Below are 69,917 nucleotides of genomic sequence, written 5' to 3'. Positions count from 1 at the left end.
GGAAAGCAAGAAGAAGGGAGTAGAGAAGGAAGGATGGAGGGAAGAGAAAGAATGACAGAAGGGAGAAAAGGAGGAAGAAAGGAAAGGAAGGAGGAATAGACGGAGGGAGAAGGGAAGGGAAGGGAAGGGAAAGGAAAGGAAGGGAAGGAGCAGCACGAGATAGGAATCTACCAGATCAGTGAAGATTCCTCCTCTCTCTACATTAGAATACAGTTTCCCATTCCAAACCTGCTGATTAGTCACCGCGTGGTGTCCCTGGCAGCCACCCAGGTCAGCTCCGCTGCTGGGGAAACTGGAGCCAGAGCCGCGGGGTCAGCGCAGTCAGCACCACGGACAGCAGCTGCAGCTGTGCAGGGCCGGCGGGGTCCTTCAGGGGCGCCCACAGGACGGAGAAGGTTGCTCAGGGGCACAGTCTTGGAGCGAGGTGGCCTGAGCCCTGTTTCCCCTCCCTATGCTCCATCCAGTTCTAAGTCCCTTGCTCTCTTGTTTGTATCAAGGCATTGGCCCTTGCAGGAAGCCGGGAGGTCCTGGGGCTGTTTGCTGCCCTGGAAAAATCTGGTGGACAGGGCAGGGGCCACTGGTAGATCAACTCTGCCATTCCAACGGAGTGCTCAGTGAACCCAAATACAGCACTTCTCCCAAATGCAGCATTAATCATAGCAACTTGGGGTGCGTGTGTGGGTCCTTGAGGTGAGGCAGGTTTCACACACAGCCCAGCACTCTGTTAAAAATAGAACTTAGGGGCCGGAGAGATAGCATGGAGGTAAGGCGTTTGCCTTTCATACAGAAGGTCATCGGTTCAAATCCCGGCATCCCATATGGTCCACTGTGCCTGCCAGGGGCGATTTCTGAGCATAGAGCCAGGAGTCACCCCTGAGCGCTGCCGGGTGTGACCCAAAAACCCAAAAAAAAAAAAAAAAAAAAAAAAAAAAAAAAAAAAAAAAGAAAAATAGAACTTAGGGGGCCGGAGCAGTGGCACAAGCGGTAGGGCACCTGCCTTGCATGTGCTAACCTAGGACAGACTGGGGTTCGACCCCCCGGCCTCCCATATGGTCCCCCAAGCCAGGTGCGATTTCTGAGTGCAGAGCCAGGAGTAACCCCTGAGCATCACCAGGTGTGGCCCAAAAACAAACAACAAAAAAATAGAACTGAGGGCCAGAGCCATAGCATGGTGGGAATGGTATTTGCCTTATTCACAGACAACTCAGGTTTGATCCCTAGCATCCCACGTTGTCCCCCAAGCCTGCCAGGGGTGCTTCCTGAGCCAGGAGTAACCCCTGAGCACTGCTGGCTGTGGTTCTAAATCCAAAATCCAACACACAAACCAATACTAGGACTTCCAGATTCCACGAAGACAGTTTCCTTTTGATGTGGAAGCAACAGGAAGTGAATAATACACACAGACCCTATAGTGTCTTAGCAGGCTCGTGTAGGAAACACACATGAACACGTTTTCCATGGAAAATCCCTGTTTCCTGACAGGAAGGCTCCCTCATGTTGCAGTTATGTTCAGCCCTGCTTATTAAAGCATCTCCCATTTTCTAGCATCTAACTTTTATTATACCAAGAATTGCATGGAGAAAAGAAGTAGTGATATGCTTAGGGAGAGACCCCAGAGCCCAAAACGCCAGCCACACAGTGTCTCCACTCTGGAAGGACCCGCTAATTAGTTCCTGGGTTTGATTCTGTTAAGCAATTCTTACCTGTATGCATAACTACTATGATCTATGGTGTTGCTTATATTAAAGCTATGCACAAGATAAAAAGGGAATTTCTTGGTCTTTGGCCATGGTTGAAAATAGTTTCGAACCCAGCATTCATGTGCTCCAGACTTTCAATGAGGCAGAGCTCAGCCGTGAGCCTGTCTGGGGAGATCTCCAATCACCTCCTAATCTCTTTGAGGGTAATTGGTCTATGAAAATTTCCATTTTTTTTCTTGGCCTGATTTTGATCATTTACTCTTCCTAGGAAATCATCTATTTCCCTCAAGGTTTTCCACTTGTTATCACAGGATGATATTCTCTCATAATCATTTTTATCTCCCCTGAATCTGTAGTTAGATGAGTATGTCTGCCTTCTCATTCCTAATCTTGTTTAATGTTCTCTCTCTTCTCCGTAATTGGACTCATGAGTGGTTTTTCTCCTATTTTCTTAGCTGTTTCAAAGAACAAGTTTTTGCATGTACTTATTATCTTCCACTCTTTTAGAGAGTTTTCTCTTGCACATTTTGGTTCTTACATTCGCATGAACTCTGAGCCTCTCCTCCCTTTGGGCAGTGGTCTGCATTCTCAAGGTATTCTCACAGCCCACGGCCTCTCCCCCTTCAAACAATGGATTTTGAGATGATGTGCATGTCCAGTCCTGGATTCCTTGGCTGAACCAGAAGCATTTTCTTGCACATTTCCCTGGAGTATATATTTTTCCTTTGGATTTCTTCTTTCTTTCTTTTCTTTTTCTTTGTTTTCTGTTTATTTGTTTTTTGTTTTGGGCCACACCCGGCATTGCTCAGGGGTTACTCCTGGCTGTCTGCTCAGAAATAGCTTCTGGCAGGCACGGGGGACCATATGGGACACCGGGATTCGAACAAACCACCTTTGGTCCTGGATCGGCTGCTTGCAAGGCAAACGCCGCTGTGCTATCTCTCTGGGCCCTCTCTTTCTTTCTTTCTTTCTTTCTTTCTTTCTTTCTTTCTTTCTTTCTTTCTTTCTTTCTTTCTTTCTTTCTTTCTTTCTTTCTTTCTTTCTTTCTTTCTTTCTTTCTTTCTTTCTTTCTTTCTTTCTTTCTTTCTTTCTTCCTTCCTTCCTTCCTTCCTTCCTTCCTTCCTTCCTTCCTTCCTTCCTTCCTTCCTTCCTTCCTTCCTCCCTCCCTCCCTCCCTCCCTCCCTCCCTCCCTCCCTCCCCCCCTCCCTCCCTCCCTCCCTCCCTCCCTCCCTTCCTCCCCCCCTCCCTCCCTCCCTCCCTCCCTCCCTTCCTTCCTTCCTTCCTTCCTTCCTTCCTTCCTTCCTTCCTTCCTTCCTTCCTTCCTTCCTTCCTTCCTACTTTCCTTCCTTCCCACACCCACTGGTGCTCAGGGCTTACTCCTGGCTTTGTACTCAGAAATTACTCCTGGCAGGCTCTGGGGACCATATGGGATACCGGGGTCAGTCACCTGCAAGGCAAATGACCTACACACTCCAGCCCCTCTTTATATTTCTCTTGGATCAAAGACCTATTTCACGATGATTTAAATGTGCAATAGAAATAGTAGTTTGGATTCCCCATCTGGACCTCACTCCAGGGAAGGTGCGCGGAGACTCCAGTCAGCCCAGCCCCCATTATGAGTCCAGTCAGCATGTGGGTCTTTCCTGGAGAAGGGCTTTGGAGAGGTGGGAAGGCCTCTTTGGGATGGCCAAGGAGCTGAACCTCTGGCATCTGCCTATGCCTGAACTTCAGCCTACAGCCCTATCTTCTCGGCATCTACTTGGCAAGTTTGTTTCTAGGCTCAGAACCTTTGCTCTACCTACTACCACAGTCCAAACACCCTCCCCTGACCTAGCATGGCTCCTTTCTGCCCCATTCATGGAGTGGCCTCTGACCATTGCTTCCCAAAGTCTCCCCCTCTCAGGCAATGGACTCCCTCCTTTTCTAGTTCCCACTTCTCTATCTGCCCCCAGCTCCACACATTCTGGGGAGCTTGTGGCTGGTCACTAAGACAGGATTTCTGGCCCCTCTTCTGAGTCTCCTCTGAAAGTGAGGGGGGTGACTGTCTCAATCATACTCCCATCCTAGGGCACAGTCCTGCCTGGGGCTTCCTAGCTCAGATGGGCTTTCCAGGTCCTTCTTTTTGCAGGACAGTGCTCTGAGATATCTGGGGTTCCCAGCCCCATTGTGATCCTGGTATCACTGTTCCCAATTCTGTAGTCATCTGCTTCATTCACTCCAGCACCCACCCACATGTGGATCAAAGACTCTCCCCAACCCCAGTCTGACATGGTCAAGAAAGATCCCCGAAGTTTCCTGGGGCATGTATTCAGTCCGTCCTGCCCTGTAATGTGGACAAAGGTAAGCTTACCTTAGGCAGTGGGGTGAAGTGACAGTGCCGAGCATGGGACAGTTCTGTGGGGACAATCAGGGTACATGTTCAGATGCAACATAGTTCTTGGAGACTTCCTAGGTGAGTTGTCTGCAGAATGGGGAAGCCATGGAAGCACCTGTTCTCTCTTTTCCCCCTCCCCAGAGTTGATAGGTCCCAGATGATACAAAGGATCCACCTAGGAGCACCCCAAAATAGCGGCATTTACAGGGACGCCACCTCGATGGCACCTGCAGAGACACCTTCTACCACACAAAGGTGAAAATGGCAGAGGCGTGAACTCGGCTTCCAAAAAAGAAAAATATTTAAACACCTTCCGCCAAGATCCGCAAAGCTCGGCGTGGCCTGCCACAGTGCCACGTGATGGGCTAAAGTTAGCTGCAGCCGGAGGAGCTGGTCCGGTAGTAGAGTTTTCTCCGCCAGCGAGCATGAGCATGCGGTGGTTGGCAGGGCGCCCCTGCAGGCAGCAGGCAGTGAGGGGGAGTGAGGAGGGCAGAGTGCCCTTGCATTCGGGAGAGAATCGGGGAGAGTGAGAGCCCAGGTGGCACCAGGTGCAGGAAAGAGAAGCCCCAAAGGGGACACTGCTTCCCTCCGCTGAGTGAAGCAGGAGGCAGGTGTCTGTAGATGCACAATCTGTACCAGCAACCTCTCTTCCCTGTGCCCAAAGCGTCTCCTATGGTTTCAAGTGACCTTGATGACAGGAACTAAACTCAAAGTGCCCGGACCATCCCTGACATCATTCATCCACATCTCTTTTCCTTCCTTCCTTCCTTCCTTCCTTCCTTCCTTCCTTCCTTCCTTCCTTCCTTCCTTCCTTCCTTCCTTCCTTCCTTCCTTCCTTCCTTCCTTCCTTCCTTCCTTCCTTCCTTCCTTCCTTCCTTCCTTTCTTCGCCTCACACAGTGGTGCTCAGGGTTTACTCCTGGCTCTGTGCTCAGAAATTATTCCTGTTAAGCTCGGGGGACCCTACAGGATGCTGGGGATCAAACCTGGGTTGGCTGCATGCAAGGCAAATGACCTCTCTGCGGAGCTATTGCTCCAGCCCCCACACATCCATTTCTAAGATAATCTGCAGACATCTCTTTCCTGGCAAGAGGGCAGAAACGAGGGTACATATCCTGAAAATGTTCCTTTTCTCGAGTAGCCACTTAGAGGGGGTCCTGGGTGGTTGGAGGGTCACAGGTGCCTATATTTGTGTCACCATCTCACTGAGCCCGCACAGGGGCCAGAGTGGAAGCTGGTTGAAAGACCATTCCTCTGCCTGCTGCCTGATGTGTCCCCTTCTGGTCTCATTCTTGAGATCCAGGAAGCAGGGTGCTGCACCTTCCCCCCTTTATCTTCTGGATCCTGGCAGCACCCAATAGGGAAGGCCCTGGGGCTGACTATTTAGGGCTCAGGACAGGCAGAGGTTGGCCCTGTGGGGAAACCTGAGAGTCGCGTTCGCCATGAAGAGGGTGAGAGCAGGGAGCTGAGGTGCCCAGAGCCGGGAGTGGGTCCCTGTGTCTGGCTGCCTCCAGCCCCATAGGATTGAGCCTCTGAGTTCCATCAGCTATCAGCTGAGCCTGACCCCAAAACCCATTTGGACCACCGGGGGGCGCAGGCACACGCTGAGCATGGAGCCCACTCTGCCTGACCACAGTGGCATCCTGGGTTCCCCACTCCCCCCCATACTCAAGGAAGTTGTGGGCCCAACAAGCCTAAAGTCCAGTCCCACGGGCCACTCTTAAGGACCCCTTTCCCTAAGTGAAGTCATGTTGCAGGGGTCTCAAACTCGCGGCCCTCCGTACAACATGTTGTGGCCCGTGGCCGGCCTTCAAATATCGCAGTATTCACTTACCGAATAATCGCAATAAAAATCACATTAGTAAGGAAAAAATCGCATTAAACATTCGCATACCCTGAGCAGTCCGTTTGGGGTATGCAAATGTTTAATGCGATTTTTTATTGCGACTATTCGGTAAGCGAAATCCCTTATGCGGCCCTGCCTCACCCCGACTTTGCCTCCTGCGGCCCCCAGGTAAATTGAGTTTGAGACCCCTGTTCTAGAGTGTTCAGAGTAGATGGGGCCAAGCCCAGCCTCAGTTTCTCTCTTTCTTGCTATTGTTGTTTCGAAAGTCCTGGCTATTTCCATCTCCCCCTGCCTTCCCATTTCTGTGCTATGTTTCTCTGCACCCCAGCTTCCTTCATGCTGTGATATTGATACCTGCAGTGAGCAGGGCTATGCCAACTCAAACGCCATCCCCGACAACTACGCACCGACAACACGGCGTGCACCATACAGGCAGGCTCCATACCACCATTCTGTTGTCCTGCTCTAGACCTACGGTCCTCATGATGGGTATGATCTTATCTTGCTGTCTAAGGTGTGTATGTGTGTGTGTGAGAAAGAGAGAGAGAGAGAAAAACAGAGACAGAGACACACAGGAGAAAAAGCGAGAGAGAGACTTGCAAAGAGGCCATGGGTGCTAGACCCTGGGGTCCAGCCTCAGATGGGGACATCCAAGGGCCAGGCAGGACTGGGATCAATGATCAGGGCCTCCGAGGGCTAGTTGGTTAACAATATATGGCCAGGTACAGGTGGAGATGGGGGGCCAGGCCATCCCTGGTGCTCTCGCAGGGCCCCTCCTTGCCTCACCCCTCCACTGTCTGACTTCAGTACTTTCACCTCTTGCCACTCTGTCGGTTTGTTTTGGGGTATACCCAGTAGTATTCTAGGGTTACTCCTGGCTTTACACTCAGGAATTTCTCCTGGAGATGCTTGGAAGGCCCAATGGGATGTTGGGGATTGAACTTGGGACACTTGTGTGCAAGGCAAGTGCCCAACCTGCTGTACTGTGGCTCTGATCCCTCATCTCTTTCCACTCGTATCTTTCTCGTCTTTCCCTGTCCTCTTCCTCTGGCCCTGAGGCATTAGCCTGGCCCTCAGCAGCCCCAGGGATCAGGTCCCGACATGATACAGAGCTTTTTCTCCTTCAAGGCTTCTGCATAGGTTCCTTCCCGCCTTCCTATAAGAGGGAGTCCGCTCATGAGGCCCTGATGGAGGGCACTCCTCCTCAGTGAACCCAAAATTGCTTCCTGGTTGTCATCCACTTGGATGTCCCTGGACACAGAGGCCCACAGTGACTGTTGGGGGGGATGGAGAGGGGTGTGAGTGGGAGCAAGAAATGAATTTGATGAAGGAACAGGGTCAAGGCTGGGAGGTGGAATAGTGGGAGATAGGGACACTGTGCTTGTATGTGGTTGCATGCTTGTGTGGCTGCATGCATATATGTGTGTGTGTTTGCATGTATTTGTGGCTGCATGTGTGTGTGGCTGGAAGGGGAGGTGACCAAGATAGCAAGGTGGCAAGAGGACGCCCCATGGGTGGGAATGCCTGGGATGGGCCATGTTCTCTATCCAGCATTTGGAGGGCTGGCGTTCTTGCCCAAAGCAGAGGGTCTACAGGCTGTGAAGCTTTTGGCAGTTAGAAGAGAAGAAGAGTCTAGGGAAGGTGGGACCAAGGAGGGAACTGAGGAAACAGATGGATACCCAAGTGTGTCTGTCTGTCTGTCTATCTGTCAGTGTTGGGGGCAGCCTCCAGCCTACTGTCTTGGGCCCTTTGCACTGGTCTGGCCCCAGGATCCAGGACTGAGCTGGCTCTAGGTCTACAGGAGGTTCTGAGGCCCCCTGAGTCTAGGGAGAATCACTGTCAGTTTTCTGGTCAGCAATCCTGTGCCTGCCAGCATTGTCGAGCTCCTTGTACACCTTAGTGTCCCCAATTGTGACAACCAGAACCAGGGCCAGCCTGCTGCCTGTATCTGTCTTGGAGACCCAAAGGTTCAGACTCAGAGCTGGAGCAATAGTACAGCTGGTTGGTTGTTTGTATTGCATGCTGTCACGATAGGGGTTCGATCCCCTGCATCCCCTATGGTCCCCGAAGTCTGCCAGCAGTGCTTTCTGAGCACAAAGCCAGGAGTAACCCCTGAGTGCTGCCAGGTGTGGCCCAAACAAACAAACAAATACCCAAAATGTTCAGACCCCAAAGAAGTTCAGAGCTGCCCAAGCAGAGTGCAGTGGATTCTGTGGAGCTGGCCAGTCCCTCCTAACTGCCTCTCATGATCTGGGGTTCCTGGGCCCAGCCACTAACCTTTCCCATCTGTACCTGTCTGCAAAGATGTGAGCATGTGTGTGACAAAGTACTGGATGAACTGAGGGCCAGGACATTCTGGGAACAGCCAACAGGCCAGCTCCGTGGCTGCACCAGGCCTTCACAAGCCTACTCCTGACCCAGTGTCTGCACAGGTACCTGGGCATTATTCTGAGATGCCAGCACAGCAAGGCACGGGGCCTTGTCCCTTTCCAGCCAGAATTCGGGTTACTTTCCCAGATAGGTACAGGTGTGTGTGTGTGTGTGTGTGTGTGTGTGTGTGTGTGTGTGTGTGTATCTGGGGCTGAGTAACACGTTGTACTACTCCTCAGCCCTTGGGCAATGCATGCAGAGAACTGGGCAATGTGGAGACATAAAACCAGAAGGTTCTGATGATCTAAAGAGATTAACTTTTTTTTAATTGTATTTTTGTTTTTTTGTGCCACACTTGATAGTGCTCAGGGTTTACTCCTGGTTCTGAGCTCAGGAATTACGCCTGGCCGTGCTTATGGGACCATGTGGGATGCCGGAGATTGATCCTGGGTTGGCCGTGTGCAAGGCAAATATTCTTCCCGCTTTGCTTTCGCTCTGGCCCACACCTGTTGTTGTTGTTGTTGTTGTTGTTGTTTATAAAGACAACAAGCGGCCCAGGCAGCTGGGAGACAGGAGCATCAGTAGCCCGGGACTCACTTGGGCCCAAGCCTGAGAAAAGACTTGCTTCCTGCGTGCCGGCAGTTCGAGTCCCGCCTCTCTGACTCCGAGGCAGGCCCAGCAATCACAGAGAGGCCAGGAACTCCGAGCTCTGACTGGCCACACCTGAGCTTCGCCTCCCTGGAGTTGGGACTAAGCAGGTGTTGTGGGGGAGGAGGGCGGCAGGCTCAGGGGACCCAGACACGGCCTGTGGCCTCAGCTGCTCCTTAGCAGTTCAGTCTGGTCTCTTTCTGGGCCATCAGCGGGCCGCAGCTGGGCTGAGCAACTGCCTGGGGGCTGTGTGCTTCGGGCTCCAAGAAAGGTCACCCCAGCTCTGCCCAAGGAGCCTGTCCACGGGTAGGCCGGACAAGTGCTTGGCTGGGACGACCACTCAGTCCCACCCCCAGACCCTGCTCACCAGGGCTACTTTTCTGGAGCGCAGGGCCCCATTTGGAGTGAGGGAAATAAAAAAAAGGCAAAACCAAGGTTTGGGGTGGCCCTTGGCTACACCCAGCTGGGCGCCCTGGAGGTGGTTCTGGGCCGGTTCCGTTTTCCGCGGGCACGGCCGCGTGTCTCTGGGCACATGCCCTCCCCGCTGGCTGGCAGCATCCCCATCTGTGCTAGGAACACGTGCCGGGCCGGGTCTCTCTCCAAGGTCCCTTCCACTCGGCTGCATGGGCGACGCGACTGGAACTTGGCGGACTGGGCTCGGCTTTGGTGGCCCTTCGGCCCCAATGCCACGCGGCCGCACTTGGCCAGCAGAGGGTCTAGGTGGGCGAGGGGGTGGACGAAGAGCCCCGTGGCCTGCCCTGAAGCCCGGTCGGCTCGGGCAGGAGGCGACGCAGCCGGACTCCAGTGCCCTCTGCTGGCGCGCGCGCGCGGGCCCGACGGCGGTGACTCAGGGGTGGCCCGACTGGGGTTCCATCGTGGGCCGGGCCACCGTGCAATTAATTACCAGCTGCTGGGAATCCTTGTCGCCCGCTCGCTCGCGGTGACTCACCGGGCAGCCAGGCTCATCCGCCGAGCGCGGGCGCCTCGGTTTCCAAAACGAATTCTGGGGAGAGCGTCGGCTCCCGGAGGGACCCCAGGCCAAGGGTGGGCGCAGACCCCCGGGAGGGCCGCCGGCCGGACCTGCCCCTGCGGGCCCTAGCCAGCGCCGAAAGTTTAGGCTAGGACCGAACGGGATGGGTCCAGAGCGGTCCAGAGGGGTCCAGCGCGGCCCAGACTTTCAGAGGGGTCCAGACTCGCCCTGACTCGGGTCTCTGAGCACCCCCAGGGGTCAAGAGCTCCCGGGTTGGCCGCGCTGTGCCCTCGGCTGGAGTCCCGCGCCCCACGTCGCCATCTCATCCTTGGCCGGGACCCGAGACAGGTGGCCGGCTCCGGGAAAGGGGCGCCCAGAGATAGATCTCTGGCGCTGCGCCCAGCGCAGGGAGAGCCGCCGAAGGCTGCCGGAGCGGGGAAAGCCGGCGACACGCAGCGTCCGCTCCGAGCCCCGGGGCCAGGCTGCCCGGTCTTCGGGAGGGAGGCCGTGGCGCAGCGCGAGCGGGGCACGCGAGGGAGGGACCAGGGGCGCCTCCCGGCCGCGCCCCGTTGGAGAGGACCCCGAGGGGTGTTTCTCGCGTTTCTCTGGAGGCGATCGGGAGGACACGAGAGGGCCGCGGCTCGCTCGGGCGGGCGCCCGGCTCGGGGGAGACCCACCGGGGAGGCCCTTGCGGACCGCACCCCGCAGAGAGGCGGCGCCTGGCCGGGCGGCTGGGCTGACACGCGAGCGAGCGCGCCAGGTGGCCGGCGGGGCCGCGGGGACCCCGAGAGCCGCGGAGCGCCCTCCTCTCCTCTCCTGTCCTCTCCTCTCCTCTCCTGTCCACGCCACTCCCGCCGCCCGCTGCCCGCTGTCCTGTCCATCTCGCGGCTCTGCGCGCCCCGCCGTGCCCAAAGCAGGCGTCTCCAGCGCTCGGGCCCGCGTGGAGCTGCGCCCCGCACCCCGCCTCCGCGTGCGCCCCGCACCTCGCCGGCGGGCAGGGGCACCGGGCGGGCGGCGGGAGGCTGCGGGAGGGAGGGAGGGAGGGAGGCGAGGCGAGGCCCGGCCTCGCGCAGCCCGGCTCCCGCCCCCTGCGGTCCTCCCGCGCGCGCGCACACACGCACACACGGGCAGACACGCGCACACACACACACACACACACACACACACACACACGCACACTCGGCCTCGGGCTCCCTCCGGCGCGCACGCACGCAGCCCGCGCCCCGGGCCGGCCGCCTCCCGGTTCGCCCGGAGCCCCGCGCGGCTCATGCGCCCGCGCCCGCGCCCTGCCCGCAGCTCGGCTCGGCCCGCGGGACCGCGCCCGCCGCCCCCCTCCGGGCCGCCGCTCGGCAAAGTTTCGCGGGGCGCGCGCCTCCCGCAGGGGCGGCCGCCCGTGCATGGCCCCGCGCGACGGGGCGCGCCGCTCCGAGCGTCCCCGGCTCCCGCACGCCCGGGCGCGGCGCTCCCGCGGCCCCGGGGGCCCCCCCGGCCCGCCCGCCCCGCGCCGCCCCGCCGCCGCCGCTGCGGGCAGCCCGGAGGCGGCGGCGGCGGCGGAGAGGGAGCGGGAGAGGGAGAGGGAGACGGAGAAGGCGCGGGCGACGGCCAGGGCGACGTCCAGGGCGCCGGCCAGGGCGACGGCCAGGGCGACGGCCAGGGCGACGTCCAGGGCGCCGGCCAGGGCGACGGCCAGGGCGACGGCCAGGGCGCGGGCCCCGGGGGCGAGCTCGCGGCGGGACATGCCCCCCGCGCCGGCGCCCAGCTGGCGGCCATGAAGAGGCAGAACGTGCGGACCCTGTCCCTCATCGTCTGCACCTTCACCTACCTGCTGGTGGGCGCCGCCGTGTTCGACGCGCTCGAGTCGGACCACGAGATGCGCGAGGAGGAGAAGCTGCGGGCCGAGGAGCGGAGGCTGCGGGGCAAGTACAACATCAGCCGCCAGGACTACCGGCAGCTGGAGCTCGTCATCCTGCAGTCCGAGCCGCACCGCGCCGGCGTGCAGTGGAGGTTCGCCGGCTCCTTCTACTTCGCCATCACCGTCATCACCACCATCGGTAGGTCGGGGCCGGGGTCGGAGCGGGAGGTGCCCGCCGCCCCCCTGCCCCGCGTCCCTCCCGCGCCCCTCGGACCTCCCCGGCGCGGAGCCCGGAGCGTGGAGGCGCCACTTTCCTCCCCAAAGAAAGAGTGTGTGCGGAGCGCCAAGAATAGCCTCTCCGAGCGGACTCCTACCCACCCACCCACCCAGCCAGCCAGCCAGCCACCCACCCACCGCTCGCTGCCTGGAGCGCACGGCCCCCCACTCCCTGGACCCCCCGGACTTGCACTCACTGCCTCTCCGCCACTTTGGAGAGAGAGGGCCGGGCTGGCCCCAGGGACCCGGAGACACCCCCTCTTCCCGAGGTGGCCTCGCAGGAAGAGGCCCCGGCCCTGCCAGCCTGCCTGCCTGCCTGCCTGCCTTCCCAAGAGAGAGCCCCGCTTTTAGCTCCTGTTGCTGTGTGTGATTCTGGAGCCTGGATGTGCCCCCCCATCTCCTCCCCCAGAGTTTGTTCGAGGGCGTCTGTCGCGCGGGGAGGGGACGGGCCTAGGAAGGAGGCAAGTCCGGGATCCCATCTACAGGGAGGTAAGACAGGAGCTGTGCGAGCAGATTGTGTAGAAATCAGGATCGAAGCTATCCTAGGGACAGAGTTGGGTGAGCCCGCTCTTGGAGTGGTTTTGTGTGTGTGTGTGTGTGTGTGTGTGTGTGTGTGTGATGGAGAGCTCATCCCCGTGGTGCCAGGGACACCATTCTGCCAGCAAAAGGCCTAGATGGCGTCCAGGGTGGGAAGCCCATGACAGCACCCAGACCCGACCTGTGGGACCCGGTACCAGTGCGTGCAGCAGATGTCCTGCGTGTGAGCCAGCACCAGGCGTGATGGTGGCCGGTGATTGGCAACTTGTCCCTGGCACCTGCCCTCCATGGCCACAACACATCTCCTCGGGCTCTGGGAGGCTGTGGTGTTGGTGGGGGTGCTGGTTCTCTCTGCCCTCCGCCCCTCCCATCTTTTTCTTGTTTGCCCAAGTGCACCAGGCCAGGCCTGGCAGCTGCCTCCTCTGGGCCCCGTGGGTCCCCTGCCTGCCTCACTTCTGGAGACCTGTTCACGTCCCCCACTGTGCTTTCCCTTTGTCTGGGGAGCTGTGTGTGTGTGTGTGTGTGTGTGTGTGTGTGTGTGTGTGTGTGTGTGTGTGTGTGCTGGGAAACAGGCTTTCTCAGTGCCATATGCAACAGGAAGCTGAGCACAGGACGGCCTGTCTCCCCCAGCTCACTTGGAAAGACTTTTGAAGGGAGTCATCTTGTCTGAGATATTTCATTCATCCCTAAAAGGTTTTATTTTTATTTTTTTGGCTTGGGGAAGGAAAGGGCCCTTCTGTTGCTTTATAATCAGCCTGGCTCTATCTGGCCAGAGCCCTTGGTCTAGTGGCCACTTGGGGTCAGGGAGGTCCCCTGGGCAGGTGTGCAGGGGGCAGAAGGGCAGCTTCCTCTCTCTCCAGTTGAGAGTCCCCTGGGACCCTCTGCTGGAAGGGACCACTAGCAGACAGGGCCCTGCAGTTAGAGGGACCCCTGAATGCTTTGGTGGCCCACGGGCCTTGGGTGTCAACACACGGGAGTGAACTGGAGTTAGAACCCAGCAGGGATGGGGTGAGGGGATCCCATCCATCCAAAAAACAAAACCACTGGGCCCAATGAAGTTATTCTGCGGCAAGTTTTGGGGTTCTGAGTGGTCACTCTAGGGCTGTGAAGATCAAGGGAAGCAACACCTGGGAAAATGATTTTTGGGGGGAGCTTGGAAGAGCACCCACAGCTGCTATTTTGTGAGACATGGCAGGACAGAGGCTGTGTGTGTGTGTGTGTGTGTGTGTGTGTGTGTGTGTGTGTGGGTGGTGGTGACGGTGTAGCCTAGCCCACTGGAAGGTATTCGGGAACATTTCGTTGTCCCAAGCCGGCTTTACGTCCTTCAGAGGTATGAATTCAGACTTGTGTGGGGGCTGGTTCTAGGCTCTGCGCCCCCAGTCTCCCACCCTGACAAGTGAGAGCCCCGAGATTTACAGGCAGCAAAACCCCTTTCTAGTTCATTCTGTTTGTTTGCTTCCTTTTTTTTTTTAATATAAATGCAAATGAAGGTACTCTCAGGTCTAGAACAAAAAAATAACACCAGCCCCGTCTAGCCTCCCCGCCCCCCCCCAATTGTTTCCTCCTGTACATGACATTAATGAGTCCTGTTCCGTTTTCTGGACCTGTGATTTCTCTGGCTCACGGTCCCCGTGGGCTGCCCACTTCTTTTCGGAGCTGCAGCGAGTGGGTGGGACCCAGCTCCGTCCGCTAATGAACGAGACTTCCCAGATGCAGTTATTTCCCGGCTCCGTGAGATGGATTTTCTACACGTACCGGACGGGCGGCTCTGCTGGGCATCGGTGGTGGTGCCTTTAATCAAAGACCCTGAAGTCTCGCACACCAGCTTCTCCTAGCTCTGGGGTACTGAGTCACCCCTGCCACTGTCCCCAGAGGGGTAACTCTGTCCAGGGGGCTTGTAGGAGCAGGTGTGATGAATTCTTTCCCCCTTGGTGCTGCTTTCTGCTTCCAAGACTGGTTGCCACTTGTAGATGCCTTTGCTTGTAAAGGATGTGAAGTCTGCATTTGTGGGTGACAGGAGCCCCCCAAGTCCCCTTGGGGGCTTGGGAGGCGAGTTTTTCTGCATATGGGGGCAGGAGGGTGGACAATCCGCCTGCTCTCCACTTCCTAAGCGGGTAGGTAGTGCTGTGAGGGCTTGGTTTGAATTTTCTTGTGGAAATCAGGTCTGGCTGGCTGGGTACGGGCTTTCGTCCTGGTTTTCCACCTCCTGATAGTTAATGTTTGCAGGCCCCAAGTCTAGACACCCCATTAGCTGCTCCTCTAGCCTCCAGAGTGCCCAGAGACTCCTTTTTGGGGTTCTGAAGCTGCATGATTGCTGCTTTTTTGGGTAGGGACTGTGCTGGGCATGGGGGCCCTGTCTTCAGGGCTGGAAGGTAGGAGGGAAGCTGTGTCTCCATCTCTGGGGATGGCAGGTGCAGCACAGGCAGGGGGACCTGGCCCTGAGTCGGGGTGGTGGCCTTGAGAATCCAGAGATGCGTTACACAGTGGAAGTTGGTTGGGGCTGGTCGGGGCTGGTCTAAGCTGGCTGGTAGTGGGGACTTGCTCTTGTTCCAGACCCCCCCCCCACTGCCCCAACACTCACATGCACGCACACACACACACACACACACACACACACACACACACACACACACAGGAACACAAAGGTCCCTCCCCACTCTGTCAATATAACAGAAATTGGACATTTTTCCAATAGGGTAACATTTTCCATTTTTCCTGGCATGCCGGGGTGCCATGTGGGGTGCCTGGTCTGCTCCTAGCTGCACCCCTCCCCCACCCCTGGCCTCTGCAGCTCTGGAGATGGTCTAGATGACAAGATAAGGCCTGGCTTTGAAGCTGGAGGGAAGCTGCAAACCCCAGAGCTGGGACAGATCAGCCCAGGTCACCTGCCAGCCCACGGTCCCACCAAATGGCCTTTTGCATCTCCTGGACTTGCCTGGTCACCACTTCCCTGGCAGGTGCAGGTGGCAATCGGGTGGTTCTGCCCGGGCTGAGCTGGGCCGCTGCTCCCCAGCCCTATGTCATTCCAGGCCTCTGTGAACCGACACAGCTGGCTGGTGCCCGAGCAACCAAGGGCTCCTGCAGAAGCCTCCTCCCCGGCGGGTTGGGCCAGTGCTGGCCACTGCTGAGCAGCTCCTACTGGCCTTGGACTTGGCCTTAGGGGCTGGCAAAGGATGTTTTCTGGGAGCCCGGTGGAATATTCCATCTGGCCCGGCTGCCTGGGAGGTTGGGGTGCCGGGAGGCTTCTGGTGGCTGTGTGTGTGGGGTGCAGGGCCAGAGAGGCTGCTTTCCTGCCCCAGACCACATGGCTGACCCGGGCCTCTGAGGGGACGCCAGGCTGAGAGGTGGCTGTCAGGGGCAGTAGCTGGGTCTAGATTGTCTCTAGTACTGTACCATGTTCATACCTTCACTCACCTGTCCCACCTACATTCAGGCCTCAGAGCTCCTGTGTTCACACCTTGACCGACTTACCCCACACCTCTCTTCATACCTCCACTTGCTTACTCTCCCTGCTCTGAGTTTTCCCTGTACTGCGTACTCAGCCTCCATTCACCCTCCACCTGATCTTTCCTATATACATCTGTCCACCAACCTCACACCTACATACTGTCCATCCGTTCACGTGCCCACAATGTGCTCAGCCCTCTACCATGTATCCCTGTCCCCCTCCCCTTCACGTTCATGGTCATCTGCCCTAGCCATTCCTATCTGTCCGCCCACGCACTCACTGACCTGTCCATGGTGCATCCTTCCCTCCCTTCTTCCACAGTCAGTGCATCGCACCCCCCCCCCCCCGGGGCCCACCGTTCCCTAGTCTATCCGTCACTTGTCCCTCCTTGTCTGTCCCTCCCTGAGCACTCACTCTCTTTTCCACTCACCCGCATGCCCACTCCCCATGCCCTGTTTGATGAGGGGTGCCATGGGACATGACAGGCACAATGCCGCTCCTCGCTGCATCTCAGTAGGTCAGTCCCTCACTGAGGGGCCTCTTTGGCTTTCATTCTGGCCTCATCTTCTGGCTACCAAATGCTCACTCACCCAACCCCAAACACTTTGGATTTTCAAGTACCTACCCTTTACATTGTTTTTCGGGCCACACACAACAGCACTCAGGGGTTACTCCTGGCTGGCTTGGGGGACCCTATGGGACACTGGGGATTGAACTTTAGGTCGGTCACATGCAAAGCAAATGCTCTTCTTACTGTGCTATCACTCCGATCTCTCCCTTTCGAAGGGTGGACAGTTTCTAGAAGGTTCCTGAGGGGGTGCCAGATTTTGTGGTTGGAAAAGTGGAACTTGAGGGGTCCATCCCAGGATAGGAGAGTGAACTCTGTGGAGTTTGAGTGTAGGTGTCTCTGCAGGGGTCCTCGTGGGGCCTGATGGACTGGGCAGGGACAGTGAGTTCTCGCCCAGGCTCTACCTTCCGAGTTGAACAGCCGCCTTGTCAGGCTTTGGGACTCTGGAGACAGGTCTGGGCCCTTGGACCCTTCTCTGCCAATATCCCCTGTAAGCTGGTTCTTCTTGAAGCCTCTTTCATCTGGGCATGAGGCTCTGGGGAGAGTTGAGCATCACCTTGTCTGGGTGCTGTGCTTCTGTTATGTGACCATCAGCCAGTAGCCCCTGCCCTCGACCTGGTACCAGGCTCCTCTGAGCAGCATCTATCTCGGATCTGTGAGAGCTGAGTGCAGGTCCTGACACCGATTTGGGAGATGGCACAGTATTATGAGCCCAGAGAAGCAGGCTTGGCCCATGGGAAAACGTGCTGTGGTGTGAATAGATGAGGTAATTGGGCACCTCTCAGGGTGCTGCCCACTGGTGGCACTGGGGACTGTGGGTTCTAGCCAGTTTCCTAGCGGGTTCTATTTCAGGTCCTTGAAGTGAGTCAGCCAGGCCCTATCTAGTGGCCGAGCCTGGCCATAGAACAGCCACTTGACGGGTGTGCATAGGCCTCGCCCTCCGCAGTCTCCTTGTCTGCGACAAGGGGCCACGGATCTTGGCATCTGTGGTCTTGCGAGTGCTGGAGGAGAATACTGTATTAGCGTCTGTGCTTTGGAGTTTGATGCCGAGACCACTAGGAAGAGGCCATGTGGCCCCCCACTGTGCGCTCTGAAGACCCTACACACAGCTTCTCAGCTCTGATATACACCCTGTGCCCTTCCCAGCCAAGGTGCCCTCCGCCACCTGATGGAGGGACTGCAGATACCCACCCACCTCTGGGCAGCGCCTTAGAGGTGCATTTGCTTTGGAGGTTCACTGAAGGAGACTTTGGGGGCTCTGGGACTCCTGAGCCTCCTACATGGCTCAGAGTACACCCAACACTGAGCCCCACAGAGAGTGCTCAAGCCAAGTGGGGGAGCCCTGGAACCCCATGTCCGTTGCTTGGGAAGCTCCCCCTGTACTTCGTCAGGCAGGTCTATCTGTCTCCCACCCTGTTCCCGCTTCAGGGCATAGTGCCCTCCACCCCCATAGCTCAGCTGGGTCCTAGGTGTGCCTAGGACAGCTGTCGGAGCATGGATTCCCCCTAATGACTGGGATATGGGGCGACAGTGGCGAAGGGGGGCCGCTGCAGAGTCTCAGAGCTGACATGTTGGTTTTAGAGGGTGAAGGCAGAGCAGACCCATCGGAATGGGGGAGTGTCTCACTGCCTGGCTGACACATGGGTCCTCAGTGACCAGATAGTCCCTGTGATGTGGACAGGTCCTAGCAACCCTACCAAGGCTCTGCCCCGGTGCCCTCCCTTTGCCCTTCCTGCTTCTTCCCTGCAAGTCTTCCTGCAAGTCTGTGGCTTCCTGGTGCTGCTGGGGTACAGACATCACCTCTGAGCCTGTCTGGATATGGTGGAGGTAAGCCTGTGGGAATCTGTTCTCCAGGGAGCACTTTGCCTGGTTCTCCCGTGGTCTTGTCCTTTCTCCATATACCCCAAGGTGTATAGACACCTGTGCTGTGGGAGGGGACAGCTATAGCAATTCTCTCTCTGTCTCTGTCTCTGTCTCTGTGTCTCTGTCTCTGTCTCTGTCTCTGTCTCTCTCTCTCTCTCTCTCTCTCTCTCTCTCTCTCTCTCTCTCGGAACATAGGCAGATGGGCACTGAAAGCATTTCCTATCCTCTTGAGTGTTTCACCCAGTGAATCCGCATCTTCCCCAGCATCCTCTACTGATGTTCCCTTTCTGGCCACTCACAGATGCTCTATAAAACCCCAATATGGAGTCTACTTTTCTTTTCCTTTCGATAACTTTTTTTGGGGCCACACCCAGTAATGCTCAGGGCTTCTTCCTAGCTCTGTACTCAGGGACACTCTTGGTGGGGTTCACAGGGACACTCAGATACTGCGGGGTCTGTGCTCGTGCTGGTCAGGACCCCAAGAGTCAGTCGCTGTTCCTTCTGACCTTCTTTCTGTACTGGGTGGCAAGTGGTGTGTAAAGAATTACCCACCAATGTAGAGCCTGAGCTCTTCCAAGGCACAGCAGGAGGCCAGGGCAGATAACCTCATCTCTGTGCTTGTGGCCGTGCGCGTTGCTTTTTCCCTATGGCAGGCTCTCTCTTCTGTTGTCACGGCCCTGGGCTGGCCTGCTCGTTCTGCATTGGTCTGGTCAGACAGGCAGCTGCCCCCCTCTGCTTGCCTTTACCTTTCTTTCTTTCTTTCTTTCTTTCTTTCTTTCTTTCTTTCTTTCTTTCTTTCTTTCTTTCTTTCTTTCTTTCTTTCTTTCTTTCTTTCTTTCTTTCTTTCTTTCTTTCTTTCTTTCTTTCTTTCTTTCTTTCTTTCTTTCTTTCTTTCTTTCTTTCTTTCTTTCTTTCTTTCTTTCTCTCTTTCTCTCCTCTCTGTCTCTCTGTCGCTCTGTCTCTCTCTCTCTCTCTCTCTGGCCACACCCAATGGTGCTCAGGGCTTACTTCTGGCTCTGTGCTAAGAAATTACTCCTGCTGGTACTCAGGGGACCACACGGGATGCTGGGGATTGAACCTGTGTCAGTTGCATGCAAGGCAAACAGCCTCCCCGCTGTGCTTTCACTCCAGCCCTATGTTTTTTGTTTTTGTTTTTTTGTTTGTTTGTTTGTTTTATTTTGGGGTCACAGCCAGCAGCGCTCAGGGGTTACTCCTGGCTCTGTGCTTAGAAATCGCTCAAGCTGGCAGGCACGGGGACTGTATGGGATGCCGGCATTCGAACCACGGTCCGTCCTGGATTGGCTGTGTGCAAGGCAAACACCCTACTGCTGTGCTATCTCTCCAGCCCACCTGTCTTTTGAATTCGATTAGTCTCTTTTTCTGTGGCTTGTGAATGACTCCTTTGGCGGATGCTCCCCAGTGTTTGCAAAGATCCCTCATCTTTCTTGCGGTATGCGGAGTTAACTGCTGCATCGAATAGCAAATCTGGCACGTCACAATGTAGGAGCCGCAGGCTTGAGTCTAGGGGCGTGGCTGGATGCTCAGTTTTGTGGTGTAGAACTTCCTTTCCCTGTGTCCCCACTTGCCACCCCCTGTGTGTGTGTATCCCCATCTCTGATGTTACAGTCTCATTGCGAGGAAATGAAGACTCTGGGATAGAACTTTGGGAGTTGCGGTTGAATCCTGAGAGCTAGCAATGAATATCTGGAAATAACACGTGGATGCCACTTTGGAAGGCTCTTACTCTGCTGGCCCTGGGAGGCTTGGGCCAGCGACCGCTTCAGGCCATGGATTCTGCCCCTTAAGTGTGAAGGCAGCCTGTGTTCATGTTTTGATTTTTGGGCCTTACTCAGTGGCATTCAGTGGTGACTCCTGGCTCTGTGCTCAGAAATCACTCTGGCAGGCTTGGGTGGCCATTTGGGATGCTGGAGATCGAATCCGGGCCTGTCCTCAATCAGCAGCATGCAAGGCAAACACCCTTCTACAGTGCCATCGCTCTGACTTCCCTGTGTTCATCTTAAACCCTGAGTGGAGGTGGTGATGGCCTAGAGGAAGCTTTAGTCACTGTATCACCCTATTCTCTGCTCTGCACCACTCTTATAGGCTCAGGGGCTCCTGTCACACCCACCCCCACCGCAGCAGCTTTTAGGATAGTGACATCCATTGTAGTTCTTTGACTTCGTGCTTGGTGATGTTGGAGTGAGCATTGGGAGGAACCCCACACGCATTTGTCTGGGCTTTGAGTTTGGAGCCATTGTCTAGAAAAGTTGTGAAGGAGCAGCAAGTCCTTGTCACTTTGCATCAAGGTGAAAGTCGTGAAATTTTCCTAAACGTGGATTACATGCAATCTATTATGCTGAGTGAAATAAGTCAGAGGGAGAGAGATAGACACAGAATAGTCTCTCTCATCTATGGGTTTTAAGAAAAGTGAAAGACATTTTTGCAATGATTCTCAGAGACAAACAGGAGGGCTGGAAGGTCCAGCTCACGGCATGAAGCTCACCACAAAGAGTGGTGAGTGCAGTTAGAGAAATAAATACACTGACAACTATCAGAACAATGGGAATGAATGAGGGAAGTGGAAAGTCTGTCTAGAGTACAGGTGGGGTGGGGTGGGGAGGAGAGAGTTTTGGGACAGTGGTGATGGGAACTTTGCACTGGGAAGCGGGGCGGGTATTCTTTACATGACTGAAACCCAACTACAATTATATTTGTAATCAAGGAGTTTAAATAAAGATATTAATAAAGAAATAAATCTTAATAATAAAAAAAGACCTGTCTGTGGCTCCATCTCCAGACTCCCCAGGTGGCCAGGAAGCACCGATGTCCAGGTGAGGGGCTGGCTCTATGCACTTGTGGCGTGGGACTGATGGAGGCAGATCTGGCAGTTTTCTCTGCTCAGGGCAATTGTCAAAGTCTTATTCGTGACCAACTTGGGGGATGATGCGTCAGGTGGGGCCAAGTGTGTCGATGTAGTGAACAGAATTAGAGGGGAACCAGGCACTGCAGACCTGGTGCTGCTGGCCTCTTAGTTCTTTGCTTCTGCTTGGGCCGGAGAGCCCTGGAGACGGAGCAATAGCAGGGAGGCCATTTGCCTTGTATATAGCTGACCCAGGTTCAACCCCTGGCATCCCATATGGTCTCTTTTATTTACTTATTTTTAGGAGGGGTTTTGGGCCACACCCAGCAGCAGTCAGGGGTTATTCCTGGCTCTGTGCTCAGCAATTGCTTCTGGCAGGTTCGGGTGACCATATGGGATGGTGGGAATTGAACTGGGGTTGACCGTGTTCAAGGCACACGCCTACTACTGTGCTCTTGCTCCGGCCCCCCATATCGTCCTTGAGCACCACTGGTATAATAAGGCCATTAACACCACCAGGTGTGACCCCAAAACAAAAAAACAACAAAACGAAAAGCTGTGTGTGGCCTGAGGCCTGTCAGACAGCCTTCCTGTTCTGGGCTTCTGATGTTTCTAAAATTGGGATTAATGATAGTAATAGTGAGAATAGCCACTTGGGAGCAAGTGAAAGATTTAGTTGGCATTTGCATCCTGAGCTGTGAAAATAACAAATGGTGGAGGTGGACCATAGTACAGCAGGGAAGTGGCTTGCCTTGCATGTGGCTGACCCAGGTTCGATTCCCCCAATCCTGTCAGGAGTGATACCTGAGCACAGAGCCAGGAATAAGCCCTGAGCACCACCGGGTGGGGCCCCCCTCTCCCCTCCAAAAAAATCCTAAAACAAACAAACAAAAAACCCCAACAAAACCCAAATGTTGAAATGGTTCACCCTCTGTAATCACATCTAACACGTACTTTTGTTATTTAACATTTCATTGTACGCTTTCTTTGTAGGGCAATGATTACTTTTTGCAGAGTCCCACAGATATCTAGCAAGAACATTTCTCTCTCCGTGTGCATAATGTCCTATACAGAATGGTACAGAATGGTTACATCAAACCCAATTGTTATGTTATTTAAATCCTTTGCAAAGACTGGAAACCAGTGATTACTGGCCAAATGGGACCTCACACATGTAGACGAGGCAGTCAGTGCTTTGCATGATCATTATTTGGTTAACTTCGTGTCTCCAAACTCAGCTTGTGCTGAGTCTGGCTTACCGAGATCCCTTCAGGGTTTAACTGGCTCTCCTCAGGCTGACTTCTGGGACTGGCCAGGCAATGATGGAGACTGTGCCCTTTCTTCATAATTACATCGTCACCAGGGGCTGGAGAGGCAGTACAGAGGTAAGGCACTTGCGTAGCAAGCAGCTGATATGGATTCAATCCCCATCAAAACACCCCTGTGTTTAAATAAAGATATTAATTTTAAAAAAAGAAATAAGTACACTAGCAACTAGCACAGCAATGTTAAAGAATGAGGGAAGTAGAATGCCTGTCTTGAATACAGGCAGGGGTGAGGGAGAAAAGCCCCCAAAACATCTCTGAGCACAGCCAGGAGTGATCCTTGAGCACAGTTAGAGTCCCTCCCTCCCATAGTTCCAGGATAGTCAGTTCATAATCATCATTTCATCTAACAGTATTTCTTCTGCCTATAATTTCCGAGGGAGGTCCCTTGGAACGAGTCTGTCATTGTCTTCCCTCAGGCTTGTCAGTGTCTATACTTCGGATCACTCACTGCGACTTTTTGCTTCCTGCATTTTGGAGCTGTGTGGTCAGATGCACAAATGTTCATGTTGTTTCTGCTTGGTGGATGGAAGTTTGCAACTGACAAGTTTGCCAAAATCTTTTGTCTTTGATACTTTTGTGGATCCCTTTTTTGGGATACTTGTCTTTGATGCTTTCTGCTTATGTCCATTCCCTCCTATCAGCTCTGCTGCTCGCTTTTATTAGCATTTGCTATATATACACATATATATTCATGTTTCTGCTTATTTTTATTCATTCTCAGAAGACTTTGACATAATTTCTTTTATTTATTTTTTCTTTTTTTGGTCACACCGGCAGTGCTCAGGGGTTACTCCTGGCTCCAGGCTCAGAAATTGCTCCTGGCAGGCTGGGGGGACCATATGGGACGCCGGGATTTGAACCAATGACCTTCTGCATGAAAGGCAAATGCCTTACCTCCATGCCATCTCTTCGGCCCCTTGACATAGTTTCTAACAAAAGGCATAAAAACAAGACAGCAAGCAAGTCAGGCTGGGTGCCCCAAGGGAGAGTCTCCTGGACATTTCCTGGCATGGGGGGCTGTGATGGCTGCTCAGATTTCCAAAAAAGAAGTGTGAGGCATATTAAGGGTGTGAGTGTTGGTCTGGGGGCCCCTGGGGACTTCTCTTGGGGTGCTGGCATTTATGCTGTTGATCAGGGCCCCCCTGGCAGGAGTAAGATGTGAGAGGCCCGAATAGTCCAGGGGCCCAGACCCGTTTCCTGGGCGCCCTGCCCCAAACAGCAGCCTCTGTCTCATTGGCCGGGACTCCCTCACGTGGCCTTGAAAGGTACCTGAAAGGAGCGGTGTGGCCTTGGCTCCAGAACCTGAGTTGCCCCAATAGATGCCCTGGACCTTGCAGCCCCCACTGTTCTCACCCTGTGGGGACCCCTGAGTCATCACAGTGGGCAGTTTCACGGTCCAGTATGGTTCTAGCACCACATGTCCTATTGGGGGCATTATTGGGGCAGCTGCAGGATCCTCATACCTGCAGCTTAGGGTACATTCCCAGCTGCAGGGAGTAATGGAAGTGGAGATGGGGAGAGATGGGGGATGTGTGATGGGCAGAGTGGTGCACCACAGCTCTGCTCCTATGTAGGTTACTTAGCCTTCCTTGCTTCCCAGATCACCTAATCCTCAAGCTGCTCTCTCCTGGGAAGCGGGGACCCTTCAAAGGCAGGTTATGGTGTGTCCTTCCTCTTGCATCCTCCCCCTGCATCTCGGGCAGCCTCCCCCATCAGCTAGGACATTGACCCTCTGGATGGTTGGGACCGTCTCCCCAATGCAGTTGCCCTTCTTGCCCTCTATCCTTGGTGACCCTCCCAGCTCTGAAAAGGGGCATCAGCTGGGCGTGTAGGGACACATGTGCAACGCTTGGCTCCCTGGGGATGAGCTTAGCGCCATCTGTTAAAGGGCTGGCCATTGGCAGCAGCTGTACATGTGTGTGTGTTTATAAATGCATGCGTACATGTGTATGTCTATCATGGATGTGTATACATGTGAGTACATGCAAGCACATGGCCCACCCTCTTGGAAGTGCTGGGGAGGCCATGAGGATGCATGATGTCACGTTGATGCAGAGGGTCATGCTGAGTTCTCCACTCTAGAACTTTGACTCACCCCCTAGCTAACTGGCCTCGCTGTCAGCCCTGCACTCAGCTCACACATTTGCCTCGGAGGGCACATCCCTAGCTCTCTGCAACCCAAACACTAAGAAGCCCACCAAGGCTCCCCTTCAGAGCGAGTGTCTATGCACTCCTTTAAGGGCTCATCACTGGGCTCAGTCCCTTGCAACCCTGTGACCAGGCCATCTCGGGACCCACCCTCTTCACAGAGGAGAGATGCCGGCATGTGGCTTGCAGAGTGCATTGACAGAGCCATGTCCTTTCTTACTGCTCTGGAATATGCTTCAGCCTGGCACCAAGGCTTGTCCCTGAAAAAGTCTCTGCATTGGGGTAGCTGCTTTTGCAAGAAGTGGAACTGGAGTCTGGCTGGAGGGGCCCAGAGGGAGGCCCAACTCCTCCCACGGCCCCTCGCTGCACCCCTCATCCCCGACATCTCCTCCAGTGCTTGCTGACTCGGCTGCTTTTCCTACGGATTCTGGGGCACCCACGGGGCCAGGCCTGCTCCAGGGACAGGAGCAGGCAGGACTTGCTCTGCCATCTCAGCAGCAGCATTAGCATCTGCGCCCACTCCTGGGACTAGGAGTTGCCCAGGCTGTTTCCCCGGGCAAGACAAAGGTCACCTTAGAAAGGGGGTGCCCACCCTCGGGTCAGCTGCCTTCCCCCTGCAGGGTGATTTCCACTCTTGGGCCCCAGGCTGGAGCCCCACCTTTGTCCAGTCATGTCTGTGCTCAGTTTCCATGAAGTGGGGCCTGTAACAGTGCCCCGCCACTGAGTGTTGGGGGTGAGCCTGAGTGGGCACAGAGTAACCCCTCTTCCTGGATCCCCGGAGTAGACTCGCTGTGCCCACCTATAAACCAGGCAGGGTGGCGTTTGAACTCTGCAGACTAGGGTTGGTCTTAGTGTGACTTTGGGGTCCTGGTCTGTGTCTTTAGGGAGCAGGAGGCTGATATCCATGTGCTTGGATTCAAACATGTGGGTATGAAGAGCTGGGACCATGTATAAATTGGAGCCAAGGACTCATGAGCTCTGTGACTAGGGCCACACTCTGATGGGATGTTCAGGGATGAGACCCCCATAATGGCATTCAGCTGATGCCCCACCACTGAGGACAGCAGGTCACCTGTTTGAGGGTGTACAGGCTCTGGGCACATACGGCTTACCCTCAAACAGGGCTCCTGGGGCAACAGGATAGATGCAGAGTTGGGGTAAAGTGGTGCCAGTGGAAGAACCCATGAGTAGGATATGCCCACTATTTGTGGGGAAGGATCAGGGACCCAGCTAGAGAATTAGGGTGAAGATGTTGTCCTGTTTTTTTTTTTTGGGAGGGGTGAGGGATGTATTCTAGGCTACTTTAGTCTAAGTTTGACTTTCTCAAGTTCAGGACCTTTAGAATCGAGATGGGTGCAGGGGGGAGACATGCACATCCCAGACCTGTGACCCCAATTGAAATCCTGCAAGTAGCCGCAGGTGAGGGGGCTGCAAGCCAAGGGAAGTCAGGCAGTGACGGGTGCCACAGCCTTCACCCCTTCCTCAGGAGAGCATGGTGGAGAGCATGGGGAAGAAGTGACACCCCAGGATGAGCTGGCTTGGAAAACTGTTCTTTCCTCTGGCCACTCTCGTCTGGAGCTGTGCAGGACTTGAGGGCCTGGGAAGGGCTACTGCAGACCTTGAGGGGGGTTACCCTTTGGGGGAGTTGAGGGGGGCTGGGAGGCAGGAGGGTGTCATTGCTCCCAGTGCCCTGGCTTCTACACTCTGGGCAGTAGCAATGCCTGTGGAAAGAGCTACTGCTCTGTGGGTCCTTGGGCATAGCTCCCAGTGCCCGGGATGTGGGGGAGATGAGGACACAGGGAAGGGGAAGTACCTGGGGACCCGGCCACATGCCTCAGGAAGGCTCAGCCAGGCCCCTAGTCCCTCCCTTATGCAGGTCCCTCTTTTTGTGTATGATAAGGGCCTCACTTCCCCCGTTAGGAACTTGGTCTGTGTCCCCCTACAAAACCCCAGGTTTGTGTCCTGCCCTAGACCTGTGTGAACTGGCCACCACCTTCGCCTCTCTGGGCTATTTTCTCCACTGTAGGTGTCTCCCCATTTGAGGACCCTTCATCCTTCCCCCAGCCTCCCTCTCCCTGGTTGCCCAGGGAGGTGTCAGTGCTGTACTCTCATATCAGGGTCAGGGGTACTGTCCCAGGCCCCCCTGGCCACTCTGACATGTCCAGTAGTCGGCCCCTTCTGGGGGACCAAGGCTGCAGGCAGCCTGAGCTCTAACTCCTGAGGTGGCTTTTGGAAACAGCGAGTGCATCCTGGGTTTCCCTGGAGGCCGGTGTAGACTGGGCTGGTGTTGTGTGGGTGTAGACGCTGACTCAGCTTCGAGTTGCTGGAACCCACTTGAAGCCGGGCCAGACCAGCCGCAGCTCCCTGCGGAGCCAACAGCCCTCGCTCTGCTGAGGAATGGGGTGCAGACGCCTTGGAGCAAGAGCGGAATGGAGTGGAAGGGCCAGGACCCGAGTCCAAGGTGCCCACAGGCTCAGAAGGGCCTGGGGGAGCTGGGGGAGCCCCCGGGGACAGGAGCAGGATCAGGGAGATGGGAAGGGAACCTGTGGTGGGCCAAAAGCCCTCAGAGCCCGAGTCGGTGGCCTCTCACGGGGGCACCAAGAAACCTGGGTAGGTGCAGGAGGGGGCAGGTATAGAGAGGGCTGAGGGTGTCACAGGAGCATCGATTTTGTGGGGTACCCCTTCTGTGTTGGCGACACTGCTGACAGGTTCCCACCCTTTGAGCCCGAGCCCAGAAGGTCTTGCGTGGAGAGGGCAGCACCCTCAAGGGAGCCTTTGGGTCTTCTAGCAGCCCCTACCAGATTGGATCCTTGTTCTCAACCCCCAAGGAGCTTCCCGAAGAGGATGTCTTATTTTGGGGAGCAGCTGGTTCTGCTTGGTTCTAATTCTGCCTGGTTCTCTGGCTTGGAACCCCCCAAATCTGCTCTCAGCTGAGTTAGTGGGAGGGCCAGCTCTGGGGTGCTGGGAAGGCCAAGCAGGTGGAGACCAGCTGAGTCTCCCTTGACTTTGCAGCCCCTCCCCCCCCTGCAGGGTGGACAGTGACTCTCACTCTCTGTGCTTGGCTCGGTAAAGGTCTAGGGGAGCCAGACTTGGGGGGACTGACACAGTCATTGCTGACCTAGGGGATGGGATGTCAGCAAAGGCTGCAATATTCTTGGGGTTTCCGGTCTGAGGGCTCGTGTCCAAGTGGGCAAAGCTTTGCACTGAGTTCAGCTGGAAAAAGATCAGTGAGGAAGTTTCTGAGCGTTCAAGGAGATAACAGACCGAGGCAAGAGACAGAAGCAGGGTTGTTCATGGTGCAGGGGCCCCCAGAGGAACCACCTGCGGACATCTTTGTGTTGGGAATAGCTGGGGGGCTCTTTCTCACCTAGACCTGCCTTGGCAAACACCCCTACATCTCAGAAAGCTGAACTCATTCGTCCAGGGCACTGTGGCTTCTACCACCCGAGACTCCTCTTTTCAGAGCTGGCCAGTGAGGACCGAGCATCTGTCAATGGCCAGGCTCCCAACTGGAGAGTCTCCTTCCCGCCCATGTGCCTTTGGCCAGTGCAGTCATGTGATGCCACGTGCAGAGGCCTCTGGGAAATGACCTGTAGCTGTGTGACCAAGAGGCACCTGGGGAAGATGGATGGTCAGGGTTGGAGAAAGCTTCTGAGAGAAGTTCAGGCTGACTCTGTCTGTAGAAAGGTGTTGGAAGTAGATGGGAAGTGGGATGTAGCGCCTGGAGTTTGGGGAAGATGAGATGAGATGAGATGAGATGAGGGATGGGGTGGGGTGGATGTAAGGGCGTGTGTGAAGCTTCCAAGATACTCCAAGTTCCTTCCAAGTTTCAAGTTTCTTCAACTCCCAGCTGCCCCCTTTGTCCCCTCCCCTCCCCTCTCCTCCCCTCCCCTCCCCTCCTCTCCCCTCCCCTCCTCCCACCTCCCCTCCCCTCCTCTCCTCTCCCCTCCCCTCCTCTCACCTTACCTCCCCCTCCTCTCCTCTCCCCTCCCCTCCTCTCACCTCCTCTCCTCTCCCCATCCCCTCCCCTCCTCTCCCTCTCCCCTCCCCTCCTCTCACCTCCTCTCCTTTCCCCTCCCCTCCTCTCCTCTCCCCTCCCCTCCTCTCACCTCCTCTCCTCTCCCCTCCCTTCCTCCCCTCTCCCCTCCCCTCCTCTCCTCTCCCCTCCTCTCCTCTCCCCTCCTCTCCTCTCCCCTCCTCTCCTCTCCTCTCCCCTCCCCTCCGCTTCTCTCCTCTCCCCTCCCCTCTTCTCCTCTCCCCTCCCCTCCTCTCCCCTCCCCTCCTCTCCCCTCCTCTCCTCTCCTCTCCCCTCCCCTCCCTTCCTCTCTCCTTCCTCTCCTCTCCCCTCCCATCCTCTCTCCTTCCTCTCCTCTCCCCTCCCTTCCTCTCTTCTCCCCTCCCCACCCCTTCCCTCTCCTCCTCTCCTCTTCTCCTTCCTTTCCCCTCTCCCTCCACTTCCTTCCTCTTCTCTCTGGGTGCCAGCTGGACATCTCAGGATGAGGCTGAGTCCCGTCTATGAGCACCACAGTTAGGGAGGACTAACGAGGTTCCTCCTCCTGGGGCGCCTGGCTCTGGGCGACCTAGCCCTCCCACCTGGTGCTGTGCCCAGCCCTGGTCAGCTCCACGGCTACAAACGAATGTCATTGAGGAGGGTGCCTATGTCTCCCTGAGCTGAGGCACACCTCTTGAGGGTTTCCTCAAAGGAGTCTGGTGTGATTGCATTTCCAGTAGGTCGGGCCCCGGGGTCTCCCCCAACCCTCCTACAGGCCTGTTCCCCTCCAGGGGAACTGCTGCTTTGGGAGGTAAAATCGGTCAGGCTAGGGGTGTTTGGGGACATTCAGCCATGGCACCCTCAGCTGCGGAGGGTGGTGTGTCCCATCCAGTGTGTCCTGTGCACAAAGCTGACGCACATTTCTCCAGCCTGGTCACCTGCAAAGCTCTGTAGCTGACAGTCCAGTCTGGAAGCACTGGCTGGTGTTTGCAGGTCAGCTCACAAAGGAGCCAAAATTCAGGCGAAAGATGAGGCACCCCTGTCAGCTTTGACCTGTACCACCTTCAGGCTTCCTGTCTTGGGCCACGAGCTTTCTTTTGGGGGGGAGGGGGCTACACCTGAAAGTGCTCAGGGGTTACTCCTGGCTCTATACTCAGGAATCACTCCTGTCAGCCTCAGGGAACCATATGGGGCGCCACAGATCGAATCTGGGTTGGCCGTGTATAAGGCAAACACCCTCCCCACAATGCTACCACCTCGGCCCCAATGCAAGCTTTCTCTTTTTTGTAGTGAGACACTTCTGGGCTGCCTTGTGACATGCATTCCTCGTGTGCTCCTGGCTTCTGGCATGGCACATGCGTGTGCAGACAGATGTTTGCGTGCCAAGTACGGTGTGTGGCCTAGCCACAGGTGTGTGCATCTAACTCCAGTATATGTCCCCACCCCACTTTGTGCTGTTTGCTTTTAGCACAGATGAATATGTGCAGCCAACTCAGGGGCCATCAGAACATGGCTGTGACCTCCAAAGATCTGGCTCCAGGTCCCCCCACACTAGGCCACTGCATCTCTCACTGCTTTTCGGGCTCTGCACCACTCCTGGGTTAGGTTTAGGGTGCGTTTCTGCTGGGTATTTGTCCTGGTTCCTGGTGCTTATAGAGGCTTCTCTCTGCTGCTCGCCTGCCCCTCCCTCTGCAGGATGCTCTGCTGGGGAGGAGGGGGGACCCCAGCTGCTTGTCTGCCGCGTCCCCTCTCCTAGTTTGCTGCCCCTGAGTCTTGAGAATTCCACATCCTGACGGTGCTTGATGTGAGAGAGCAGCAGGTGGGTGCCCTGTGGGGGCCGTGTCCTGAAGCACACCACCACCCCCCCCCCCCGCCAGCAGAACCCTCTGGGCTGTTGCCATGGGGACGGTGTGTTGGGATCTATTTCGGGGCGTTTCCTAGTGTGAGGCTGACATTGCCTGTGCGGGCTGTGGGGCTTTTCTGAGTTTGTCCCTCCACCTCTCCCAAGAGGATCTGGACCAGTCACTGCCTTGGCTCCAAAATGCAGCATCGCCCAGACCCTCAGCCACAAGCCCCAGGGGAGGGGGGCAGGTTCCCAGTGAGGAGGACCCCCCAGCAGAGGGGGCTGTGTACTAGGTCCTGGAACCTTCACTCTGTCGGCCCTCTTTCTTCCCTGGAGGAGGAGCTAGGGTGTTTAGCCAGTGCAGATGCCATCCACTGATTGCGAAGTCTCAGGGCAGATCTGTTGTTAAATCCTGACTCTACGGAATGAAAGGCTGAACTAGATAGTCCCAGGCAGGGCTGTCACGGGCAGACTAGGGTCCTGCTGTGAAGGGGGGCACAGAGCCAAGAGTTTGGGTGTGGCCTGAAGTGCCAGAGAGGGCCCCCCTTGGTGGGCTGAGCTAGCCAGGCTGCGGGGAGCTTCCAAGAATTGCCTCTTGAGGGCTGAAAAATGTCCAGTGTGGGCTGGGGGATGGGAAACTTTTAAACCCCATGTGCAGGGGACCAGAGAGATGGCCCAATGGGTAGGGCACTTGCCTTGCATGCTACGGACCAGGCTTCAATCCCTGGCACTCATAGGTCTCCCGAGCCCTGCCAGGAGTGATGCCAGGTGTGACCCCAAAACAAAAACCAAACTAGGCCGGAGCAATAACACACTGGGGGAGAGCGTTTGCCATGTATGCCGCTGATCCGGGTTTGATCCCTGGCATCCCATAGGGTTTCTTCAGCACCACCACGAATAATTCCTGAGTGTGGATCTAGGAGTAACCTGAGTGCATTTGGGTGTGGCTCAGAAAAACAAAAACAACAAACACCAAATCAGACCACATTTGGTGCAGACCCCAGGCTGGCTTCCAGACCACCACCCCAACCCTGCTCTCCACAGTCCACCACTTAAAAACACACAGACCCGGAGGTGCTTGTCCTTAGCTTAGGAGGTCTCTGACACTGGCCTTCCAGTAACTTTGGGGTTTCCCATTCATGGAACCCGGACCTGTAGCTGGAGACAGAACTCCAGACAGAGCTTTAGGCTCTGGGCTTGGGGATCTCACAGTTCTGAACTCATTCCATCTTCTCCAGAGATTGGTGGTGCTTTGACTCAGGCCCTCAGGGACTCTGTGGGGGTCCTGTCTGTGGGGTGTGGACCCTGGTTAAGCGTCAGGCTTGCCCGGATGTGATCCTCAAGTGGGTGTAGGGGTCCTGGGCCCCAGGTTTTCCAGGCAGCGTCTGTTCTGCGCCTCTCTTCTTCCATCAGGCCTGCCTTTGGGGACTGCTGTGTGACCCCAGACAGTCTATGGCCCTCCGGGTGTTATCTCTGTTCTGAAGATGAGAATGTTAGCTTTTGGCCTCTACCGCTGCATTTGGACCCCTCCCTTGCTGGGGGCTCTACACAGCCACACATTTGGGGAGCTCTAAGGATGGAAAGGGGTCCCCTGCCTGGTTGCCAGGATCTGACACTGGCATTGTGTGAGTTGAGTTAATCCTGACTCGGAGGGTCAGGATAGGGGTACTAACTTCGATCTGGGACCCTTACTGGGGAGGTAAGGCTTTGGGAAGGGGTCACTATTGCCTTGGTACATCTCTCCCTACCGTGGGCCCCAGGCCCAATCCACAGACCATGGGGCACCCCTACTCATGGTTGGAACCCAGTGCAAGGCTCACAGCCCATCTCCCAACTGGCTGGACATTCCACTAAATGTACTGGCTGTACATTCCCGGATGGTCAGGGCAGGGAGTCTGCAGAGTGGGGAGGGGTCAGACATGGAGGGCCACAGTGGGAGAGAGCCAAGTTTTTCCGGGGGCATGGTGGGGGAGACCCTGATTTTTCCACCCACTGAGTCTGAGCCAACCACTCAGCCTGACTTTCCTCACATGATGCAGGCTAGTGTGGACTTGTACATTTTCCCAACACCCCTGGAGGAAGGAAATGACGGCGGGGGGATGCCAGGGTGCCCCGTTCTACGCAGCATGTACTCTGACTGCTCAGGGGCCATGGTTGCTGGTTTCAAAGTGGATGTGTTGAACAGGTGCCGCTAGCATTTCTGTGTCATGTGGAGAGCCGCCACAGCCGTGGGGGCCAGGGACCAGAGGTGCTCGGTCAGTGCCTGCTGGTGGCCAGCAATTCAGGCGCTCAGAGCTTTTTTGGTGCTCTCGTTAATCCATACAGCAGATAATACTGCAGTGTTCCAGGGCGGATGGAGACCCACTTCACAGCTAATCCCAACCCCTTTGCAAATGTGCTCATCCATAGCGCAGGTTGGACCCACTGTTCATGGAGTGGAAAAGACTCCCCAGAGTTTGGATCCATGACTGAGTCGAAGGAGCTCAGGGTCAGCCTGTCCTCCCCCATCTGCCCTCTCCAGCCTGTGGCCTGCCTCATGGAGGGGGATCAGACTCGGGGTCTCCCGTGTCTGGCACTCACCCAACGATTTGTTCTCACCCCTTCCCTAGACAGAAGGCCATATTCCTCCAGTTCTGTGTTTCTCCCACATCACCAAAGGTATTTTTTTGGGGGATTGGGTGGGGAAAATTTATATCATGCATGGGGATGCTTGTGGCTCACCCCTGTTTCTGTGCTCAGGGCTCACTCCAGGCTCTGCGTTTAGGAATCACTCCTGGTGGTGCCCCAGGGACCAATGGGATGCCGAGTATTGAATCTGAAGGTTGGCTGTGCAAGGCAAACGCCCTCCTCACTCTACTATTGCTCGGGCCCCAGGAGGGATGTTTGACTCTTGTTCTTTGCGACTTCCAGTGGGTATTGGATGGGACCCCGTGGTGTGTGCATGAGGGCGCTCTGCAGTCTCGGTGTGCACTGGGGGTGTTGACACATCAGCTGGTGCCAAGGAATATTGGTCAGTAGAGAGTCAGGGTCTCTGAGCAGTGCCACCACCCCACTAGGGAAGGACCCACCCTGGCTGAACCCCCCCTCCCCCGACATTTCTGGGCAACTACTGGCTGGCACAGGAGCAGTCAGGGCATGGAGTCCAGCCTGGAGAGGGGATAGTGCATTTGAGGGATGATGGCTTTCCTGGGGTCTCCTTCCAAGCAACTGAGCAAAAAGGGCTTCAAGTTCTGTGCTTTGGTCTGGGAGTTGGGGGACTCAGTGGTGGGCAGGAGTTTGGGTCTCTTCTTGGGGGAATGGAACCTCACCTGGTACTGCCTTTAGCAGGTAGGCATCTGGAGCCCTTGATGGTCTAAACCAGTGATGGCTAACTTTTTTGAGCCCGAGTGCCCAAACTGCCACACAAAACCAAAGAATTTCCTCAAAGTGCCAGTACGTCAACTAAACCTTAACAACAAGATTTTAGTATCTAAAAACTCTTTAAAATTTTATAAATTTATTAATTGTGGACCTTCTTGCATGCCAGCTGCAAGGCCTTCATGTGCCACAGCTGGCACGCATGCCATAGGTTCGCCATCGCTGATCTAAACCATCAAGGCCCCCTGTCTTCCTTCCTTCCTTCCTTCCTTCCTTCCTTCCTTCCTTCCTTCCTTCCTTCCTTCCTTCCTTCCTTCCTTCCTTCCTTCCTTCCTTCCTTCCTTCCTTCCTTCCTGTCTTCCTTCCTTCCTTCCTTCCTATCCTTCCTTCCTTCCTTCCTTCCTTCCTTCCTTCCTTCCTTCCTTCCTTCCTTCCTTCCTTCCTTCCTTCCTTCCTTCCTTCCTTCCTTCCTTCCTTCCTGTCTTCCTTCCCCCTGTCTTCCTTCCTTCCTTCCTTCCTTCCTTCCTTCCTTCCTTCCTTCCTTCCTTCCTTCCTTCCTTCCTTCCTTCCTTCCTTCCTTCCTTCCTTCCTTCCTTCCTTCCTTCCTTCCTTCCCTCCACCCCTCCCTTTCTTCCCTCCTTTCTTCCTTCCTTCCTTCCTTTCTACCTACCTACCTACCTACCTACCTACCTACCTACCTACCTACCTACCTACCTACCTACCTACCTACCTACCTACACTGGCTGTTCTCAGGCTGGCTCTGCATTTAGGAATGTCTTAGCTGCTGTACTATCACTCAGGCCTCCCCCCCCCCCCCAACTTTCAAACCTCACATGGTGCCCAACTTTTCCTTTGGCATCTGTAATTCCTTCTCATGGAAGTATTCCTGGGTGGGTGGGTGGGGGTCTTGTCCTCATCCCACATCCCACATTTTTTTCCTTATCCAAATCACCTCTAATGGGAACTTTTGGAGACCAACCCCTACATGAGCCCTCCCCCACAACCCAACTCCACCTTGCAATTCTCTCCCAGCAGCCCTTGAGCCCCACTGGACTTCAGCACCTGGGACAAGGCCACCCCCAGAGACTTAGAGGGGGCCTTTTTTTGTGGGAGTGACAGGCCAGGGACAGTCCAATGGGGGCACAGCTGCAGCTGGCCAATAGGTGAAGAGAGTTGATGGGAATTCACACCTGCTCCTTCTGCACCCCGACCCCCAGCCTTGCTCTGAGGGGAGTTCAATGTCGCAACATGCCACAGATGTACTCCACAGGGTTTGTCAGACTTCCTGGGGGGCAGCGCCCCAGGGGAAAGGCTTAGCTAGGAGGCTCCAGAGTGCATGGGGTGGGTGGAACTGAGCACAGCCTCTGGGACCACCTCACTATGCATGGGGAGGGGAGAGGTCTGGAGATTGGGAGCTGCAGAGGAGCCAGATTGGAGGAGGGGAGCAGAGTCTGGGGTATAAGGGTTGTCTGAGCCTGTTGGGAAGGTCCTGGAGCCTGAAGTGGGGTGTGAGGCTTCGGCCAAGAGCGGGGTGTACCCCTGTGCCACATGAGTGCTGGAAAACATATGCCAGAATTTAAGGTGCATCAAGGCATCAGGAGAGTGGGGGCGAGCACCTCCCAAATTCTAGCTGCTGGTGTATGGGTGAGGGGAAAGAAGCCCAGGAGAAGCCGAGCTCACAGCTCCTATGTCCTCTGGAGAAGGGGGTAACTGTGCCGGGAGGTGGGCAGGCATCTTTGGCTGTGATGAGGAGGGAAAACAGGTCCTGGGCTGGGGCTAGCTCTGCGCTGACACTGTCTCCGGCAAGCCTGTCTACACCCAGGAGCAGGTGCCCCAGCGTGCCCTCCCAAGCCTCCCTGATTGGTGCCTTCACTTGCCCGGAGCCTCTTTGATTTGGAAGGTTCCCTGCAGGCTCCCTACTTCCTTGGTACTGGTTACCAGGGTCCCGACAGGAAACAACCTGGAAGGGCACAGGGAGCCCCCCAAGCTGCAGCCTGGCTGATCATCTGCCTCGCCCACGAGTTTCTCTGCACCCTCGAGCTCCAAGGTCCCAGCATGTGGGACCACAGCCAACATCCAGGGAGCACAGACGGGCTCAGCATTTTCCTTTCCTTTTTCGGTTTTTGGGTCACACCTGGCGGTGCTCAGGGATTACTCCAGATCACTCCTGACAGGCTCTGGGGACCAGCTGGGGTGCCAAGGATCAAACCTGTGTCTGGTGCGTGCAAGGCAAGTGCCTTACTTGCTGATCTGCCTCCAACCCCGTGTTTTTAGCCTTCAGAGCATTTTTCCCGGCCCCCTGGAATTCTTTCCTGAACCCCCGATTCTCCCCAGAACCCTCTGCCTCGTAGCTCTGGGTTCTTGGGTTGGCCCCACCTATTTCTTTCTCCCCTGATCCCCTCAACTCTGTGGATTCCACTTCCAGGATGAGGAGACTAAAGACGAGCCATTCACGTCTGTGCCTGTGGCCTCGCACAATGCTTCTGGGGGTCCAGTTTCTGCTCCCAGCAGAAACAGGAAATCCTCCTACCGGGCAGATCAGGGTTCAAGCATGGCGCAATCTGGAAGCCCCCCTACTCAGCCCTACTCTGCTCTGTTCCTCTGGGATGGACCCAGGGAGGGCCACAGCTGCCCCTGCCCCTTCCTGCCAGCCCCGATCATGTGGCTCTGGTGAATGTGTCTTGTCAGGTCTGGGTGAGGCAGAGCCAGCAGCCTATGTGTGCGTCTGGGCGGCGAGAGGCTATTTTGGGAAAGAGCGGGAGGGAGGCTTTGTTTTGCTACTTCTTGTAATCACGAGGAGCAAACAAGAGTCCTGTCTCTGCTCTTGGACCCCGGGTGAGGCCAATCAGCCGCTGGCTCCCCAAGGCCCTGTGGGTCTGTAGTTGGGCCGTCACTTGTCACTGTCAGACGGTTCCGAGCAGCGTCTGAGTGAGGGGATGGGAGGGGGCACACCCGGGAGTCAGATCCGGACATGCTAGCTTTATTTGCAGCTCTGTCATCTGCCCACGTCCACCCATCCACCCACTTCCCTGTCCATCCCACCAGCCTTCTCCCACCTACTCATCTACCCACCCACTTGCTCCCCCTTTATCCATTAGTCTCTTTACTTACCTATCTGTCCATTCGTATACCCATCTACCATCCATCTATCCATCCCCATTCAGTCATCCACTATCCATCCATCCATCCATCCATCCATCCATCCATCCATCCATCCGTCCATCCATCTACCACCCACTCACTCTTCTACTCACCCACCCATCCCTCCACCCATCCATCCATTCCTCCACCCATCTACCTATTTTCATCATGTCACCCACCTACCCAACCATACATACATATCCTTCTATATCCCCACCTACCCATCCATCCACCATCTACCCACTCACTACCTATCTATCCACCCACCCATCAACTATCCATCCATCCACCCACTCACTCATGTCCCTACCAGCCTTCTCATTCATCCATCCATCCACAATCCAGCCACCTGCCTACTCCCTTCTGCTGAGCTATCCACTCAGCACCCACATACTATCTAGCCACCCATTCACCACCCATTTACTTACTTGTCCGCCTTCCCACTCATCCATCCATTGGCTATTTCTCCAGATCTATTTGCCCAACTGCTCACTCATTCCCTATCCACTAATGTTTTACCTGTCCATCTACCCACCCATCATTATCCCTCCTACATCTACCAGCCATCTACCACAAACCATTCATTCACTTGTCACTGAAGCATCCATACAACTAACTGTTCACCTACCCACCCACCCACCCATCTACCATCCATCCATCCAGAATAAAAATATAAATATAAAGTATAAAGTCCATGTGTTGGGTGAGGCTGCTCCAGGCACTGTGTTTCTAAACCTTAGATCGACAGGTCTGATGAAGCAGGTAGTGGTGGAGAAATAATACACAGCAGTCAGAAAAGATATTCATTGGAGTCAGCTAGCTTCATTTCTCATGGCTTTTTTCTGCCATGTGCTCATTTTTGCGGAGCTCTCCCTTAGCTCTATCCCATGTCTCTTCTCCTGAGAAGCTCTTTCCCAGCCCCCAGGCAGACTTTTTCTTTATTATCCAGAACCTCACCCACCAGGGTGGGGGAAGGCCCTGTAATCCAGGTGTGGTTTTACATACCAATAGAAGAGGTTCAGGAAACAGGAAGTTGAGGGAAGGACCTTTGTTCACTTTACATCCAACCCACCCACCCACCCTTGCACCACGCACCCACCCATCATTCCACCCATTAATCCAACCACCCACCCACCCCCCTGTCCATGTACCGACACAGCCCTCACCTGTTTGTACTCACCCACCCCATGCCTGTTTGGATCTTTGAAGCTGATGCCACAGGTGCTGGCCAAATGGACAAGGTGTGGAGCTGGACATGTGAAGACTCAGCCACTCTGTGATCTGTGGTCCAGGCAGCAAAGCGGGCACCCCATGTTCCCTTTCTGGATCCTGCAATATCCGTTGGTGTCTAGAGAGACTTGACCAGGGTGCAGTGTGTGGGGCCCACCTGGGATGGAGCCTTAGCAGAGGTGGACACCAGAGTTATTTATACCAGATCTTGGTAGCTGGAGAGTATCCGCTGCCCATTGGGCCAGAGGGTGTCTGTAAAGTCATCCTTGGGCTCTGCTGAGCGGTGGACCCAGTCAGCTGCTCTGGTTGAAGCAGGCAGGCAGTGGACAGAGCTATTTGATGTTGGCCTCTCAAGCAAATGTGCCCCAGAACCACCGATGATTGCGCAGGAAGTTCTCTGACCCCTGACTGCTCCACATCATTTGATCTTAAACTGAGGCATTGCGTGGCGCCAAACTGGGGTGCTCTGTGCTTGAATAATCTTGGCTCAGACATTGGGTAGGCCACTCTGAGCTCCTGGGTGTGATGAAGAGCTCGGGGGTCCAGCTCTGAAGCGCTGGCTTTGGGCTTGTGAGGGGTGTAGGGAAGCTGGAGCTCCTAGGATTGAACTCCTGGACATGTGGGGTTCATGCCTGCCTAGTGGCAGATCCCAGAAGCAGATTCTAGCATGCTATGAGAGTCTTGTGTTTGTGAAGTGATTTAGGGAGCTGGGAAGCACTTTCCTGCGAATCCTCCTAATTTGCATAGAGGATGACAAGAAAGAGGGAGGCAGCATCCAGGATCATGAGGAGACACTGAAATTATCTGAGGATTTCAGAAGGGGCCCTCTCTGGGGGAGGCACTGAAAATAGGCCACAGATGGGTAGAGGAAGAACTGAGGGAGGGAGGAAGGAGGGAGGCTGAGGCCTACCTTAGCAAACTGGACAAAGAGGAAGGCAATGTCCCAGGTACCTTTTCATCATGATGCCCCTAAAGTCAAATGTGTGGAGGCTGTGCGGATCATTTGTGATCCGTGATGCGTGTTGTCCTTGCTGCCAAGAGGTAGCTCCGGGACATTGCGGGAAAGGAGGGTGCAGGCCCGGAGAGATAGCACACATCGGTGTTTGCCTTGCAAGCAGCCGATCCAGGACCAAAGGTGGTTGGTTCGAATCCCGGTGTCCCATATGGTCCCCCGTGCCTGCCAGGAGCTATTTCTGAGCAGACAGCCAGGAGTGACCCCTGAGCACCGCTGGGTGTGGCCCAAAAACCAAAAAAAAAAAAAAAAAAAGTGAGTGAGGGTGCGCATGGGGGTGGGGCACACAGCCAGCACCAGCCCTGTATGAAGCCCCCCGAAGGAAGGGGCCTTGCTTCCTTCTGCCTCAGATACCGAATTCTGGCCTCTTGCAGAGAAAGGGGGCTGGGCTCAGGAAGACCCAGGCTGTCGCTTTGCTAGCACTTTGGTTTGGGTGCTTCTGGCTGGCAATATGAACTGCTGTGTGTCTCTCTGGCCATATTATAGGGCCTGGTGCATTGTACTTTCTATCTGGAAAGCAGTCAGGGCCTTAGTACCCTAGTGGAAGAACAAACCACTGTGTCCCCAAACTTGGTTCCTTGGTTCCCACTGAATCCTGCCCAGGAGGATGCCTGCGGGAGCCCCTCTCCTGTTCAAGGATTGGCACACCCCCATGTTTCATAGGGAGGGGTGCAGGGCTGTGGCAGAATTGGGAATGGTGGGGCTGGAGTGGTGGTGCAAGCTGTAAGTCATCTGCCTTGCGTGCACCAGCCTAGGATGGACAGAGCGGTTTGGTCCCCGGCATCCCATATGGTTCCCCCAAACCAGGAACGATTTCTGAGTGCATAGCCAGGAGTAACCCCTGAGTGTCACCGGGTGTGGCCCCAAAAAACAAAACAAAACAAAAATTGGGAATGGACCATGAGTTGCAGGGAAGTTGAGGGCTGTCCTCTCAGGTGGACACCCCAGTTCCCCAGTCACCACATGCCCATCACCACATCACCCTCCCCCCCCTACCCAGACTTGTCCCTGTCCACTCTTCGTCACCTTCCAAGAGCTGATGACAATAGCCCTGCCCTTCCAGGATCCCTCAATACATGGCATTTCTCTCCATGTACAGGCCCCCTGTTCCACTTGGAAGAGTCCCCCAGATCTGCTGCTTTACTTTCCCTGCTCCAGGCCATCTAAGTGCGCACAAGAGGTGCTCAGCAAAGGTTTGGGCGGGTGGAACAGGGGAATAAAGCTGGTTCTCCGGGAGTCTCTGTGATGATGGGGTGCCCAGTGGGACTCACAGGGGAGCATTGGTCCTTCCTTGCAGGCCACATGGCATTTGCTCTCTCTGCACCCACCGTGCTCTTGCTGCCAGCCCTGGCTCTGGCTTGTCTTCTGCACATGCATAATTAAACACTCCCTTACGCCGTGCACAGAGTGGGAAATCTCAGATGAGTGCTTTCAGGGTACAACGTCAGGCTGAGTTTGGGGGCGTGCTGAGCCTCAAGGGCATCATTCTGGATGACCAGAGGCAGTCGTGGCTAGAGCTAGCAGTGCCAGAGAGGAGACCTCAGAGACCTGACTATGCTTTAGCACAACCTCGGAACCATACTTCAGGGATGCAGCGAAGTCTGTGTGATGATTTTCCAGGGCTTTCAGCAACTCTCTCATCTTGTAGGTGGCAGAGTACCTGGGGACAGTGCAGGGGACACTGATTTCCAGGGGCAGGTGGGAGCACAGGGGGGTTTCAGAACCCCACAAGGCTGGACAGACCTTGGCTCCCTCTCACTCCCTTCCCTCGCTGACTCTGTGCCATCCCCCTGCGTGTCCGTCCTCTGGCGTTGCCTGTGTCTCCTGCTGAGCCTTGGTTCTGGCACATTCCTGTGCCCACCTGGCACCCACTCACAGATGGACATTTGTTGGCTGCTTTCTCTCTGTCCAAGAGTTTGGGGTCCATCTGCCCCCTTCACTCCTGCTGTCATTTGTGGTGTCTTGGTATGGAAGGGGACAGGACCAACTATGCCTGTTATACCCTATGGCTTGTTTGATGGCTGCTCCTGTCCTTCAGGTGGTGTAGTTGGCTGTGCCCTGAGCGGTGCCCTGGGCTTCTGCCTGCTGCTGGCTGAGGATACCAGGCAAGCCTGCTGGGCTCTTGTCTTTGTATTTTTATTTTGTTTGCAAGAATAAGACATCTTGGGGGATGGAGCTATAGTACAGTGGGGAGGGCATTCAGCCTTGCACGCAGCCGACCCAGGTTCAATATTCAGCATCCCATGGGGCCCCCCAAGCCTGCCAGGAGTAACCCCTGAGCATCACCGAGTATGGCTCTTTCCCCACCAAAAACAAAACAAAACAAAACAAAACACATTAAGGCAACCTGGGCAGACAAGAGTATTAATGCAGGTTTCCTTCAAAATAGCAGCCAGGGCTACAAGCTACTTGACCAAGAATTGCCAGGAGGCGTCGTCGGTCTTCTTAGTTTAGTGTGGGAGCACTCCCCCCCCCCCCCATAGCCTTCACGTCTTTGCGACAATTATTGGTTGCAAACAGTCACTCTCATCTACTGGGCTGGAGAGTTTCTACACTTCTTACTTGAAAATGGTCTGTGTCCTTGGGTCGGAATAATAGCACATGTGGAGGGCACTTACATTGCACGTAGCTGACCTGGGTTCTATCCCTACCTTCTCATAGGGTTCTTCAAGCCCTGCCAGGATTGATTCCTAAGCGCAGAGCTCGGAGTAAACCCTGAGCACTGTGGGGTGTGGCCACCAAATTATTATTTGGGTAGATACCCACTATATTTCAACTGTTTGCAGAAACCTCACTTGGAGAGCATTCCCTGCCTCGGTGCTCTCATTGTACAAATTGCATGGTTACAAGTGGCTTTGCACCCTTCAGCATGGGTTGGTGGCGATGCTTTATTCGGCTCTCTCTGAAAGCAGATAGAGTAAAAACGTGCAAATAAAATACACTCATGCTCTTTACCCATCTTAACGATGCCGTTGCCTTTTCTGGCTCTTTTTCTTTTTCTTTTTTTTTTAACTTGATGTGGCTGAGTTACTGTTGAATGTCCCTTTGTTTCAGCCCGACGGGTTCCTTTTGTATTTCCTAAGAGCAGAGAGAGGCTCTTAATGTGGCTCTTTGGTTTTATCTGGGAATCGCTTCATCTCCTTGGTGCATGTCTCTTCCGGGGCGCCACTGTAGCCACTGGGGTAGGATTTGTCACAGGGTGGTCAGTCTGACTGCAGTGGCCCTGGGGACGGGGAGGAACCCCGAGTGAGTGATGGCTTCACCACATTGTCCTTTCTCACTGGACTTTAAGAGCTGCTTGATTTTGGGGTTTAGACCACATCTGGCTGTGCTCGGGGAGACTCTGGGCTCTGCACCCCATGGCTGCTTACCTCGAATCCACATTTTCTGCTTGTTTCAACCTTTGCTACTTCCTGGAGCGAGATGAAGTCCCCTAGAACACTGACAGAGTTACAGAGAACACCGGGGTGCCTGTAAGCCCCTGTCCCTGTGCTACCACCCCAAGCCATATGTGGGCTCAGAAAGCACTGTGAGGCCTGGGCTGACCCACTTCTGTGGACAGAAGTGACCCCCCCAGCTGCCCACATCCCAGCCCCAGCTGTGCCCACCAGCCCCTCTTTAGAGGGCAGCTGGGAGCGGAGGGTCAGGAATGGGCAAGACTTCCCCAACTGGCACTGGCAGGCTGAGTCGCCTGGTGGATCCCTGAGCTCTGATGGTGCCCTGAGATCCAAGAGCACTGGGTGGTGGGCACAGGAGGGTCCCTGCCCAGCAAAGAAGCGTGCTGGCTTCAACTCTTTGAGGTGTTTTGAGTACAGTACCGGGGGCCAGGATTGAAAGTCTATATAGATTCTCAACTGGGGTTTTTTGGGGATACTCATAATGTGGAGGTCTTGAGACTCATTCATTCCTGAGACCCAGTGGTTAGGAAAGAGGCCGCTGGCGACATCCCTCCCAGCCTGACACCTCTCACAAGGAGATAGGAGGCCATGTCAGTGCAGGGATGGCTGGTTCTGGCTGGCCAGAGTGGAAAGATCTAAGAATGGGGTGGGACGAAATATGCCCAGGGCAGCTGCAGACCGGGGCTGATGAGGGTTTCTTCCTGTTTTAAAAAAAATTAAGATTTTTGGCCATATTCAGCAACATGCAGGCATTACTCCTGGCTTGCACTCAGGAAGCACTTTAGGCGGGCTTTGGGGACCCTATGGGATGCTGGGGATCAAATCCATTGGTCGCATGCGAGGCAATTTCTTTCTACTTCTTTCGACGTCTTTGATGTGAACCTTCTGGTTGCTCCTGCGAGAAAGTAGTGTCCTGTGGTTGTGAATCTCAGCCTGGAAAAAGTCTGTCCTGGGGAGAAATCAATGTAGCCAAAGCCCGAGATTAGCAGAGATGAGGCTTTCCAGCAGACTCAGCCTGTCAACGCGGGATCTTGTTTTTTCATCTTTATTTAAACACCATGATTACAAACATGACTGCAGTTGGGATCTTGGCGAGGTCAGGGCCTCGTGCATGGTCATGGGCTGATGCAGGAGGAGTCGGCAGTCTGGGACCTGTGCGTCCCATAATCCCAGCCCAGAGGGGCTGATGCTCTCTTTGGAGAGGTCCATGCCACCTCCTCGCAGCATGGCCAGCGAGTATGGCCTTGAGCAGGGACAGGTCGAGGAGAACCCGCTGGACCCATCTTTTAGGAAGAACCCCAAGGGTGCCCCCATATTCTGCTTCTCTCTCTGAGTGTCTGCAGTGCAGATATTAAGCCTGGGGGAGGCTTTGCTGTAGGGCACGTGTGGGCCTTAGTCTCGACCCACATGCCTGTCATGTCAGGTCCAGAATTGACCCCAAATCTGGAACCAGCTCCTGCCAACAGTGACTCGAGCCTGGAAGGGGGCAGGGAGGTGCTTTCGGGAGGATTGCAGCAGCTATTTGTTGGTCCTGCTTCCAGGGGGTGGTGGTGGATGGAGGACTCAGGGCTGGGCCCCACACCTGCCTGGTGACCCACCCCGGAGTGTCTGTGACCCTCACCCAGAGGCCTGCCGTGGCTAGTCTGCAGCTCTGGTTTGGACGTAGTAGTTGGAATTTGCAGCCTCAAAGAATAGGCTCTTTAGCAGGGAGACTTGTGACATGCTCCAGGCTGGCCTGGTGGAGACATTCTCTGTGCTGAGTTGGGGCTGTTGTGAGAAATTGTGGTGTGTGTTGGGTTCCCTTTCTCGGGTTAGTATAGAGACGCCGGCATTTGTGAGCACTGCCCGGGGTGGTGGAAGAAACAGACTTCTGGGGACCATCTTGTCTCAGAGTCAAATCCAGAGCTGACTCTGGGGGTCTATGCGGGGGGCTTGGAGCTCTGCCCAGAAGGGGTACCTCTAGGAGCCTCTGCTTGGCTGTGTACCAGCTATTGAGGCTTGCTCTACTGTCTGACCCCCCCCCCCCCCCAGTGACGCAGGTGCTCTCTGCTGGCGTTGCACCACCTCACCTCTGTTCCAAGCACACTCCTGGTGCTCAGCAGCCTGCCCTGGGCTAGTCGCTGCACTGGACTCCCTGGTGCCCAGCGCTGGGTAGGACGCAGGGCATCACTCTGTACTCCTCCAAGTCCCTGCCCTCCCCTCGTCACCATCACATCATTGCCCTTATCATGGGTGTTGTCGTCTGTCTTACATCATGGTCACATCTGTTATCATTGACCTAGCATCATCCCATCATTTTTTTTGTTTTGTTTTGATTTTTGGGCCACACCCGGTGGTGCTCAGGGGTCCCTCCTGGCTGTCTGCTCAGAAATAGCTCCTGGCAGGCACGGGGGACCATATGGGATTCGAACCAAGAACCTTAGGTCCTGGATCAGCTGCTTGCAAGGCAAACGCCGCTGTGCTATCTCTCTGGGCCCCATCCCATCATTTTTGCTCTGCTTTTCCTTTTTCGTTTTGGGGCCATACACGGCATTGCTCAGGGCTGACTCCTGGTGCTGTGCTCAGGAATAACTCCTGGTGGTGCTTGGGGGACTCTTTGGGATGCTGCAAATGGAACCTGGGTTGGCTGTGTGCAGCACAGCGCCTTCTGTGCTATCACTCTGGCCCCTCAGCTGGTTTCCTTTTGCTCTCATATAGCACCCCCACTCTGTGGCACTCCAGGGTCTTTCTGTCTAATGGTGGAGGAGCTGCTAGCTCGCTGGGGCAGAACCTGCTGGTCTGGGTGTGTGTGTATGGGGGTGGGGGGGAGTTGCCATTCCACACAGCATCCAAGGAGGTATGAAAGAAAGTGTTTCTTTTGGGCATTTGGAGTCCCCTGGGTGCGGAGCACAGACCTTGTTTCTCCAGAGGTGTGGGGTGGCCCCGTGCTGGACACCCACTCTCAGGGGTACCCACAAACACTCTCTTCCTTGGAATCCCAGCACACCTGTTTTCTCGTCGCTGTCCCCAAATCATGCATACAGTGACCTCCAGAGTCAGGGACCTGGTGGGAGGTGCCTGAGTCTGGCACAGGTGTCCCCTGGGCTGAGGTGCCTCTCTTGTCTTGTGTCCACTGAGCTGCTACTGCAGCTGTAGCTGAGGGGCCAGAGAGGAAGCAAACCTGTGGGGGAGGGGGCGCGATTAGGGGAGGGAGGTTGGGCATAAGGTGGCAGCAGCATGTACAAAGGTCCTGAGGCTCGGGGCCAGAGAGATAGCATGGAGGTAAGGCGTTTGCCTTGCATGCAGAAGGATGGTGGCTCGAATCCCGGCATCCCATAGGGTCCCCCGAGCCTGCCAGGAGCGATTTCTGAGTGGAGCCAGGAGTAACCCCTGAGCGCTGCCGGGTGTGACCCAAAAACCAAAGAAAAATAAAAGGTCCTGAGGCTGGAGAACCAGGCAGGCAAGCACGCGACCGCAGCTCAAAGTTCACTTCTGGTCAGAGCCCAGGTGGGAGATACCCTGTGCCAGCACCTTGCATTTCAAGGCGCTCCTGTCCTCTTCCTTTCGCACCCCTGCCAGAGGGCTGGTGGGGTCCAGGCAAACGCCGAGTTCTGGGTGCGGAGTGTCTGGTGCTGAGTGCTGGGCACTGGGTGCTGGGTGCCGAGTGCCCGGGGCCGGCTGCAGAGGCAGCTAGCTGCAGTTTGCACAGAGCTGGGAGCTGCCCAGCTGCTTTTCCACGACGCTGGGTTTTTCCACTCGGCCGAGACACGCACACCTTGGCTCCCCTTACATAAGGGGCCTGGGAGGATGGCTCCAGCACATGCATGACGGGGCCACACAGGTGTGTGTTTGTGGGTGCGTGTGTGCATCTGTCCATGTGTCCGAGAGTCTGGGCATCTCTGTCTGCCTGCTTCTGGGTAAGTGTGTCCAGGGCTACGTGTCTGGGCATTTATGAGAGTGACAGTCTTTGTCTGTGTGCACACGTCTGAATGGCAGGTCTACGCGTGTGTGTTCGTCTGTGTGTGTGCGCCTGTGTGTGAGTGTGGCTACGTGTGTGTGTCTGCGAGTGGGTGCCTGTGTGCTCATGTTACTCTGTGGGCACGTCTTGGCTGCATTTTCCCGCTTGTCCTGCTCAGTGACCTCACGGGGAGATGGTGGCAGGAGAGACGGGGTGGGGGGTCACTAAGCTCACTCAGCCCCTCAGCTCTGCTCCAGCTGCTGGGCTGAAGACAGAGGCTGGTTGCCAGCGGCGCTGTGTGTGGCGTCTGCCCACCAGCACGCACTGCTGCCAGTGGCTTCGAGCATCTTCACTCCTGCTGCTCTGCTTTCCCTGCGGCTGATGCATCTTTCTGTGTGTGTCCGTTCATGTGTGTCTGCCTTCTTGCCCCCTGTTTGCACCTGCAGTATGTGTATCTCAGTCTTGCCAGGCCCGCTGAGTTCTGTGGTCACAGCGCCCCTGCCCAAGATCACTCTGTCCCTGGCCAGAACAGCTGACCTGGCCCGGATAGGCCAGGGAGATGGGCACAGGGCCCACCAGTGCCCTCAGCAAAGGCACAGATACGTGGTGCTCGGGTGCTGTCTGCTGTCGCTTCCCAGGTCAGGCAGTGGCAGTGGCCTGAGTGTGAGGTGGGAAAGCTGTGCCCCCGGGCCTGTCACTGCATGACAGTGAGAATGGGCTCCCCTCAGTTTCCCTTGGCACAGGGGGTACAGAGAGAACTGCAGCCCTTAAAGCCCCTGACGGGACTTCTGGGTGCTGGGTTCTGGGTTAGGGCCCAGGGGGCATCGCTACACAAAGGTGCCCTTCCCTCTCTCTGCAGTGCCAGCAAGTGGTACCCCTGGCATAGCCACTGGGGTACCATGGAGACATGGTTGATGTGCCCCACAAGCACTGGACCCTCAAGTGCAGGGGATGGACAGGACAGTAGCTGAGTCCCAGGACAGAACCCTCCACACTGATGTTGGGAGGCAAAACCCCTGAGCCAGAGCGCTGCTGCCTCCTCTCCTGCACCCATGGTCTGGGGCATGCTTCAGCTGTGGCAGGAGCGTCAGGGGACCAAGGAGAGCGGCAGGGGGATTGGGGGGCCAGGGAGGCAGGGTTGGGTTTGGCCATGACTGTGCCCAGTCTGGAAGTGATGGAGGCTCACGCTGCCAGCTGATGGGGATGATGTAGATTGTATTTCATGGAGGAAAGCAGGGGTGGGGACTGCCTGAGACCTCCCCTCGTGGCTCTGCTTACCCCACCTGGAACCTTGCCTGTGCTCTGACTGCACCCCCACCCACTTCCAGGCTGAGTTCTGAAAGACAGCTTCCTCCTGTGTATAAATGAAGCACCAGCTCCCACTTCCCATACTTGTCCTTCCTTCCTTCCTTCCTTCCTACCTTCCTTCCTTCCTTCCTTCTTCCTTCCTTCCTTCCTTCCTTCCTTCTCCTTCCTTCCTTCCTTCCTTCCTTCCTTCCTTCCTTCTTCCTTCCTTCTCCCTCCCTTCTTCCTTCCCTCCCTCTATCTTTCTTCCTATTTTTCTCCCTTCCTTTCCTCCTTCCTTCCCGCTCTTCTATCTTTCTTTCTTCCTTTCCTCCTTCCCTCCTTCTCTCCCTCCTTTCCTTTTTCCCTCCTTTTCTCTCTCCCCCTCCTTCCTTCCCTCCCTCCTTCCTTCCCTTCTTCTCTTCCTTCTTTTCTTTTTCTTTTTTCCCTCCTTTCTTTTCTCCCTCTGTACATCCTTCCTTTTCTTTCTTTTTCTTAAAGATATTTTTATTTAAATAAAGGCCCATGGTTTGCAAAGTTATTGATAGTTAAGTTTTAGGCATATCATTTTTAAAAAGATAAAATTCATGATGAGATACACATTCATCATGAGATACACAGTCACAAAGTGTTCATGATTGAGTTTCTGTCATACAATGTACAATACCCAGTTGTACACCCAGTGCTCCTTTCCCACCAGCAATGTCCCCAGTTTCCTGCCTGCCTCTGTGACAGGCATTTTTCTTCTCTCTCTCTCTCTCTCTCTCTCTCTCTCTCTCTCTCTCTCTCTCTCTCTCTCTCTCTCTCATTCCTCTCACTCTCTCTCTCTCACACATACAAGCATGCACATACACAGACAAACACAGATACACATACACACATACACACCCCGTAGTTTTATCTATCTCTAGCCCCCATCGGTGCTCAGGGCTTACTCTGGGGATCCCTCCTGGTGGAGCTCTGGGCCTCAAGCCTGATTGGCCATGTGCAAGGCGAGTACCCGACCCTCTGTGCTCCATCTCTGTGCTGTCCCTGCAGCCTTCGGCATTGTCTTTTGGAGGGGGGGGGGGATCGAAATTAATTCCTGGCTCTCTCCCTGACCAGCCTGGTATCGAGGCGCCCCCAGGTCTATGTCCCATTTCTCTGGCAGTTAAATCTAGTGGATTTTTATGGCAGGTCCTCGATTTGGGAGTCTGAACTTGATCCCCAGCGGGGTTTGGTGGGTAGGAGGACTGAGGGAAGGGCAGGGAGACGAAAGCTGGCTGCAGACTTTGGCACCTTCCTTGGCCAGTGGGACTCCCACCCCCATCACAGGGGGAGATCTTCCTTCTCTGTGGCCTTTAGTATAGAGGAAGCAATGAAGGGGATGCAGGTGCCTCCATGCCTTGCACAGGGCCCAGTGCCAAGGGTGCACGGAAGATGCCCACTCCATGACAGTAATGCTGCGGCTGGACTCACTGATGGCCGCTGATGGTCGCTGCAGGGAAGAGGCCTCCTGCGGACACTCCTAGTCTGGCTTAGTGGTTTCCCCAGGACCCTCCCTGCCCGGCCCCTGGGTCCTGTGCCCCCCCACCTGCCACTCCAGTGGTTCAGGAGACCTGACCTGGCTTTGCAATGGCCCGAGTGCCCGCCAGAGGGCGCGCTTGCCTCTTTGGCGGCCGGCAGGGGTCGGTGGGCCCCAGGGTCTGGCACTGGACTCCAGGCGCACCCCACGAGGGCCTTTTGTGGGGGCCTCTCCTGGGCATTTGGGGGTTCTTAAGTGGACGCCCCATGCATCTGGCTCCCAAACTCCATACTCCACACCTCGGTAAGGAGGTGGTTGCATGACCCGGCCTCTCCTGTCCAGTGTTTCAGTCCAGGTCAGAACTGGGCCTGGGAGTGTGGTGCAGAGCCCCTGTTCCCTTTATTCTTGCTTGGGAGCAGCTCCGAAGTACTGGGGTGTGGCCCAAACCCAGCTCTGTGTATGGGAGTCACTTCTGGTGGACTGTTTGGGGCTGGGCATGAAGCTTGGGTCTCTGCATCCAGAGCATGTGCCCGGCCCCCAACCTCTCTGGAGACCCCCACCTGTCTCCTGCGGCCTCATTCGGTCTGAGTTTTGGGTTCCCCACTGGTGTTACCTGGCCCCACGCAGCTACTGGATTCTGTTCTAGAGCAAATGAGGGTACGGTGCTGGTGGCCTGCGTCAGGGGCTCTGGCGCCCACCTCTTGGGTTCCCTCTATGCTTTGAAAAGACCCCTTGACAGATAGCCCTGACCTGGTTGAGTGGTTTCTCTGCCCTGCCCCAGCTCTGGGTTCTGGTCTCCATGGTTATCTGAGAAGTAGCCTTAGTGCTTAGACCCAGTGTCCTTCTGGGTACAGCCCTATCACCCCCTCACTCCCTCACTCCTCCCTGGAAGGAGCCAGGGATTGGGTTATGACCAGACATAAGGGGTGCAACAGGGGCTGGACCCACCTCTATTTCTCCAAGAGACAGTGGCCCTGCAGATGGAGGTTCTACACTACTCAGCCCAGGCCTGTGCCCCTGCTGGGCCTCCCTGGACTTTGGTCGTCACCCTGGGTCTGGCCCAGGACATCTTGTCCCTTGTGGACTGGCCATTCATCTAGAAACTAGTCCAGTCCCAGGGGAGGCGCCAGTGCGAACACGCACATGTGGGGCAGGGCATGGCTTGCCTTTGAACTCTGTTAACATCAGCACCACTGGGCAGTGCTCAGACTGGCAGTGGGGGCCTGATCCCATTACAAGAAAAATTAAAACTATTTTTAGCTTCTCCACAGGGTCCTGAAAGACTTTTGGTGCATCTCTAAGGTCTGAGTCGAGCACACCTTGGGGTGTGCTGTGCCAGACCTCGATGGTTCAGCGCAGGGCTTGGCTTAATGCCCACAGGAAGCATCACCCCTTCTCAGGGCCCAGAGGGGGAGAAGAGTGTGTCAGCCCAGGGGGAATGAGGTCTGTGTTTCCCTCTGGCTGCCACAGACCGCTTGTTTGTGAGAACTTCAAAGGACTGTGTGGCCCCAGGATCTGGTTTATCAGGGACTAAGAGAAAGTCAAGGTTGAGTGGCAGCTCCCAAGGTCAAGGGCTGCGTGGGAAGCAGCCGGATGCCCTCTGAACTCTGACTGAAGTCACTGAAGTCGCTTCCTGCCCCTCAGGCCCCCTCCCGCCCCCTCAGGCCCATGAGTCATTTTCCTTTTCTGGGCTTGCGGACACCTGGGCCTGGGGTGGAGGGAGGGAGGCGGGAGGCTAAGTGGGCAGCTCTGCCGCAGGGGGTTGTGTGTCTGTAGGGAGCACAGTGGGAGCCCCAAGACTGAGGTGACTGCCAGCCATTCAGACTCACTCCCTGATGGAATCGGGGCTCAGCCTCCATGAGTATGTATTCAAACCCCTCCTCCTTTTCTTTTGCCCTGGCAGAAACTGCCCTGGCAGTGCTCAGGGGTTACTCCTGGATCTGCACTCAGGGTCACTCCTGGCAGGTTCTGGGGACTCTGTGGGATGCCGGGGATCAAACCTGTGTAGGCCAAGTACAAGGTAATTGCCTTCCCCGCTGTGCTATTGCTCAGGTCCCAACGTCCTCCTCCTCTTTCAGGGCCCGTGTGTGCCCAGGTCCGGATGGTTTGTCACCCTGTGTCCCGCTTGCCACCTGGTGTGGAGGCTGCCTCCACTCAGAGCAGCTGAGCTTCCCTGAGAAGTGGGGTGAGGGGCAGCGCTCAGAAGAGGGGGTAGACGGGCATGAACCATCTGGCCCCAGCCTGGCCTCACCTGTCCCCCTCAGTACCCTGGGAGCACCACTGGGCAGCATCCGCAGGGACCTGAGTGGCTGGAGGATGTGCTGAGGGTCAGCAGAGGGCCTGGGGCCGGCAGCTGATCGGTCTGTACCCAGCAGACTGTGGTGATTTCCTGGTGCACAGAGCTGGGGCCACAGTTTGCTCCTGGCTTACAAAGCACTTCACAGTTTGCAGTGGGGTTCCGGGGGCCAGGTGTGCACCCCGGTGGTCTCCGGGTGCTCCATTGCTTGGTCTCTGCTTGCACTGGGGAGTCAGAAAAAGCTCTTAAATGGGGGAGACACGACGCTATCAGGCTGTGCTCAGTGGCCCAGCAGCAGCTTCTCATCGTGTTGTGGGCAGCAAGAGGGTCCGGCTGGTTCTAGGAGAACGTCCTTGGTTGTGGCCCCCCATGCTGCTAGGCACGACTGTGGTCCTGCCCTGGCCAGAGTGTGTCCACCCCCTTCCCACACATCCTCATGCTAAGCATGAGAAAACAGGGTGCCCAGTGGGAACCTGCAGAGCCTCACCAGTGCGGGTCAGCACTGGAAGATTCCCACAGTATCTGCCCCATGGACCTCTAGGCCCTTAGTTCCCCCCTTTTTGGGGGTGTTTGGGCCACACTCAGTGGTGCTCAAGGATTAGTCCTGGCTCTGCACTCAGGAATCAATCCTGGTGGGCTCCGGGACTCTATGGGATCTGGGGATGGAACCTGGTTGGCCACACGCAAGGCAAACATCCTCCCTGTTGTACTGTTGCTCTGGCTCCATAGTCATTCTTATTAACAAATAAATGTGTTTTTGGTTTACAGAGGCCTTCCCAGTAATTCTTGGCCACTTGAGATAGATCCGAGGAAGCGTTGTCGCTGGCACCTCGTGGTGCCTGGACCTGTCTGGAACCCCATGCTGTTCTAGGGGGGCCCTCCAGGGGCACATTTGGTGAGGTTCTAAGACCAAACTGGTGCCAGGACCAAACTCTGTGCTCATGCCCAGTATACTGGAGGCCCCACCCCAGCAGGACTGTCTTTCTAGGACAGACAGAAAATGTGCTGGGCCCCCAGGTGTGGGAGTGGCAGCAAACAGGCCAGACCACAGTTCCCAGATGAAGAACTCTGGGTCCCCACAGTGTTAGACAGGAGATGGTCAGGCCAGCACTGCTCCCAGTCTGCCACAGAAGGAGGCAGGGGTAGGATGAGAGGGAAATTGGGGACATTGGTAGCAAGATTGTGCACTGGTGAAGGGGGTTGGACATTGTCTGACCGAAACTCAAACACGAACAATTTTGGAACTGTGTATCTCACAGTGATAGCAATTAAATAATTGATTTTATAACAAAAAAAGGTGGAACTGGAGCAATAGCACAGTAGGGAGGGCATTTGCCTTGCACACAGCTGACCTGAGTTTGATCGTTATCATCCCATATGGTGCCCTGAGCCCGCAAGGAATGATCCCCGAGTGCAGAGCCAGGAGTAACCCCTGAGCACCACCAACTGTGGCCCCCAAAGCAAAAAACAGTAATAACTGCAAAACAAAGTTAGGGCCCGAAGTGGAAACCTCATGCCCCAAATCCAGGACATTGGGGAGATGTGAGTCTGGAAGCAAACGCTGATTCAGGAAATGATACACATACAGTGAAGGGGGTAAAACAGGTTCAGGAATTCCACACGCAAGCAAGCCTCCGCTCCTAAGAAGCAGAGAGCTAACTCAGTGGTAGAAAACTGAAACCGCAGCGGTTTCCCCCTGAGACCCAGGGTCTTTCTTAGCAAGGGTTGGTGGTCTATGGCACCAATCCACAAGGTGTTTCCTCCAGAGGCGTTTCCAGCCAATGAGTAACAAGCATTTACGGAATAGGGAGAGACTCAGTTAATCCTACAAGGCATGGTCTGGGGTGTTTCAGGGGTTCAGAATGGCAGGTACCCCGATTTCCGACAGGCTCTTCCTCTGATCCTGCCTCTTCCTAGAGACATGGCCCTCCACATGCCCCCCTCAATGCCCACCCAGTCCTCCCACAGTGTACCCGAATGGACCCCCATTTCTCTTTGGCCCTCTCTCCTGAACAGGCATTAAGGGAAACATGTCACATCCCCTCCCCATTTCCCTGCTCCTGGGAACCCCAGTCCTCCCTCGCTCCCTCACTCTGTGTGCTGTGCTCTGTCCTCCCACAGGCTACGGGCACGCAGCTCCGGGCACGGACGCGGGCAAGGCCTTCTGCATGTTCTACGCGGTGCTGGGCATCCCGCTGACGCTGGTGATGTTCCAGAGCCTGGGCGAACGCATGAACACCTTCGTGCGCTACCTGCTGAAGCGCATCAAGAAGTGCTGCGGCCTGCGCGACACGGACGTGTCCATGGAGAACATGGTGACCGTGGGCTTCTTCTCCTGCATGGGCACGCTGTGCCTGGGCGCTGCCGCCTTCTCACAGTGCGAGGAGTGGAGCTTCTTCCACGCCTACTACTACTGCTTCATCACGCTGACCACCATCGGCTTCGGGGACTACGTGGCCCTGCAGACCAAGGGCGCACTGCAGAAGAAGCCGCTCTACGTGGCCTTCAGCTTCATGTACATCCTGGTGGGCCTCACGGTCATCGGCGCCTTCCTCAACCTGGTGGTCCTGCGCTTCCTGACCATGAACAGCGAGGACGAGCGGCGGGACGCCGAGGAGCGGGCGTCGCTGGCCGGCAACCGGGCCAGCGTGGTCCTGCACCTGGCCGACGAGGCGCGGCGGGGCCGGGCCCGGTACCGGGCCGATGCCAGTGACTTGCAGTCGGTGTGCTCCTGCATGAGCTACCGGCCGGCCGAGCTGGGGGGCCGCCCGGCCCTGCACCCCAACTCCTTCGGCGCCAAGCTGGCCCCCCACTACTTCCACTCCGTCTCCTACAAGATCGAGGAGATCTCGCCCAGCACACTGAAGAACAGCCTGTTCCCGTCCCCTCTCAGCTCCATCTCCCCGGGGTTACATAGCTTTACTGACAGCCACAGGCTCATGCGGAGACGCAAGTCGGTCTAGGCCGGGGGGTGGGGGGTGGGAGGAAGGGGACGTGGCGGTGGACACTCGGTGGGGGCTCCAGAACCTTCTACAGCTGCGGCATCCCCCTCCCCCTGCCCCTCGCCCAGCACCTTGGCCTCGAGGTGGAGGAGGGTTCCGGGCCTTTATGGCGGGACCGTGTCCTCCTGATCAGCCTCCTCCTGCTCTCGGTCTTGGTTCTGTTTCTTTCCAACTTTCCCCCGATCTGCCCAGACTCATCCTGTCCCATCCAAACTGGTCTCTGAGCATGAAGCATGGATCCCTCCCTCCCTCCCTCCCTCCCTCCCTCCCTCCCTCCCTCCCTCCCTCCCTCCCTTCCTTCCTTCCTTCCTTCCTTCCTTCCTTCCTTCCTTCCTTCCTTCCTTCCTTCCTTCCTCCTTCTTCCCTCCCTCCCTCCCTCCCTCCCTCCCTCCCTCCCCCTCCCTCCCTTCCTCCCTCCCCCTCCCTCCCTTCCTCCCTCCCGCAAAGATTGCCTTACATTCCTCCCCAGCCAGCCCCTGCTCCGGGGCAGCTATCCAGGATATGTAGGAGAAGGAGACCCTCAGACGGAGCCCAGAGGGGTCCTTGTGCCAAGCCACCCTCCCCAAGCGAGTGCCTGCCCGCCCCGCTGATTCTGACCCTGATTCCTTCCGCTTCCTCTCCAGGATGGGGTGCTGCATGCGTGCGTGCACGTATGACTGCGTGTGTGAGTGCGAGTGCGTGTGTGTAACATAGGATGCAAAGAAAAGGACCAGGCCTTTCTTTTCCTTCACCATCCTGCGGGTTTGTTACCAGCCTGATTTCCACTGCTTCCCAACAAAATGGGAAAACAAAGCCCACGGGCGTTGCTTTTGATTTGATTTTATTATTTAGAAAAAAAATTCATCTTGCCCAATTCAGCACATCCCAGGGGCCATCCTTAGTCCAGATGTGTCAAGCCCATGAATTTTAGCTGCTTAGGTTCAAAATGGAATTTACTGATTTTTAGAGGGCAGGGGTGGGCAAAGACCATGAATCTGGTATTTTTTTTTTCCTTCTCAGCTTGTTGGGCCAAACCAATTTTTTACAGCATGCATTTTGTTAAACAGGTAATGTGCTAGCAAACAAAACAAGAGCGAGGAGAAAGAACCCACAGCCCCTACTAGAATGACTCAGATGTATTTTTCCCTTGGCCACCTCCACTCCTGGGAGCATCCAGGGCACCTGGAAGAATATCAACTGTGTGACACCCCCTTCTGATCGATTCAATGGTGGTGGCTTCAGGAAGCCACTGGCCTGCTTGAGAAAGGGGGGCAGTTCCGGAAGGTTGCAGGGAGTCATGGCACAGAATTGTAAGTGGAGACAGTTTCTTTCCTAGTGAAAAACCCCATATTGTTCCTATTTGAGAAACTGAGGTATTCAAAGAGTGGTGTCTTGGCTTGCTGGGAACTTGTGCTTTTCAGGGGGTGACTGAAATGGTTAGTGGTCCAATCCCTCATGGCTTTCAAAAGGAGCTGAGCCTTGTGGGAATGCTCCTCTTATTCTCTGCGGGGCCTTATTCCCTGTGTCCCCTTCGAAGTGGGATGCTTGCCTGAGCACATGCTCGGGGCAGGCTGTGCTCCTCTGGCTCCTCCTTGTCTGGCATAAACTCTGGGCTCTGGGCTGGACACGGGCATGGAGGGTTGCGCCCCATTAGATTCCCAAAGAGGGGGAGCTGCTCTAGGCAGAGTAGCGTGCTTGCAAACATGGCACCACCCCTGCTCTCCGTCAAGCATTTACGCCATGGGACCGAAGCCCTCAGGAGCCAGTGCGACCCTCTGAAATCTCAATCTGTCCCCACGTCGTCTCTGTTGAAAATGTTCCTGTCTGTCCTGGCCCGGGTTCTGCCTGGAGGAGGAGTCTGGAAGTCTCAGGTTCTTAAGGTCAAGCTCAGGTCCCTACTCGCTCCCGTGTTTCAGGCAGTCTGGGCTAGGGAATATGGGCTGCTACTTTTTGGAGACACAGTTGGCGGGGTTGGGGTGGGGGCCTGAACTGGCATGTTTGTGGTGAAGGCAAGCCGAGTGTTCCTCGCCTTGGAATGTATCTGGGTTGGAAGAGGAATTGTTTGGGCCCTGGCACAAGTGAGACAAAACGTCAGGCCTGTAAGGCCCTGGGAGCTGGGGTCTCCACACCCGGCACCTGCTTCCCTTCTCTGCGTGGCACAGCTGTGGGGCTCACTCGGTGTCCTGTACTAGGGGTCCCTGGCACACCCCGTTTCTCTGATGCTGCTGCATGTTTCCCTTCTTCTTCCACTCGGTGAGTCTCCTCTCTGTGTGAGATCCCTGACTTGAGTGTCTAACACAGCCTGGCCCCAGCCTGCAGCCACTCAGTTCTCCCTGGGAAGAATATACCTGCGGTGACCCCCATTCCCATCCCAGCTGAGCCCGTTCCTTCCCCACCTCGCCTCCATGATCCCCGCATCTGGACCTTGGGCGAGATGGGCTGGGGTTAGCCCCAGCTCAGCTGAAGCTAATGGGCTCAGTGTGGGACAAGGCGTTGCTGAGGGTTGTGGCCGAATATTGGGAATCCCATCTGTTATTCCTTCTCTCCTCTGTTCCCCCGGCCCCTTTCCTGCCCTGTGAGAGATTCACTGCAATATGTGTTCCTGGAGACCCACTTTCACGGGACCACTCTTTCTGCTTTCTCTACAAGGCCACTTCCACCAGGGATGAAGACTAGTTGTTTTGGGGGATCCGGTCTCTTTCCCAGTGATCCATTGTGATCATTGTCATCCTCTCAGCCAGGCTCAGGCTCTTTTGCACCTAGTTTTGACCTGATCTTTGGGGCCTGAGAAGGAGCCTCATCTGGGTCCGGCCTGTGCCTGGCCTGTCTGTCTGGCCACGCATTGCGGTGTTAGGACTCAGCAAGCTCTGTCCAAGGCTTCCTGGTGCCTCTCTCAGGGGCTGTGCTGTGCTCAGGCAGCTGGGAGCCCCCTGGTCCTGTCCCTGAGCAGGAAGTGGCCTGGTCAGATCATCTCGGCTCACGGTGGTCTCCAGGAGTGACTGAGAACCACAGAGGCCCAGCAGATGCCCCTGTCCATCAGACCTGCTGGTTTCACAGGCCTGATGCCTGGGCACTGCCCAGCTGCAGAGGCTGGACAGGAGAGGCCTTTGCTGTGTGTGTGTGTGTGTGTGTGTGTGTGTGTGTGTGCATGTGCTCATGCATATGACTGAATTTGTGCATGAGTGAGCGTATTCGGTGTGTTTGGATGGATGGATGTGCCTGGGTTTGTGGGGCACACAGAGATGGATATGTGAGTGTGTGAATCTGAGGGTGAGGACAGAAGGTTGGGGGAGCCCCTCGCAGACACCCTTGTGCACCTTTCTCCAGGCTCGGTCTCGCTTCTCTGAGGAGGCCTCACGTTTCTCCTTTGTTAGCCTGAGTGCGCACAGGTGTCCTCCTGTTCTGAGAAGGGTTCCCCAAATTGTGGCTTTGCTCCCAAAGGGGTGTGACTTTGAACCTGTCACAGCTAAGCCTGCTCTTGGCGATCCTAACACAGAAACTTGCCAGCATCGTGGCTGACAGGCTGGAAGGTTCTAGGCCTGGAAAGGGGGCAGGAATCAGGCTGTGCCCCCACTTCCCCAGGCTCCTGAAGGTCCTCGGCCTCTGGGTTCTTGCCCACAGCCCCTTCGCTGTCCACCCTGTCTAGGAGAGATTTTCGAGGAAATGAATTGGATGCACAAAACCCTTTGGCCCGAAGTTCTTGTCTCTGCTGAGTCACCAAGACAGGACCTTGAGTAGGTTAATTCTGCAGCATGCTGGGCACCTGGTGGGAGAGAGGCCCGTGGACAGGAGAGGGGCCTTGAGCACAGGGCAGGGGAAGGGTGATCAGCAAGTCCCCGGAACTTTCACAAAAGGCAGGTCTATAGGAATTCTGAAGGCAGCACCATGATCTTCAAGCTTGCTCTTTCTACGAGCCTTCGTGAGGCCCAGGTCAGTGCAGTGGGGCTGAGGGGACCAGTGCCTCAGGTCAGTCGATGAGCAAGGCTGAGATTTCTCCAGTGGGGTCTACTCCATCAGCAGACTTCCAGTTCAGGGCCCCGACCCCTCAGCATCACAGCATGGACATCCATCCATCCATTCACTCATCTCCTGGCTCTGTGGGCATTTATTAATTCATTTACTCATCTCCCAACTCTGTGGGCATTTATTCACTCACTCATCTCCTAGCTCCATGTGTGTTCATTTGTCTTCCAGCTCCACGGGCATCCATTTATTCATGTTCCAGCTCTTGACATTCATTCGTTCATCTATTCATCTCCCGGCTCATTCTACTTTGAGATTTAGTTGGCTGGAGCCCACTGTGGCAGCTCAGAGCCAAAAGGTGCCCCCCCTTCTCCTCTCTTGACACCCCATTTCTCCTCTTCTGCCCCCTGCAGAGCTTACAGAGATATTATTCAAGGGGCTGCACATAGCCACAGAACCAGTCCTGCACTTCTTGGTCCCTGTGCACCGAGGCAGGAGAGACACCGTGATGATCAAGTTTGTGTGTATCTGGGCCATGGGGGAGATCTGCAGATGTAGGGGAGGATGTGGTGGAATGGAGACAGGCCCTGGTGGGAGCCCAGAGCTTTTCCACAGTGGTCCAGCTGCTTCTGGCATCTGGGGCCTGCATAAAGCCTTTACGGATACCCCAACCCCTGTTGCCTGCAGTGCCTTTGCCCATTTACTGTCCCTTCACCACTCTTCCTTCTCTCCTCCTCTTCCCTGAAACTGTTTGCAGGCATTACATGAGACATGATCATTGATGCAGCCAGAATCCCCTGGTATCCCCTGCATTAATGGACATGAGGCCCAATGTAGCCACTTCAGGGCCCTGGGATGCGACTGCCCGAGTTCATGGTAACACCCCCCTCCCACCCCGCTTCCTCTCTGCGGATCTTCACCAGCCATTTGCAGGAATATCAGCCAGTGGTCTCGAGGGGGCCCCTCTCAACTACATCACTTGCTGGATCCTGGGGGCCAGGAACATGGGTGGGCACACTTGTGTCCCCTGTGCCCTGTTCAGTGCAGAGCATAGAGCTATGGCATCAGAGGCTGTGGCCAGGGCCATGGCCGAGGCCCAGCACAACTCTTCCTGCCCCCAAGCGCTTCTCACCCGCATGTGCAGGTGCCTGGGGGGAGGTGACCCAGCCCGAAATACTTCGAGCAAGGCATTGCCAGAGCTCAGGGAGACCCCAAGAGAAGGACGCTGGGGCACTCCAGCTTCTGTGGCTTCTGGACTGGGCAGAAGTGAGAGGGTCGTGTGCAGAGGGGAGTGGGACCATGAGCTGTTCGAAGCCAGATACTTTCAGACCATGGTCATGGGTGAATCTTCCAGACTGACCTTTCCCTGGCCGGGGGTGGCCCAGTGATGGGACAATCCTCAGATGCCCTCAGAATTGGGTCTGCAAGGTAGAGGGCTTCTGGGAGAGGATGCAATGGTCAGAAACTGCCCTGGCTCCCCCTGCCCAGAGCTAGCACATGGGCCTGGATGGGGCAAAGACAGACATTTCTTGAGCACAGAGCAGAGAGAGGCAGAGGGGTGGTTCAGGCTATGTCCTGAACCTGCCTCTGCCAGTTCCTGATGGACATTCTGGGCCTCAGTTTTCCTACTTTTGAAATGGAGTTTAGAAGGAACAGGCTGCCTAGGGGCCACCTTCGCAGACCCTTCTTGTGCCTCACCTGGGTCTTTCTCAGGTCAGCAGGGCTCTCTGTTTACTCTTGCAAGGGCCTGGCAGGTCAGCTTGGATGAGTACCCTGGTGGGGGGGTTCTGTGTTGGGGCCCTTGTCAGCATCAGCCTCAACCTTTCCTGCTCTCAGGCCTGGCCTGGCTCCCGGCATCATGATATTGAGGGGCCCAAGTTCCACTTCCCGTGCTTGGTGTCTGAGGGGTGTGATCCATGTGGGAGTCTTCTCAGCCTTCCTGCAGCAGCAGTAAACCCTGACCTTGGGTGTCTCTGGGAACTTTTGTTTGTTTCTTCTTTGTCGTATTGCTTAGGTGGCTGCTCATGGCCATGTTGTTTTTCCCACTGGACATGACAGACAGACTGACAGAGGGACTGTGCCAGGGAAGGTGTGAGGGACAAGGATGCACAGAGGAAACTGATGTGGGTATCTGTGCCTGTGATCCAGAAGGGGCGCCTCTTTGGTCAGGACCCCTCCCTGGGGTTGGAGCCTCTCATGGGGCCATGGTTGAGGTTGGGGACTTCTGAGGGACTCAGTCATGAGTGGGGGTGTCTGGGGTGGTGAGTGCTGGGGGTCAGGAGAAAGTTCCCTCACTACAATTTCTTTTTTTTTTTTTTGCGGTTTTTGGGTCACACCCGGCTGTGCTCAGGGGTTTTTCCTGGCTCTGTGCTCAGAAACTGCTCCTGGCAGGCACGGGGGACCATATGGGACGCCGGGATTCGAACAGATGACCTTCTGCATGAAAGGTAAACGCCTTACCTCCATGCCATCTCTCCGGCCCCCCCTCACTACAATTTCTTCTGGTTCCTTCCTGCTGCGGTGCCCTAGGCATGGGAGTGTAAGCCCCTCGTATCTCCCCAAGAACTTTGATTTGGTTTCTGGGAGGTTGCAGAGTGTTGTTGTTGTTGGTGGGGTAGTCAGGCCTTGGGGATATGGCAGAAGCAGGCACAGACCCTGCTGCTGTGCTCCCCAGGGCCTGTTTCTTCCACTGAGGGGGGTGTGCCTCTTTCTCTGTCATCAGCTGCAGCTACCTAAAGCAAGGCCCAGCCCCGTGCTATGGCCGGGGATATTTGTGATATTGTGATATTGTGATATTCACAAATGTCCCCTGTCTCTCAGATCCAATGCCCCAGATCTGTAGGTCCCCTCTCCCCTTTGTGGGCTGGATGTGGGTGGGTAGCTCTGAGTGACCAGGGATGTAGCCGCCCACTGTTAGTGCTGGTGGGTAGGAGGGGCATCAAGACTGAGAGAAGTGGCCAGTGCCCTGTCATCTCTCCTTCCTCACCAGCTGTCTGGATGGCTCATTTCCAGTCCCTCTTCCCTACCATTGTTTCATGATAATGAGGTGGCTCCAGGGAAGGGTGGAGAGGGGCTGCCTCGGGTCCTGCCCAGACTCACCTCAACCTAGAGTGTGCACCTTGCACCGCCCCCCCTCCTGCCCGGGCAGCAGAGTGCACTGGAACCTGATGTTGAACGTGCCCACAGGAGACTTCATAGGGATGTCTGGGCAGAGCATACACAGTTCGCCAGAGCCTTCTCTGTTTCGGGTTGGAACGCTTGGACAGGCCACTCTTGTGGGCATGAGATGGGACGATGACTGAGAGGAGGAGACTGGTGTGCAGGGGTGTCGCTGACAAGTGCCCCATCTTTGATCCTTTATTTTCCTGTCTGAAGGAAAGATATAGAGGGTAGAATGTCCCAGAGGGAGGAAAAGGGTAGAACATTCTAGAAAGAAGGGGTGGAATGTTCTAGAAGGACGGAGTATGGGGCCGGAGTGATAGCACAGTGGGTAGGGTGCTTGCTTTGTACACAGCCAGATTCAATACCTAGCATCTCATATGGTTCCCCAAGCCCTCCAGGAGTGATTCCTGAGTGGAGAGCCAGGAGTAACGCCTGAGCACTGCTGTGTGTGGCCCCCCAAAAACCAACCAAACAAACAAAAAATAAGACAGGATGGAACATTCTAGAAGAACAGGGTAGAATATTCTAGAAAGACAATTCTGTGTTGTCTGGACTTTCTGGGCCTTGCAGGTTGGCTCAGGTGCCTTCCTGGTTTCCTGGGCTCAGGGTGCTGACTGGGCTTCCCTGCTCAGACTTGGAGAGCGGGCAGGGCTGGAATGTGCCAGTGGTGGTTTGGCACCTTACCTCTCTTGTTCGTGTCCGATCTGCCATCTGCTGTGGGATGCTGGCTCAGTTCTCAAACGTCTCCCCCATCCTCAGAGCAGCTCTTGATTTGGGGGTTTGTTGGGAGACGGTGAAGTGACCCAGGATTCTGGGCTACTGCAAACAGAGCTTGGCCCTCTCCATCCCTTCCTGCCTTGGGTCACACCTTCACCCCCATCTGTCCACCTTTCTATAAGGAAGCCACCAGCAGGGGAAGACACAGCTGCCCCCTGACAATGAGGCTGGTATTGAGCCCAGTGGGCTGGACTGGCAGGTCTCCCAGTTGGGACCTGTCCCATTTTCCAATGATATTTATCACAGGAACCCACTTCTCTGCCCCAGGCTGTCCTAAACTGTCCCGAGCACCACTCTGTCCTGGTGGGCCCCTTCCTTGGTGCCAGTGTGGGGTGCTGGTGACAAGTTCTGGTCATAGCCTTGCCAGACTGGACTTGCTGGTCTGGCCTGGCCTTCGTGTCTGTGTGCAGAGCTGGGCCTTGCCACCCAGGGCCTTCACTCACAGGGCTCTGTGGTGTGTCGAGCACCCCAGCATTTGCTGCGGGTGAAGCTTAGGGGCTAGGGAAGAAAATAAAAAATCCGATGAAAGAAAAATCATGACGAGTAGGAACCCAGCGAAGCAAAACCCACAATTAACCAGATTTCTCTGTAATTTGATGGCTCCTCTGAGGGGCATGGCTCCTGAGAAAGGCTAATTCTATATTTGTTTATCCAGCCCACAAATAGCCTGGTGACAGCCGTGTGGGGTGGCAAGGGACCTCCGGAGGTCACCCCAGTCCACCCTCGGCTGTTTGTGCATGTGGTGAGGTGTCAGAAGTGGGGGCCGTGGGGGCTGTAGGAACCAGAGACAGGTGGACCTGGGAGTTTTTCTCCTGAGTCTGCCCATGACTGTGGATCAGCAAGTCCTAGGGAGGTGAAGGCCCGAGGACAGTTTGAGCTTGAACCCTTGAATTTTTCTCGGGCAGCAGAGGGATGATTCATCTGTTCCCAGTAGGCCAAGAAATTGCCGTTTGCCCCCCCCCCCCCCCCGCTAGATGTGCTATTCTTCATTTCATCCACGGTGCATTTTGAACCTAAAATATTGAATGGAGCATGTCACCTGTGACCCAGGCATGCTCCTACCCACCATCACAGCACCCACATTAGGGGGCCCTCTGCCTGATGGGGCTCCTGTGGGATGGAGAGGGGGAAGGTCTGGATCCTTGTGCATTTTTCAGGGGCATGTGTGTCTGCATGTTGAGGGGGGAATCTCATGGGGTATCTGGATTGATGGTTTCTTTTTTGGTATTTGGGCATCTCTGTCCATAGTGGCATAGCCAGAACAGGGATTCAGCTGGGATGGTGATGAGGCTGCTGAACGCCCTTCCCACCCCAAGCACCCACGCACCCCTCAACTCTTCAGCTACCAGAGAAGGCCCCTGTGGGGGGCAGCACACCAGAAGCTGCCTCATCCCTGGATGACATAGACTAGCTTGTCCTGAGTCCCCCTGGGGAGGTGGGGGGCCCCACCCTTTATTCTCACCACAGCAGGTTATGGGGCTTCGGAACCAGTTCCTCACTCTGCAACTGTGAGGCCTGTGGGTGGTGGAGGAGGGGGAACTGCATCGAATATTGAGAAACCAGTGACCCCCCCCCCCCCACTGGGTCCCCACGAGCCTGCGCAGAACCCTGTCCCAGTTGCTTTCCTTCCTTTTCTCCTGGCCGCCTTCTCCACTGGGGTCAGGGGGCACCTTCACTAATGGCCTTAGCCCGCCCATGCCCGTCTGAAGTCAGCAGAGAGAGACACGTCCCGAGCGGCTCATGCGCAGAGTGGAAACAAACTCACCAATGTTTACAAGTCCAAGTAACGTCCAGCCCCTGTACAATATGTAATTTATGCAAGGGACTGCATCTTCCTTTTGTAACGAATGCACTAGAGCAACCCTGTATATATTTTACAATGTCTTTACAGAAGAAAAAAAAAAAAGAAAAGAACCACTTACTGTAGTGTTGTAAAATAATGCACTTTTCTAATTTTTTCATTAAAAATCTCTATGGCACGTTTGCAAATGTGTCTTGGTTTTTCCTTCACAGGGCGGTGTGATGGGAGAGAGCCACTTTGGGCCCATGAAGCCCCATTTCCAGTTGCTGCAGGGAGCCTCCCCCAGGGAGGTGGGGAACCCTAGAGGGGGGCTATGGCCTTCTTTGCAAGTGGGTCCCCAGAAAGTCTCTTCCTGGACACCTGGCATGGAGGTCACTCCTGACATGCATGTTTTTCTTATGCTCTCCTCTTTCCTTCTTTTTCTTTCTCTCTCTCTTTCTCTCTCTCTTTCTTTCTTTTTCTTTCTTTCTTTCTTTCTTTCTTTCTTTCTTTCTTTCTTTCTTTCTTTCTTTCTTTCTTTCTTTCTTTCTTTCTTTCTTTCTTTCTTTCTTTCTTTCTTTCTTTCTTTCTTTCTTTCTTTCTTTCTTTCTTTCTTTCTTTCTTTCTTTCTTTCTTTCTTTCTTTCTTTCTTTCTTTCTTTCTTTCTTTCTTTCTTTCTTTCTTTCTTTCTTTCTTTCTTTCTTTCTTTCTTTCTTTCTTTCTTTCCTTCCTTCCTTCCTTCCTTCCTTCCTTCCTTCCTTCCTTCCTTCCTTCCTTCCTTCCTTCCTTCCTTCCTTCCTTCCTTCCTTCCTTCCTTCCTTCCTCCTCCTTCCTTCCTTCCTTCCTTCCTTCCTTCCTTCCTTCCTTCCTTCCTTCCTTCCTTCCTTCCTTCCTTCCTTCCTTCCTTCCTTCCTTCCTTTCTTTCTTCCTATTTTTCCTTTTCTTTTCTTCCCTCCCTCCTTTCTTCCTGCTACATCTGGCTGTGCTCAGGATTAACACTTGGTCTGCACTCAGGAATCACTCCTAGAAGGCTCAGGAAACCATATGGGATACTGGGGATTGAACTCGGGTAGTCTGTGTGCAAGGCAAGTTTCCTCCCCTGTGCTCTCAATCTGCCCTCCCCCTTGCTCTTTTCTGACTGAGTGATCTAAAATGAAAAGTATGGCAACAAAACAGCAACAGTACTGCCTGTGCCCCCCCACCCCCGCCTTTGGCAAACGGCCTGTTCCTTTTGTCCTTTCTGGCCCATCAGACCCGGTAGACAGACAGACCCGCCGAGTAAAGGCAGGCAGGCTGTTGGAGCCTTCCCTCCTTTCTGCGTGTGGAGACCGGGGCCCGGCTGTGGGGCGTGCTCATCCACACAGCTGCTGTGTCTCCAACCACAGCTGTGCCCTTGAGCTTGGTGGCCTCCCCTAGTCCTCGCCTCATCCTGGACATGGTCTGGGTAGGAAGAACAAGATGACGCATCAGTGAAGGTGGAGTGAGTGGACCATACCCAGGGCCCATCCACATCTTATGCCTTCACCAGGCTCTTTCTTGCCCATACCCAGTGGCTGCTGCTCCCCAGTGGGCCCTAGGAGCTGGGTGGCGGGGGCAGACCCATGGGTTTGGGGCTCATGGCCAGTTCTGAATCCTCTGACTGGACTGAAAGGTTCCCGTCCCACAGTTTTTAGTCTCATTGGGGTGACAGTCAGGCTTCCCCACGGCTGGGCCAGCTCCCTCACTTACAGGCTGGCACCCCCTTTCTTCAAGGAGCAACTGGGATCATCTTCACGACCCCCTGAGGCTGATAGTGGCTTTTGTCTAGGCTGACACATGCGGGTTCCTGGGAGCTGTGGGGGCCATGGCAAAAGAGTTTCTTGAAGGGACGGGAGTGTCTCTAGTCTGGGGATGAGCATGATAGAGGGTAGGACTGTCACCCCACATCTTCAGGGCTTCTTCCCTTCCGCACCTCTTTCCTGCCCTGGCCTCCTCCCTTTGCAGACACTAGTTCTGGCCAGGGGCATGCGAATGTGTCCCTAGATGGGGGCCTGCTCCCTGCTTTCTCTGCCCCAGGCTCAGAGGCAAGGCCCGTGGGCCCTGGGTGGGCTGGGAAATAGGTGGAGAAGGGGCCAGGCCCATCTAAGCACAGGCCTGGTGGCACCTTCAAAGTCACCCCTCTGTTGGGGGCAGGATGCGGTCCTTGAAGATGGTGAACCTCAGGTTAAGAGACTCCTTTGTGCCCCTTGTCATTCCCCCAGCTCAGTGGCACAGGACATGGGGGTGTGACCATGTACTGCAGCCTCCTTCCATAATCCACTCACAAGTATTCCCCAAGTGGCACCCAGGCCAGCCCCAAAACTGACTCCAAAGAGGACCCAGGACTGATCCCCTCAAATGGGAATGTGTATCCCAGAGAACCTTTATAGAAGGGCCATGCCCAAATATTATCCTCCATCGAGCGAGATTCCTGGAGGCATACTCGGCTGGGAGCTACATTTTTCCATTTCACAGAGCAAGAAACCCTGGCCAGGGTCTATACTCTGTGGCTTTGTGGGGACCACCCAAGGCATATGTCTGCTTTTGAGTTGCTCAGATCTAGAGACCCAGAGAGGACATGAAAATAGCACCAGGGGCCAGAGAGGGCCAGTGGAAGGGGCCTGGGATGCCCAGGGTCATTCATAGGCACCTCGATGCCTGTCCTCTCTGTCCCTCCTCCTGATCTGTCAGGTAGTGTAGACAGAGGACTCCCAACCGGGGAGCAGGACCCAGGTTTTCAGGGTGCACTCAGCCTTCAGAGTCACCCCTTTTTGAGAGGCTGGTGAAAGATGGAGGTAACTGACCCTTAAGGCAGGTCAGTCATTCCTGCCCTTCCCGGTGCGGCTGCAAGGAGGGGCAGAGACCCACCTACCTGATCCTGGGATCAGCCAAGGCATAGCCACAGATCCTCATTCCTCTCTGCCTTACGCACCTGGTGTTTGTCTGAGATCTGCCTGGCATAAGCCCCTCACAGGCTTCCAGTGGGGAGACAAGCCCCTCCTGCAGTTAAGCTGTCTTCTAGCATCTGGGCTCTGGATGAGACTCAGGAGCTAGCTGAAGGGACAAGGCTCCGGGTCCTCTGGGTGGGGCTGCCCTGGGGTCTCCCATCGCACAGCAGGCAGCCAGCCGGGTCCCTCCCTGCTTGCACCAATGGCCCAGCCTCCCCAGGCTGCTGCAGGAACCTCTTTCCTGCTTACTGTGCTGCCTTTTCCCATAGACTTCTCTATGGGGGATATGGGGACCTGAGTTGGGGACTCCGGAGTCTGACCGGTCACTCCCTTCCCCATAGATGGTGCAGCTTACATGCTGCTGTGCAAATGGTGAGCCCCCCCTCCCGAAGTCATCAGAGGAGCCAGCTGGCCTCGGGTGCCCCGTTGCCATGACAACCCCCCCAGTAGCGCCAAGAAGTGTTGGATTTAGCAGGGGAGATGGGGGTGGGCACCGTGGAGGCAGCAGGTTGGGTTTGGGAGAGGTGGAGGGGACTGTCCCCCCCCCAAACACGAGGGTCCTTCAGGAGGCTGAGGGTGGGTTTCTGCATTGTGGCTGACCCGCTTGGGCCTCTGTTTCAAAAACAATTCTCAAAAGCCAGAGCGGTAGTCCACAGGAGAGGGCGCTTGCCCAGGTTTGCCTTTCTTGGGGTGTTTCCTGGCTGGTCCCTCAGCTTCCCTGGACCCATGGTCCCATTTGTCTCCCATCCTTCTGGGGGAGTTTGGGTCCTTGCCTTCCTGACCCCAAGAGGGCACAGAGCCCTCACACATTGCCCAGAGAGATTGTCTTGGGTGAAGGGCCCAGGCATGGCTTTGGTCTCTGTCCTGCGAGGTCCAGCTCAGCAACAACCCTGCTCCTGGCCACAGTATTTAACTCCCTCTTTCCCTGATTGGATTAGGGAACTGGGGGGAGAGAGAGAGCCAGGTCCCAGCAGGTTTGGTCCTGGGATAGGAATAGAGACCAGGAGAAAGTGGGTGCAAGTGAAAACTGTGGTAGGGGGGCCAGAGTGATAGTACAGCAGGGAGGGCATTTACTTTGCAGATGGCCAACCTGGGTTCGATTCCTGGCATTCTTATATGGCCCTGCAAGTCCTGCAGGAGTGATTCCTGGGCACAAAGCCAGGAGTAACCTCTGAGCACTGCTGGGTGTGGCTCAAAAGTAAAAAAATAGAAGAAAAAGAAAAAGTGTCAGGGGCCAGAGAGGTTGTACAATGGGTAGGGCATTTGCCTTGCAAACTTATGTGCCCTTGAACACATAAGGTCTCCTGAGCCCCTCTAAGAATGATCTTTGAGTACAAAGTATTGTGGTCCTCAAACAACAAACAAGTGGCAAAAAGAGTTGGGGCAATAGCTCCCGGATTAGAAAGCAGGTTTTCTATGAGGGTAACCCAGGTCTGATTCTCCTACGGCAGGAACCCTGAACTCTTGCGGAATGAGGTGGCAGAAGAGAGTAAAGAAGTGGGTGCCAGTGTGAGGTGAAGGAGCGTAGCCTCACCTGTGTGTGTGCGTGTGAGGCTGTGAGGGACCCTCTCAACTCAAGGATGAACATCAGGGGGCTCAGTTCAGGGGCTAAGGTGAAGGACATGGCTGAGAGCATGTGTGTCGGGGGCTAAAGAGGGTCTGAGCCTTCATGCCCACAACCTGCCAGGAACTACAGAATCCCAGGGACAGTTTTCAGGACTACTGAAAGAACCACTGATTCTTCTCCAAAAATACCCGTCACTCCTGTGGGGCTTAGCAGCACCCCACATTGTACTCAGTGACTACCTCTCTGGAACACCTTTTCATGTGCTTCCAGGCTGTATTGCCGCACACTTTGGAGAAACCCGCCAAGTCCTCGCCAACTTCTAATGGACGATCTAGTCATTATTGAATTAAAAAATTATTTAAATTGTGATTTACCAAGTTATTTGTATTACAACGTTATTTGATAGGTTTTAGACATATAATGTTTCAGAACCAATCCCACCATCAGTCAGTGTCAACCTCCCTCCACCAATATTCTCAGAGTTCGTCCCATGTCACCATCCCTGCCCCCTCCCCCCCAGTCTGCCATCATAAGAGGCACCTTTTTAAGTTTGGTTGTTAAAGTTTGGGTCTCTGATTTCATTGTTGTTGACTCTGGCTTGAATATTTAGTTCTGTCCTTTCTTACCACCACTACTGCACTTAAGTTCCCTTACTTAGCCCCTGTCCTCTGTCATTCCATGTGTCTTTCTTCTCCTCCACTCAATTTCTTTCCTTCCCTCACTGTACTCTAAGGCCTAGAGTATTCTCAACAACCCCCATTTAAGCCATGGCATTTCTTCATACAGTTATTCTAAATACCACATCGAAGAGAAATTTTGTACTTATCCTTCTCTGGCTTATTTCATTTAGTATAATATCTTCCAGTTCCATCTTCATTAACATTTAAGAGCACTTTATAGATTTGGAGGAGTCTCAGACTGGGAGGAAATGTAAGCTGTAAA

The 69,917-nt window shown here is 55.3% G+C and overlaps 1 protein-coding gene across 1 annotated transcript; it reads left to right on the top strand.

Annotated features, from left to right (window-relative positions):
• Positions 1 to 11,674: 11,674 nt before the first annotated feature.
• Positions 11,675 to 55,021, top strand: KCNK9 (potassium two pore domain channel subfamily K member 9). Its single transcript, XM_049773963.1, has 2 exons — positions 11,675 to 11,957; positions 53,901 to 55,021. The coding sequence occupies exons 1-2, from the start codon at positions 11,675 to 11,677 to the stop codon at positions 54,740 to 54,742; spliced, it is 1,125 nt and encodes a 374-aa protein (XP_049629920.1). The 3' UTR covers positions 54,743 to 55,021.
• The last annotated feature ends 14,896 nt before the right edge of the window (positions 55,022 to 69,917 follow it).

The sequence above is a fragment of the Suncus etruscus genome, chromosome 5, assembly GCF_024139225.1.
Source record: "Suncus etruscus isolate mSunEtr1 chromosome 5, mSunEtr1.pri.cur, whole genome shotgun sequence".
NCBI classification, from domain to species: Eukaryota; Metazoa; Chordata; class Mammalia; order Eulipotyphla; family Soricidae; genus Suncus; species Suncus etruscus.
The sequence above is the reverse complement of the archived record's forward strand: the minus strand, read 5'-3'. Positions and strand labels throughout refer to the sequence as shown.

What these genes read in the sequence shown, in the direction of transcription:
- KCNK9 (XM_049773963.1), top strand. Translation starts at nt 11,675, where the DNA reads ATGAAGAGGCAGAACGTGCGGACCCTGTCCCTCATCGTCTGCACCTTC. An exon ending in CACCGTCATCACCACCATCG is followed by an intron (nt 11,958 to 53,900) that starts GTAGGTCGGGGC and finishes GTCCTCCCACAG; the next exon opens with GCTACGGGCACGCAGCTCCG.